The 62,000-nt window shown below is 39.9% G+C and overlaps 2 protein-coding genes and 1 long non-coding RNA gene across 3 annotated transcripts; 1 reads left to right on the plus strand and 2 right to left on the minus strand.

Moving 5' to 3' along the window:
* Window positions 1-1,003: 1,003 nt before the first annotated feature.
* LOC143123298 (4-galactosyl-N-acetylglucosaminide 3-alpha-L-fucosyltransferase 9-like) lies at window positions 1,004-23,595 on the minus strand. Its single transcript, XM_076284635.1, has 2 exons — window positions 23,559-23,595; window positions 1,004-3,021 (listed from the first exon to the last, which is right to left on the minus strand). The coding sequence occupies exon 2, from the start codon at window positions 3,003-3,005 to the stop codon at window positions 1,875-1,877; it is 1,131 nt and encodes a 376-aa protein (XP_076140750.1). The 5' UTR covers window positions 3,006-3,021; window positions 23,559-23,595; the 3' UTR covers window positions 1,004-1,874.
* Window positions 23,596-45,027: 21,432 nt separating this feature from the next.
* LOC143123369 (uncharacterized) lies at window positions 45,028-49,467 on the minus strand. Its single transcript, XR_012986825.1, has 3 exons — window positions 49,443-49,467; window positions 47,078-47,354; window positions 45,028-45,195 (listed from the first exon to the last, which is right to left on the minus strand). It is a non-coding gene; the product is annotated as an uncharacterized LOC143123369 (long non-coding RNA).
* A 1,953-nt stretch (window positions 49,468-51,420) lies between these two features.
* LOC143122242 (4-galactosyl-N-acetylglucosaminide 3-alpha-L-fucosyltransferase 9-like) lies at window positions 51,421-57,522 on the plus strand. Its single transcript, XM_076283104.1, has 2 exons — window positions 51,421-51,458; window positions 55,578-57,522. The coding sequence occupies exon 2, from the start codon at window positions 55,594-55,596 to the stop codon at window positions 56,734-56,736; it is 1,143 nt and encodes a 380-aa protein (XP_076139219.1). The 5' UTR covers window positions 51,421-51,458; window positions 55,578-55,593; the 3' UTR covers window positions 56,737-57,522.
* The last annotated feature ends 4,478 nt before the right edge of the window (window positions 57,523-62,000 follow it).

The raw sequence follows: 62,000 nt of genomic DNA on the forward strand, positions 1-62,000 counted from the left end.
TCTGTGTAGATTATTATAGGCTACATTTGCAAATGCAGCAAACTTATTTAAGTTTGCCATCAAACCATTGATCAAATCACAGCACTGGCTACCAACATAAATGTGAGAGCAGCGTTAATGTTACCGTTAATGAAGGCAATTATCATACCTCCCTCGTCCTCCTCATCCCTCCTCACTGTTCCTCTCCTTCTGCCTCTGTTCAGGAAGAATTTTCTGATGAAAAATGACTCTGAATAGTTTATCAGAAGGCTATGTTTAGTTTTACAGTAGGACAGCTTCACAAACAGTATAGGCTACTTTTACAGGACTCTCTCTACACTATACGTAAATCATTATTAATTGTCCGCATGTGTGCATGCAGCCTACGCATGGTGTGAGTGTGTGTGTCAGGGAGAGAGCACAAGCTGGTAAACTGTTGCTAAATTTAAGCTACAAATTTGACGCTAAGCATTAGAACATATGCTAATATGCTAATTATGTGGGCAACATTCTCTAACATCGATCAACTTGTCATATTTTCTGTCAAACAAGTTGTGAATTTGTTGTAACATTAAAACAGGGGACGACTTACTCTGCACTCAAAGAGATGTGATGAGCTCCAGCGGTTTCCACTGTACAACGAAACACTCGGAAGAATCATGTGAATGATTTTCATTGGTTGTTGCGTTCAATCTTACCCAGCTACAGAGGTGCTATTTCCTGATTTCCTGGCTATTATGGCCCCTTTCTTTTTTTCCTTGTTTGTTTTTTATTGGCTGGTAAGTGACAGGCTCGAGTCATGACTAAAGCAGGCACGGAGATGCGCTCATGAATGCCATTTCCAGCGAGAGCAGCGCTAGAATTTTACTGGGGCACTGGAGACTTTTACTAAGGCACGTGCCCCAGTGAATAAGGTCTAGTGACGCCCCTGGTTTGCTGTCAATGATTGACTTGCATTTTACAATGATACACCAACTTTTATTTTACTCTGACCAAAGTACAATTCTAAATGGTTAGTTGCAAATACAGTTGATTCCTTGGGAAATACATTTAAAATCTCAATGGAAATTACCTGGTTAAAGAATACATAAATAAAGTTGTGCAAATGAAACCAAATGAGGCTTGGTGCACTGGAAGAATAACAGCAACATAGTCAAACCCAGCTGAGTGTTTTTATTGGATTTAAACACTTAGGTAGCTTTAAACTCTTACACCATACAGCAACAATGCTTCACAAGAACAGTCAAATATTCCAGATGCCCATGGAGCCCTGGGTTCAATTGTAAGCCTCCTGACTCCCCATCTTTCTCTCTCTCCCATTTGTTTCCTGTTGTTCTTCACAGTCCTGTCTGAAAAATGCCCCTTAAAGATCACCACTGGTGCCCCTTGACATTTCCATTGAACCACCAGGAGAGGTCATGGACTACATTAAAGGCTTTTTCATTTATATAGATCACCACTGATGCCCCTCGACATCACCATTGAACCACCAGGAAAGGTCATGGACTACATTAAAGGTGTTGTCCCTTATATAGATCACCACTGCACTGCAACAACTGCTTATCTAACAAAATCTAACCAAGTGTTAGATTTTATATCAATCTTATATCAAGATAAAAAAACTAGTTGGTATTGTTTTCAGTATAAAGAGACTTTAGCGCTTTCTTGGGAAATCATTTGACTTAATTTAAAAAATAATTTTTTTCCTAAAAACATGCAAATTTGTCTGCTAGTGCGTTGAGCAAATTTGTCTTGATAAGACTCCTTAAAATAAGTTAAAGTCTTCTTAAATTAAGTCAAAATGATCTTTTGAGAGGCCGCTAGGTAAGTCTTTTCATACTAAAAACAATACCAAATAGATTTTTTAATCTTAATATAAGATCAATAACACTTGGTTAGAATTCATTTTTTGCAGTGTGATGCCCCTCGACATCACCATTGAACCACTCAGAGAGGTCATGGACTACATTAAAGGTGTTGTCCTTGGCGATGTGGTCACAGGCTGTGCAGATTGGCTGCATGTGGCGCTTGACCAGAAGGTGAGGCGTCGCTTTGAAGTGTCGCCTCCACGCAAAGTAACGCCTGTACTCGGCATCGTTACGGTCCAACTCCAGCAGACGCTCAGCCAGAGCCTTTGGATCCGGGAAGTCGTTGACGTGGATAAAGGAGTCTGCGGGCACATACTGCTCGTAGTTCTCTCGGGAGGTGCCCAAGACCACCGGCACAGTTCCGGCGACCATTGGTATGTTCAGCTTTTCGGTGATGTAGTCTTCGTGAATGGAGTTCTCGAAGGCCAGGTAGAACTTGCAACTGCCAATCGTCGAGTAGTAGTCTTCGTCCCTCAGAGGAATTGCCCCAGCGGCGGCTTTTCCGTAGAGGGTCACCCTGATGTGTTTCCTGAGTTCGTGGTAGTACATCAGTCGGGTGGAGGCACCAGTGCCAGTCATGCTGTTGCTCAAGATCCAGCAAACCAACTTGTCCTTCCGGGGTAGCGTGAACTGCTCCGACTGACCCCTCACGATGCTCAGCTCGTAGCGGGAGGTGATGTCCGAATCTCGCCTGTACGTCAGCGTGAGGTTGAACAGGCTGTCCAGCCCGGCCTCCTTGACCGTGTTGGCGGGGGACTCCGCGTTGTACCAGATCCACTTCTGGAACGGCGGCCGCGGAAGCGCCGTGGGCAGATTGCTGAGGTCCCGCGCGATGCTCTTGTGGAAGAACAGGATTGCGTCGGCCGCGCGGTCGTCGGTGATGACGCAGCCGTCTATGCCGAAGTGGGTCAGGCAGTCGGCGGAGTCAAAGCTAATCCCCATGGGCCACCACCAGACCAGCAGGATGGGCTTCTCCGACTGAGCCCTCCGCCCCGACACAACGTCGCCCTCCGCAGCTGCAGGCGGATCTTGGCCGTCTGCTGGACAGAACCAAGGCGACCGAGAGGCCGTGAGGTTCAGAAGCCACGTCAGAAGTCCACAAGTAAGGAAAAGCACTAACAGGAGCACTGTCATGCGTTTTGGGGTTTGAGGATCCATTGTGTCCTGAAAATAACTGCAAAGAAATGTAGAGCGATGGATTAATACAGGATTTACATGTGTTCATTAAGCTGACACCTCTATCCAACGCGAATCACATACAGAATGTCAATGATATTACAAGGGCCATTGTCCCCAGAGCAACTTGGGAGCAACAAGTGCCTTGCTCAAGGACACAACGATGGAAGCCAAAAATTGAACGCACAACTTTTCAGGCCAAGGTCTTTAATCGCTACGCTACCACCGCCCAGGATGCTGAAGTAAAGATCAATTGAAGACAAATTTTGATTTTTAATATGACTGATATTTAAAGAAACCATGAAAGTTATATGAGATATAGATACTGTACAACCCCAAATCAGAAAAAGTTGAGACGTGGTGTTATATCCAAATAAAAACAGAATGTAAAAATCTGCAAATCTCAAAATCCCATATTTAGCTGCAAAAAGGACATGGACAACATAAAAAAAGTTGAAAATTGCAAATTTGATTATTTCTAGGGCTGTCAAAATAACTGATTAATTTCGATTAATTAATTTGAGAAAAAATAACTGATTAAAAAAAATAACGCAGATTAATCGATTCTGTATGACCTTTGACCCCGAGCCGTTGTAGTCAGTAACCATTAGACTGTAAAAAGAAGGAGAGAAAAGAAAATGTCTAGATCATTGATTGGACTGCAATGTCTGCAGCAAGGAATTTGCATATCACCGGAGTTCATCAACTCTAAAGTCGCACATCAATGCAAAGAAATAGACATTGAGGGGAGTGTTCATTTATTTTCATTGTGTCCCCTAGGTTATATCTGTGGCCTGAAATACCTTGTATATGAAAAAAAAACTTCTTCCCGAAGCACTTTTGAATTTATTTCCTCAGCATATTAGGTCATATCATAGATTATTATGGCCATTATTAAAATAATAATAAAAGAGTTTTTGAACTTTAATGTCATTAATGCTGATTATTCAATGATTCATTTGAATTTAAATATTTAAAATACTTTTACAGCAAATATTATATATGCGATTAATTTAGATTAATTAATCACAGAGTATGTAATTAATTAGATTATTTTTTTTAATCGATTGACAGCCCTAATTATTTCATATTAATTTTGAATTTAATGCTAGCAACATTTTTCAAAAAAATTTGGGACAGGGGTATATTTACCACTGTGCGGTTTAACCTCTTCATTTGACAAAATTCTGTAAATGTTTAGGAACTAAGGAGACCAGTTGCTAGAGTTTTGAGAATTAAATATTGTCCCATTGCCCGATATAAGATTTCAGTTGTTCAATAGTATGGGGTATTCTTAATCATGTTTGTCATCCCGTAATGCACTAATTTGACAGGTCTGGACTACAGACAGGCCATTTTAGCACCTGGACTCTTCCTCTATTATGGAGAAATACTATTTAAATATGTGTGCAATTCATTTTGTCATTGTTTGCCTGAAATATTCAATGAGACCATGGCCATCCAATATTGTTATTGTAATATTGTCAGCTATATCCCTTGTTTGCAAATATTTCTCTGGATTCTCTGAATATCTCAATGACATTATGGACTTTAGATGATGAACTCCCCAAATACTTCATAATTTTCATTTCCCATCATTTGTCCACACAGGTACAAAAAAAAGACTCTTTTCACCCAATCATATTGCCAGTTTTCCTTATTAGTTGTGAAATATTCCTCCTTTCGTTTTCTTTATCATTACAAAACTTTTCCAGCATTTTGTTGCCCCCGTCCCAGCATTTTTGGAAACGTGTTGATAGTATCAAATTCAAAATGAACATATGTTTTCCATGAAATAGTCAAATTTGTCATTTTCAACATGATCTGTTGTCTTTTTGCAGCTAAATATGAGTTTACAAGATTTGCAGATTATTACATTTTGTTTTCATTCGCATTTTACAAGACATCCCAACTTTTTCTGATTTGGGCTTGTATATTGTGCTTCTTTCTCTCTCTCTCACTCTCTCTGTACACGTGTGCCCGTTTGTGTGGCAAACGACAAGAAAGTTAAAGCTTTACTGACAGTGGAGGACACCTTCAACAAGACATGGTAAACACAAGGGTAGTCTCGCTCACACACAAAGGACTCCATTTGACATTTTAACTTATTCCAGTGTCACAGTGTTGCTCGGAGTGTTGACGGGCTCAGAGTTCAGTGAATGGTTGTGTTGGTATAAAGCAGTGTTTCTCAAACTTTTTTTCTGGGAACCCACTTTTTAAAAATGACAGACTATCGCGACCCAACTCGTGACTTTGGTAGTTAACAAACTAGATCAGTGGTTCTCAAACTTTTTCTTTCATTTCCCACTTTGATCAAGGGGGCATTCTCGAGCCCCACCTGTCCCTCATCGCTCTAAGAATTGTCAAAAAAGTATATTATTGACCAATATAGACCAATATCACTTTTAAACGTGGATCAGAAGATTTTTACTTTTTTGTTAAGGATCGCTTACTGGGTGATAATGTCCGGCGCACTTTGGATATTATAGATTATGCATTAAGAGAGAGATATATAATACACCTTCTGTCAAAAATGATGGATGGCCCTAATTAAATAAAAAATGTGCTGATTCAGGGGGGCGGGGCTAGGGGCCAGGGGGCGTTACCTTCCAGATCATTCTTGATCACGTGAGGTAGGCGTATCTTATGACGTCATGATGGGAGGTCTTACTTTCTGCAGGCGTGTCTTATGACGTCGTGCGAAGGGGGGGGACCGGCCTTGTTTCTTGAACTTTTGGACGTCTGGAACTATTAGATTTAGAGAACATTTAGACTTTAAAATTTTACTTTTAAAATGTATAAAAGAAGTAATACTTTTTAAAATGTGTTATTGAAAAATAAAAAGAAATTAAAATAAAACTCTGTAAAGCACAACAGAGTTGAACAGAATTTGTGTGGAGCCTGTGTGGCGTGCGTGACTTGCGAGGGCTCTGAACCCAGCCTGGGCCTAGTAGTAGCAGTAGAGGCGGGCAGGCAGGCAGAGTCCTGGGGATGCCTGCGAGAGAGTCTGAGTTCAGAGTCTGGAGCTCCTATAGTCGCACGTCTTCTCCCTCGGATGGTTTGGCTGCAAATGACTGAAAAACGGGAGATGTGGAGGGGGCGTGATTAAACAAATGGGAGGAATCAAAAAATCAAAAAAACAGGCACAGCAGGGGGTAGGGGCTGAACTTGCACATGCACATGTATGTTGCAAACGCAGGGGCATTCCTTAAGCATTAAGACACGCTGGGCCATCAAGGACGAGGGTCGTAAACACAGAGAGGATAAAAGGAGCAGATGCAATCGGGCCTGGGCAACCTTTTTAAAATTCTCCTTCTCTGCAGCATCAGCGCACATAAGAGGTGAAACCTAGGCTACACATTGTGTGAAAATGGCTGAGCAGATACAATCGGGCCTGGGCAACCTTTTTAAAATTCTCTTTTAAGCCTTATGGCATGCGGTTGAAAGTTCAAGCACAATAGGGGGTAGTGTAGGATTACATACATGTAGCCTATGTTGCAAACACAGACATTCCTTAAGCATTAAGACACGCTGCGCCATCAAGGACGAGGGTCGTAAAAACAGAGAGCCGGTTACCGAGAGGATGAAAGGAGCAGATACAGTCTTCTATGTTTCAGCTAGAGAGAAAGAGCAAACACGACTGAGAGAATGAGCGGTAGTGCCAGCGGCAGTGAGGAAGAGGTGCTCATTATTGATATGGATGTTGTTGCGGGACCGTCTAGTGAAGTAGTCACTCCTCAAAACAGGATTTCTAAACCTAAGGCTTGGCGAACGCTCCAGCAAGGAAAAAACCGAGACCCATTTTTACCTCCAGATATCAAGATCCTCCTCCTCCCAACGAGTTAGGAGGAAAAGAGAGATGGTGTATTATCATTTTAGGCTACGACTTTTATTTTCAGTTGGGGCAACTGAGTCTGTAGGCCTATAGTCTACTGTGACGGAACAGATCGAGGGAGCTCCTCCAGACAACACCGTCATTTTGATATCTTACAATTGGAAAACGTGTCAAGAGATCGTCACTAACTGTTTGAAAGGTAAAACGGAGGGATCTGAGAGTATCTCTGCGATGTGGTGCTCTGTACCTACAGATGATGAGAACGTGTATATCAGGTGTTTTTGTTGCCTGAAGAATGAAACCCAGCTGTCTTTCTTTACACTCTCTCGTCAAGTGGGTGAGGATGAGGAAAACGCTGTAAATTGTGATTAGTTCACTTCACTTAAAAGCTGTGAAAACCTGTTGCCTTAGAAAAAGTAAGTAAATTAACTTGGTTTGTTGTACTGTATATTGTATATAATATTCTGAGTTGTAAGTTCATACGAAAGTTGTTGTTACTCACACACTCACAAACACACACACACACACACACACACATTCATATGTACATGTATACACACACACACACATTCAACAAAATGTAGTCATTCAAACTAACTTGAGCTTCAAACTAACTTGCTTGCTTACTTAAAGATTATTAAGTAATTATTCCAGTTGTTAATACAATGTATATAGCACATTAACTTCCACAATTTTGCATTGACATAGAATGTAATGCTAAACTGTTTTCATTCAAAACATGACAATATTTACCACAAACATTACAGAGTGTGCACCCTGCATGTATGAAACTCAGGCTTTTAATACACATTTTTAGTTTGTGCAGAAGGTGATGTTGGAGTTAGCCTTAAGGGGTTGCATGAGAAATGTATGTTAGATTGTGTAAAATACCCTATATGTATATTGGGTTTATAGGCATATTAAGGCTTGCATCTGCATAATCTATCTTTAATAATCAATTTTTCTGATTTTTCATAAAGCCAGATTGTATTTGAGTATATACTGTAGACATATCAGCCTCACTACTTTAACTAAAGCAAACATTTTATATTCAACAGTTAATATTGAGATTGGATGTCAGTTGTCAATAAAAGACTGCGTCGTTACATTCCTTGTGTCACTGATTCCTTATGTCATTGTCTTCTGCCTCACACATTCTTTATACATACATAGCACCGAACCCTCATTATAGCCCCAAAATGAACACGGAATTCTACTAAACATAGCATTCTACCTTGTTTTGAAGGGACTGGTTGTTTTTGAATGGTCTGGCACTTGCCTAAAGCTAGCCTCTAGTGTGAATTTGGTGAGGTTTCACGTGTACTCTTCAGTTTAGAGATTGAGGTGTCTGATGCTCTGTGTTTCCGTGTGATAGTGAGGCCTTGCTGTTCCGGACAGTATTATTTGGCGACCTTCAACATTTTATCCATTCCTACTTGTGATAATAAACTGTATAAAATAATAAACTCTCTCGTTCAATCCTTTAAGCAATAATAAGCCTAATAAGGCTCATTTCCATAACGTTACACTTTCTTCATGGAATGGTGGGCATTTCATTCATTCATCATTGCTCTGTAAGCATTCTTGCGTTGCGTTCATTTCTGAACAGAATTCACAATCAAATTGACAGATTCACATTGTCAGATTGAGATGGGTTTTTTTTTTTAAATGTTTATGTGCACTGAGTAATACTTACTTGACTTGACTTACTTACTTAGTATAACTTCATCTAGATAAGTTCCTTTACTTGTCTTTTCCAGGCAATCGGTTTCTAAATTGTTTAAAGTGTAGTTGTATAGTTAACACATCAGATTTTACAGTGTACATTACTGTGTGTACATGATTCAAGTGTAATCGGATCATTTGGTGTGTTTGTGATTTGACAACAAAATAGAGTTTCATTTTAAAACAAGTGTTTCATTTTGTAAAAGATCCGAGGGATTCTGTTATTTGGCTGTGGCGGCTGTGTGTTAATTGTGTTTTTCGGAAAAAAAAAATTGAATTTGAAATTTCAAAATTCTGCTTAAGCAATGGAAGGAAAAAAACTGTAACAACAGTTCTGCTCACACCGTTCTCTAACCATTTGCTCCACGATCTTACGAAGCCCCCTTTAGTCAAATAAATCTCCTCAGGTTGTAATTTTAGGCTATTCTCTTTTGACAACTCAACTGTTTTGACAACAACTTTGTTTTCTGGAGATTTTAATCATTTTACATCTCTGAATGACAATATATCTTGTTTTATACTTTGAGAATCCCCACATTTTTTTGTTTAGATCAGAAAACCGCATCGGAAATCAGTTTCCGTCCTTTAATAGAGCATTGTTCAATTTCCAATAACCTCATAGTGATGGAAAATCTGAGGGGTCTGTTTATCCGGACAAATAGCAGACTGGGGAAACGTAAGACATGATCAATCCACGATTTGAGCGTTACGTTTTTTATTTGACATAGTGATGTCCAAACCTCCTGCACATATCTGTACATACAGTACTGTGCATATCCGTCTATATGGTTTTCTTATAATCATTTCTTATAATATATTCTGTAAATAAGCTGCATACATCTATAGTATTCTTACTACTATTATAAAGTTACTGCTACTTCATTGCACATATCTGTAGCCTACATGTTGTTCATACATTGTTCATATGCTATATAGGCCTACTGCTAATACGCTGCACATATTTACCTTCTGGGTTTACCTTCTGTAAACCAGCTATTCTTTTCAATTTCTTGTCCTGTCCGTCTATAATTTATATATCACATTGCACTTTCCTGCTTTTTTTACACTTCTGGTTAGACGCAAACTGCATTTCGCTAACTTTGTACTTGTACTCTGCATAATGCCAATAAAGTTGAATCTAATCTAAGACCCAGCAATTCAAGTTGAATCTAATCTAAGACCTATACGTAAGTCAAGCACCACACTGGCAAATTTGCAGTGCATGTATTTGAGTCCTACTGCACTCTTTGTGTTGCACTCTGTGCATGTAAAATGTGCTATATACATACTTACTTACTTACTTAACAGAGCGCACAAACTTTCTTTTCAAAAAGCTGACGCAGAGCGCACAAACTTTCTTTTCAAAATAGCGGACATAGCATTTTTCTCAATTTTATAGCGACGCAAGGGGTGATTGATGACATTTTTGGGGGTGTGTCTTACATAGGCATGTTAGTTTTTCACAGTGTTTCATTGGTTGATAACAGTTCAGGGGGGAGTGTTGTAACATAAAGACATAAAAAGCATCGGGTAGGTGTGTACCGAGTAACTAACTTTCAAGACAGTCAAACCAATAACTTGTCAAGAGTTTCTGGACCTGTATTTACAAGGATGGCCGAATCGCATACACCAAGAGTATCCGTTTCCAAGTAAAGAGTTACGCTCACGTCGGTTAGCAACAGGCTAATGGATCCTGAAATAACTTTTGCCATCCTAGAGTGCCCCCCATACTCATCTCTGTGGTCCATCATGCAGAGGTCAGACTGTGAGGGTCCCTAATACAGTTCACTGATTCTTGGGAATTTGTATAAAACAGGTTTTAATTTTGAAAATAAAAAGTTTGTGAAATTATAACATCTGAAGGTACATCATTATAGACCAAGGTATTGGCTGTTCAGCAATGTACTGGTGCAACCTCCTCATTTTATATTTTCCTATAAGTAAATTTATATCATTATATGGGAGAAAAATCACTTTCAGTGACATTATACACAATACTACGCATGAATGCAGGTACAATAAATGATAACATTAAATCATCTTCATATTAAAAACACATTCATATCAAAACATGAAAGTATCTTGCATTCATATCAATATACTTATGCAAAACATGCTCTTTATGTAAGTGTAAATAATAAAACACTTTGATTTACAATATTTTGCCCGAGTAGCCACATTGTGTATATGCAGAAGAAAAAAAAATATTAACTTGCATGATAGGTGGTCAACACTAATAACACTTTTATTTTATCTATATTACAGCAATATTTGACTTAGTGACATTTCACACAAAAAACCTTGCATGCTTTCAAGTTTATGTCAAAGAGTGATGAAAATTCCCCTACTGAAAAAAACAGCCTGACCAGCTAAAGGTGGTTTGCTGGTTGACCAGCTTGTTGACCAGCTTGTTTGACCACCCTATGATGGTTGACCAGCTAGACCAGCAAATCTCTTGCGAAAACATACCTTCAGCTGGTTTACCCACCTAACAATGGTAATTCAGCTGGTTTTGCTTGTCGTACCACCTCAAGCTGGTCATTTTAGCTGGTGTTGCTGGTCTACACTGCTGGTTTAACTGGGCGTGCCAGCTTATGTTGGTCAAACCAGCATGACCATCTTACACCAACAATGTCAAGCTTGGCAGGCTGGTCACCAGCATGACCATCTTGCACCAGCTGTATCCCACACGACAGGCTGGTCAAACCAGCATGACCAGCTTCCTCAGATGGTCACGCCAGCATATCCAGCTGGTGGTCCAACCAGCTACACCAGCAAAGACCAGCAAGAGCTGGAAGAAAACCAGAAAAGACCAGCTAAAACCAGCTACCAGCATAAGCTGGTTTCTAGCTGGTTTTTTCAGCAGGGACACTCTCTGCTTACCGTCACCGTTACAAATGCATAGAGAATGTTACAAGACTCCCCAGCTCTATGTGTGCTTGTCACTTAAGGTTTTACAAAATTACTAAAGTCATTGCAGTAACCATGGACGGATTAAACAAATATGGCCCCCTGTGCACAATATCAAAAAAGGCCCCCCCTCCCCCTGACCGCGACGCGTGCGGGCGCGTTTGCGCATGCGCGTGCAAATGACGTGTGCGTGCAGCCAGCGTGTCTCTCTTTGCTGTCGCTGTGCAGGCTGGTGCACAATTTCACACAATGAAAATGTAGTACATTATGTCATATATTATAACTCAGGCCCACACAGAAATGAATTCCAGCAGCTGTTTTTATTATTAGGTGTAATCTCCCTTTGCTGGCCAAACAGTCTACAGCAACATTTTTCACTAAACGGACCGGACAACAGTTGTCATATTTCTGACGGACCGGTAGCAGGGACGTTGATAGTATTTTGTGAGAGGTGGTGCTGATCATATTACGGGGGTCTCCCCCGGGAAAATTTCGAAATTCTGGCTGTTAAATATACCCTTTTAACGCAGTTTGGAAGGGGCATACAAACTTTAACAGAGCAAGCAGGGCCCGTTTTCTGTCTGACTCAGGTGACGTGAACATTGGCTACCTGCATGATAAGGTTTTCACTTCACTGCTGCTTGACACTACCTTGGAGACATATTTCACGTTAACAGTGGAGATGTTAGCAAAACTATAGCTTTTGGTAAATGGAGATGCAGATCATCTCCCTAATTAATTTCTTTGCGCAACAGCCCACATTATGCGCTCACTCATTATCTGTCATCGGCATCGCCATAGGCTATTTGCTACGATATAAGCTACTGTTAGGCCTACAACAAGTCGCGATTTATTAGGCTATCCAATCGCTATGCTGTTTTCATGAACATTGCAGGAACTTCATTCACCTACCCACGAGTGGGTCAGTTTCACTTTCGCAAACACGCATACATTGAATGAGCACTCATAGCCTACCACTTCCACCTAATGTTATGCCTCTATATTTTATGAATTAAGAAGTATTTATTGATCAGGAAAACATTTAGTTTATTTTTCTTTCGGTCCGCTGTTCCATAACACCATTCAGTTGTGCCGCAAATTAACAGACAGAAGCATGGCAATTTTTTTTTTTAAATCCGAGGGCCTCTTTGGACACTGTAGTTAGACAGAGACACTGTAGTTTCTTTGGAAACAATCAGAATAACTGTACTGACACAGAGTTACAAAGGCTAGCATATAGATTTTTTTTCTGTCGGATTACAAGCATCTCTGAACTGACCACATTTCAACCCTCTAGGTCACTTGATACGACTTAGAAACACAACCGAGCCCTAGCACCAGGTATTGTGGAGCTGTGTGCAACAGTAGATCAATATAGAATGAAAATGTGGGTACCATTATTTGCCAAGATATGCTCATGCGTTTCGTAAAATGCCCTATGGAAACTCCCCATAGGACTATTGGTTATCCAAAATGCATACTGACAATCAAATGCTTACATGCATATGAACCCCTTTTGTGTAGAAGCATAATCTTGGTCTCAAATGAAAGATAACACTCTGAAGTTTCTTGTAGACTATTTGAATTGTATGTCAGGGTTTCTGATATAGAATGACTACACAAAATATGGAATAATTACACAAAAGTCTCATTTTTTTCCATTTTCTTTGTTGCTTCAATGGGTGTGTATAAGATGGACTATACATCTGCACATCGAATATTGGATAAAACAGCATGAAGATTCCATTTCTATGGATTCCTGTGAATATGTCAAGACCCAATATGCTGAATCTACTTATTGCTAAGGATACACACTGCAGCTAGAAGATAGGGAAGCACCAAAGGTGATGGAGGGGGAGGAGGGCATTTTTGATGAAATTTAAGTGAGACATAGTAAGATTAATCTGACAATGTAAAGCACTATACAGATTGTACATGAAAAAAGTTGTCATGTTTGGATTCCCACCAAGAGTCCAAGCTTTCAAATGGTGTATACCATTACCATGCTACATAGCAATACGGTGCATACAATTGGTTTAGAATGTTGGGGGAGGGGGGATAACCGTCTCGCCAGCGGGGCACTGAGGACGGAGTAGCATGACCTCTCTTTCTGATACCCGTTGAAAAGTTGAACTGCATGGAACTGACAGGGATTATTTTTTTGTTTTTTATAAATTCAACAACAAAATAGCATGGCATATCATACCATACTGATAGATTTTGCTCTTCTCAAACACAATGTAGTCGGGTGAGATGTTTACAACTACATGACCTTTTATCAGTCCAGTTGCAGTAGCCCTAGATCCCAACCACAATTGATGATTTTGAATTGATTTTATTCCGATGAAACAGAATGTATGGCTGGTGCTACAAAACTTTTAACCTCTGTAGCACCGGTGTTACTTGCAAAAAAGTTAACGTACAGCCCTGATCATGCTTACTGCATGCATCCACATACCAGGCTTCTTTCACCAACACTAATGTTATAACGTTACCATCCTTTTTGAATTAGCGCATATGTTTGGCTTACCATGTTAGTCTATGTTAGTCTATGCTCATATCTATAAGCTAACACTGCTAGTTAGGAAAATTATGTTTGTGAAAGCTGGCTTCCACAAAAAACTTAACATTTACATGGGAAAAGATAGATAAAACACACAAAACATCCTTTCCTTAACATCTATCACAATAGTCATTATTGAAAGCATTTGAACACCATTTAATGATAGCCTATTGCTAATTGAACCAATATGTTTCTTATTGAATGTTTGCCACAGTGCTCACAATTGTTATTTGTTATCTGTTCTTCATGTCATAAATACAGTTTACAATCCAGTTTTCAGAACAATACAATGTATTATTATGAATTAGCATAAGTAGGGGCACTAGATGACGGTTTAAGATGATGTCAGTGATGCATAATTCCTACTGGTAATGACTTTATTTTTTACTATGATGATTTAATATTTGATGATGGGTGCTTTTAATAATGATATTGCTTAATTGTACCTTATATTCCTTGAAAAATGTTTATCTCAGTGTTCAGGATTATTTAACCATTGGTCTAAAAAATAACAAAGTTGTTAAGTAAGAAGCTATTGACTTGAGTGGTATAAGTTTTGGAATTGTATGTTGTAATGAGGCCACTGTCACCGCCATCAGATTAGTGTCCACAGTCAGTTCTAAAGTCACCACCGTCAGAGGGAGTTTTTATTTGTTTTAAATGAATAAGCTTACAATATGTTTCTTCAGTGCTGTTGAGTTATTAAAGTAATAGTCTCTTTTAATACAAAAAATATGTTTGTTGAAGAATTCTGTCCCACGGTCCATTTGCATGCAATTTCTGAGGCCCTCCTCCTTTAAAATGGATTCAACTATTTATACAATTATTATTATTTTCAGAACACATACCCAGGCATATTTGCTAAAAATGTCTATGTGTGTGAACGTATATTTAAAGTTATCATTCTACTTTGAGTATATAGGCATATCAACCAAGTCTGCTTGAAACTGTTTCAAAACAATTATCTTGTAATTAACATGTATATTTTTGTAATGTGTATAAGAATCCTCGACAGATAACCAGTCGGTGACATCTTTGTCAGACAAACGTACACCTGTATCTTTAAATACAGCTTCTTTTAATCTTGTTTTATCGTCGAAAGACCCCTCACTGGATGGTGTATAGTAAACCGCATTTAGAGGGTCCGTCATGATAACCTTTTCACCAAATAATGATTTTGATAACATTTATTGTCACCCACACAAACACATTTACAATGGTAAAGTATCAAACTAGTTTAAAAGCTATCTATAAATAGAAGAAACAAATTTTCATACAAATTAATGATACAAACATCTACAGTATATGTACATACAGCTATTATATGTTGTCTATGACATGTTTTTTCAAATTTCACATACTGTTACATGAAGCGCTTTCAGATATAACCTCCGGAGTACATGCGGAGGTTTGTCAAACGGAGGTCCTACCCTTCGGATGATTCAGATATGATGCTAACCTGCGGACCTAATACTGACCTTATACGGACGTATGTGTGAACGACATACACGCACATTACAGAATCTCCGTGTGGTTGTCGAGTGAGGGGTGGGGGCTTAGAGTTCACAAGATGCGAGATATATGACGCAAAATATATGCGGCCGCTGCCTGTCACAGCTGCTTTTTACAAAGTGTAGCCTATGCATTATAGGCTAAAGAGAAATATATTGTGCGTAGGCTAATACTTGAAGTAGGATAATCACGTAAGTGCGCACATACAGTATTTGTATGTGTGCTTCGAGTAAACACATTTATCTGTTTTCAACGTTATGTGCCAGAATCTGGTTTGCGTTGGAGAGAGAGCATGCACACACTTTATGGTAGGCTACCAGCCAATTCAGTAGGCTAACTCAAGACTTCAAGGCCATCATACAACGTTTTTAAGCAACAAACAAAATACTACATAACAGTGAAGTTTTTTCATGATTTATTTTTTTCCAAAAGCATACTATCCCCATGCAGGCGCGCTGGGACATATTTTTGACCATGGGTGCTGAATAACAAAATAATGGATGTCCAACGATTTCTCCCCTAGCATGATATGATTTGAATTTAGACAGCTACGCCATTTCAACGCGATGTATGAGTAGGCCTAAGAGCGAGAAGTTTTATAATGCCCTTGCCACTCCGACTCATCAATAAAAACTGCGTGCACACACACCAGACCAGCACTTGACTTTACATCATTAAACTATTTCAGTATATTGCTTTTCTGATTGTCAAAACCACACCTAACTTATGGCGTCTCCACTCCACAGCAAAAGTGTCCTAACCACGTTACAGCTGTTTCTATCTGAGCGACTCCAATAGTGAAAGGATTTCAGTGTCATATTTCGGTGGCACTAGCTAAGCTGTCGTGGAACTCGAGATGACATGTCTACAGGTCTCACCAACACGAAATTGTAATTGCAAAAGATGCATCCTACCTCATCTGTTGTACTGTAGTTATTCGAAATTGGGCTTTTCACAATCCAACGATATATCCAAAGTGCGAACTAGTTGGTGATGGTTTATGAAAACTGCAGTATGCATGCTACACGGAGTTCTGACAGGGCTGTGCATGGCCTAATAAGCAGGCAAGATATAACCCACGATCGCCATGGTTTCGTTGTCAATTCGTGTTTGTGGTAATAATGACAGCAACAATAAAACCATCTGTATCTTACGATCTTCATCATTCTTGACAGATCACCAGCCTCCTCTGGATGGTCATATGCATAATTAGCCTATAGCCTACCTTTAGTTTTCATTTAATTTTAAACACGAATCTACTGTCTTTACTGCCGGGAGAGAAAAAAATCCTGTATTCTTTTCTGTAGCCTAATTCTGCCTAAGGTTATCAATGAACAGAAAACCGTGTTGGCTAACAATTTATTAAATACTCCTGTTATTGTCGTCCGTCAACAACGTCGCTGTAGGCTACTGCCTTTTCAGCGCCTTCTGCTTATGATGATTCAGTCTTTTGAATTCGTTTGGCCTTGCCATGCAGTTGTAGGCTACAACGTGCCATTCCCTTCATGTGTTTTATCAAAATGTTGCATGCCCTCATGGACAGTAGCTCCGTGATGTCTGCATCTTTCCATGTCGGAGATTTTCTGGACAGCACTATGCCACTCCATCATAACACTGGCATTTAAGTCAGATTTAACCACATGGACGCACAAAAGAAACGTCACCAACATGCCCTCTCACTAGGTGTGATTTTAACCGCATGTTCTACGCCTCGTTCAGACACAGCACATTTACATAATGTCCGGAGGAAATACTAGGTCGGGGGTAGTATAAACACCGGGTGAATTCGGACTTCCATATGACCGGTTATGTCGTTCAGATATACGGCCCCACCGTTTAACATCGGCAGAACCTCCGGTCTTACACGTATGTCTGAAAGCGCTTATGATATGGTTTGTTAATGGAGGCCCCTACTCTACATACAATAGGTTAGAGCAGTCTTCAGACAATGACCTAGCAAGCATCATTTGTTTTTAAGGGCATTAAGCACTGCAAATTCTATGGTATAACAGAATCTTGAAAAGTCAGAATCTTTTGATTGCCTGTTTCTAACACAATGATCTTTTGAAAAAAGTATTTTTTACACCAACAGTCCAGAGCTTTAATCCAGAGCTTCAGCAATGTTTTCCTTGATTGTAATGTTTCATACACAAGGGCCTCTACAGCACCCCAGGAATTTTGAGGGTTTGCATGAATTCCTTACGTCTGGAAAACACTCGTGATGACTTGTAACAATTCTGGCTTAAAAAGTCTCTGTTTTTTAGATCCCCTATGTGCTTCTGCTAGTAGTAGGCATCCGGACTTCACCGCCGAAACAATTCTCACATAACTTCTCAGCGATGATATGCTGTAGAATGCTGCACACACACGCCTTTAGGATGTTGTAAGGTAGTGACAACCAAATCCGGTAGCTTCAGAGGATTCACAGGTATTTGTTGACGAGACAATCATTGGTGTTTCAGCATTTTCTTCTTCTTGTATGTCTGTCATTTCGTTAAGTCAAACATACTCTTCAGCCATTTCAAGTTTCAAGTTATCGCTGAGACTGAAGTGACCCTTTGCATGCTCACCGTTTAAGCTTCGTAAACGAGGGGCGTTGATTCCAAAGCTGACGATTCACAATCGTTGGCTAGATCAAGGCAACGCATCCGGAAAAGACGCCTCTTGATCCTTTGGTATGCTATCTATCCAAGCCAACACTACATTTGAACAATCTATCAACCTTTTTGAAAACATTACTTAAAACAAGCATGTCTTTCCATAGATACCTCACTTTAGGACCTTGTACGAATTTCTCTACATCATTTTCTGCAGCAAATATTGCTTCAGCATATGTTGCTATTCTGTAGTCATCACTACACAGGTGAATGAACCCCTGTGGTTCTATTTCAAGACAATTAGCATAAATATGGTAACATTTGGTATAGACCGAACTATTCCATGATGCTGTGAAGGTGCTATCCGAAACAGGTAGTTCAAGATCACTCCAAATATCCCTAAACATTATCCAATAGGCAGCACAAAATGAGATGTGTAGCATCCCCTCTGAAAAAAACCAAATACGGTGAAGCCAAAACATATAGCTTCACACTGCATTCTTCTTTGTCAAAAACATAGCCTCCTATGCAACCATCACTCAACATCCATTGGTATTCCAGAGCATTGCTCGGTTTATAAAAAAAGTTTACGAATGTTTCCGGCTTTCCTCTTTTTGATGCAAAAGTTATTTCAGGATCCATTAGCCTGTTGCTAACCGATGTGAGCGTAACTCTTTACTTGGAAACGGATACTCTTGGTGTATGCGATTCGGCCATCCTTGTAAATACAGGTCCAGAAACTCTTGACAAGTTATTGGTTTGACTGTCTTGAAAGTTAGTTACTCGGTACACACCTACCCGATGCTTTTTATGTCTTTATGTTACAACACTCCCCCCTGAACTGTTATCAACCAATGAAACACTGTGAAAAACTAACATGCCTATGTAAGACACACCCCCAAAAATGTCATCAATCACCCCTTGCGTCGCTATAAAATTGAGAAAAATGCTATGTCCGCTATTTTGAAAAGAAAGTTTGTGCGCTCTGCGTCAGCTTTTTGAAAAGAAAGTTTGTGCGCTCTGTTAAGTAAGTATGTATATAGCACATTTTACATGCACAGAGTGCAACACAAAGAGTGCAGTAGGACTCAAATACATGCACTGCAAATTTGCCAGTGTGGTGCTTGACTTACGTATAGGTCTTAGATTAGATTCAACTTGAATTGCTGGGTCTTAGATTAGATTCAACTTTATTGGCATTATGCAGAGTACAAGTACAAAGTTAGCGAAATGCAGTTTGCGTCTAACCAGAAGTGTAAAAAAAGCAGGAAAGTGCAATGTGATATATAAATTATAGACGGACAGGACAAGAAATTGAAAAGAATAGCTGGTTTACAGAAGGTAAACCCAGAAGGTAAATATGTGCAGCGTATTAGCAGTAGGCCTATATAGCATATGAACAATGTATGAACAACATGTAGGCTACAGATATGTGCAATGAAGTAGCAGTAACTTTATAATAGTAGTAAGAATACTATAGATGTATGCAGCTTATTTACAGAATATATTATAAGAAATGATTATAAGAAAACCATATAGACGGATATGCACAGTACTGTATGTACAGATATGTGCAGGAGGTTTGGACATCACTATGTCAAATAAAAAACGTAACGCTCAAATCGTGGATTGATCATGTCTTACGTTTCCCCAGTCTGCTATTTGTCCGGATAAACAGACCCCTCAGATTTTCCATCACTATGAGGTTATTGGAAATTGAACAATGCTCTATTAAAGGACGGAAACTGATTTCCGATGCGGTTTTCTGATCTAAACAAAAAAATGTGGGGATTCTCAAAGTATAAAACAAGATATATTGTCATTCAGAGATGTAAAATGATTAAAATCTCCAGAAAACAAAGTTGTTGTCAAAACAGTTGAGTTGTCAAAAGAGAATAGCCTAAAATTACAACCTGAGGAGATTTATTTGACTAAAGGGGGCTTCGTAAGATCGTGGAGCAAATGGTTAGAGAACGGTGTGAGCAGAACTGTTGTTACAGTTTTTTTCCTTCCATTGCTTAAGCAGAATTTTGAAATTTCAAATTAAAAATTTTTTTTCCGAAAAACACAATTAACACACAGCCGCCACAGCCAAATAACAGAATCCCTCGGATCTTTTACAAAATGAAACACTTGTTTTAAAATGAAACTCTATTTTGTTGTCAAATCACAAACACACCAAATGATCCGATTACACTTGAATCATGTACACACAGTAATGTACACTGTAAAATCTGATGTGTTAACTATACAACTACACTTTAAACAATTTAGAAACCGATTGCCTGGAAAAGACAAGTAAAGGAACTTATCTAGATGAAGTTATACTAAGTAAGTAAGTCAAGTCAAGTAAGTATTACTCAGTGCACATAAACATTTAAAAAAAAAACCCCATCTGAATCTGACAATGTGAATCTGTCAATTTGATTGTGAATTCTGTTCAGAAATGAACGCAACGCAAGAATGCTTACAGAGCAATGATGAATGAATGAAATGCCCACCATTCCATGAAGAAAGTGTAACGTTATGGAAATGAGCCTTATTAGGCTTATTATTGCTTAAAGGATTGAACGAGAGAGTTTATTATTTTATACAGTTTATTATCACAAGTAGGAATGGATAAAATGTTGAAGGTCGCCAAATAATACTGTCCGGAACAGCAAGGCCTCACTATCACACGGAAACACAGAGCATCAGACACCTCAATCTCTAAACTGAAGAGTACACGTGAAACCTCACCAAATTCACACTAGAGGCTAGCTTTAGGCAAGTGCCAGACCATTCAAAAACAACCAGTCCCTTCAAAACAAGGTAGAATGCTATGTTTAGTAGAATTCCGTGTTCATTTTGGGGCTATAATGAGGGTTCGGTGCTATGTATGTATAAAGAATGTGTGAGGCAGAAGACAATGACATAAGGAATCAGTGACACAAGGAATGTAACGACGCAGTCTTTTATTGACAACTGACATCCAATCTCAATATTAACTGTTGAATATAAAATGTTTGCTTTAGTTAAAGTAGTGAGGCTGATATGTCTACAGTATATACTCAAATACAATCTGGCTTTATGAAAAATCAGAAAAATTGATTATTAAAGATAGATTATGCAGATGCAAGCCTTAATATGCCTATAAACCCAATATACATATAGGGTATTTTACACAATCTAACATACATTTCTCATGCAACCCCTTAAGGCTAACTCCAACATCACCTTCTGCACAAACTAAAAATGTGTATTAAAAGCCTGAGTTTCATACATGCAGGGTGCACACTCTGTAATGTTTGTGGTAAATATTGTCATGTTTTGAATGAAAACAGTTTAGCATTACATTCTATGTCAATGCAAAATTGTGGAAGTTAATGTGCTATATACATTGTATTAACAACTGGAATAATTACTTAATAATCTTTAAGTAAGCAAGCAAGTTAGTTTGAAGCTCAAGTTAGTTTGAATGACTACATTTTGTTGAATGTGTGTGTGTGTGTATACATGTACATATGAATGTGTGTGTGTGTGTGTGTGTGTGTTTGTGAGTGTGTGAGTAACAACAACTTTCGTATGAACTTACAACTCAGAATATTATATACAATATACAGTACAACAAACCAAGTTAATTTACTTACTTTTTCTAAGGCAACAGGTTTTCACAGCTTTTAAGTGAAGTGAACTAATCACAATTTACAGCGTTTTCCTCATCCTCACCCACTTGACGAGAGAGTGTAAAGAAAGACAGCTGGGTTTCATTCTTCAGGCAACAAAAACACCTGATATACACGTTCTCATCATCTGTAGGTACAGAGCACCACATCGCAGAGATACTCTCAGATCCCTCCGTTTTACCTTTCAAACAGTTAGTGACGATCTCTTGACACGTTTTCCAATTGTAAGATATCAAAATGACGGTGTTGTCTGGAGGAGCTCCCTCGATCTGTTCCGTCACAGTAGACTATAGGCCTACAGACTCAGTTGCCCCAACTGAAAATAAAAGTCGTAGCCTAAAATGATAATACACCATCTCTCTTTTCCTCCTAACTCGTTGGGAGGAGGAGGATCTTGATATCTGGAGGTAAAAATGGGTCTCGGTTTTTTCCTTGCTGGAGCGTTCGCCAAGCCTTCGCCAGGTTTAGAAATCCTGTTTTGAGGAGTGACTACTTCACTAGACGGTCCCGCAACAACATCCATATCAATAATGAGCACCTCTTCCTCACTGCCGCTGGCACTACCGCTCATTCTCTCAGTCGTGTTTGCTCTTTCTCTCTAGCTGAAACATTTACAGGCGATAAATGCAATGGTCAAAAGTAAACGTCATACGGTTTATTTATTTATTGTAGGCCTATTATTAAAGAGTGTTTTTCATCTAAAGGTTCAACTTCATGTTTATGCACTAGACTAGGTATACTAAGTGCTCTCCCCAATCCGAGACTTTCATATTGCATGTTTGTTTAATGGATGCAAAACAGCCTATTGCTGAATGTCTATGAGGGACGAATGAAGCTGCCTCCCGACCAGGCAACCCCATTCTAAGTAAATGCACACATATTCCCTCACGGGATCAAAAGAGTATACATATCTGTGTTTATAGCCTCCTATGCAGGTGAGACAAGGAAAAGCAGTTTTAGAAAAAATGAGCTCCATGTTAACCTATGGAGAATGACGGCCTGTGGGTCATGAAGGGCAGTTATTTGGATGTGCGGTGGCCTTACCAACGTAAAACAGAGTGAAATAACATTTTGTAGCCTACTATAGAAACATTATATAGGAAACATGTATTATTCTAGCTATATAATAGTGCATGGTATAGGCCTAACCGCGAGATACAGCGCTTCACGATGACGGCATGAGTTAACAGAAGACGCAATCTATCTGAATATCTGCAATCTATCACCTATTTGAAGTAGGCCTATTATTCATGCCACATATTGTGTGTTAGTGTAGGCTACATAGCTTAAACTGTAGGCTATGTTTAAACTGTATTCCAGGCTACAGATAAAAAAATCGCGACCCACAGTTTGAGAAACGCTGGAATAAAGGCTTATCGCCCATTGTCAAGTACTGTTGTGTTCAGACTAACAGGCGTACCATGGACTGCTTGTATGTTGAAATAACCTACCTAAAAATGTGCATGACTTAACCTAGGGTCTATTTACTAACTTCAAACTTTTGGTTGAGAGCAAACTTATGTTAATTGGTGGCATTTTGAGCAAAATTGGTGCCATTTTGATCAAATCAGCACTGCACAGATCTGGCTAAACATAAGGCATGTTTGTATTGAAGGATTCAGCCAGATCTGCGCAGCGCTGCGAGATCAAAGATTAAAATCATCTTAGATAAAATGTAATGCAATCTAAAAGAACAGTATAAGTGAATATGAGGAAAGTTGGACTCACGAGCGAGCGGGCGAGGGAGCGTGTGCGGTGCCTGTCAGCGTGTTCAACACATCGGGTGATAAGACAAAGCCACACCCAGTGTTTCTTCCGCACCGTTTGTATGTGGGCGGGACAATATAAACTTAAAGTTTAACAACATGACAGAAAAACAAACTTGATTAAAGAACACAGTGTCATCCATTATCACTTATCATGAACACATCAAAAGCGTTCATGGTACTGTTAATACTTCATGGTTGAACTGTAAAAGATCCATAAGTTGACAGTGTTATGACTATCATAGTGAATTTTACAGTAAAACCATCAAATTACCACAAATAAATTAATGAGAATAGCAGCACTCTTTTTATGGAAGCCATAGCTATGTAGCTAGGACACCATGTGTGCAGGAAGACCATCTTACTCAATTTAGCTCTAATATTCTGGGTCCTTGACTCAAAATAGTATAATAGCACCTGCCAAGGTTAGAAAGACTTCAGTAAACCTAAAACACCATGGAGGAATATCACAACAGTAGCAAATCAGAAGAGAGAATGTAGGAAAGCTGAACGTAAATGGAGAAACACTAAGCTTCAGATTAACTATATGACATCTTCAAAAAGAGACTCCACATTTATAACTCTGAGTTATATAGGGCCAGGCATTCTTCATTAATTGTAACATTATTAACACATTAATAACTCCCGTGCTCTTTTTGCCATTGTTGATAAGTTAACAAATTCCCCAACAGAGCTACCTCAAGATTTCAAGTCAACAAAAATGTTTAATGACTTTGGTACTTTTTTTAATCACAAAATTGAAAATATTAGAGTTCACCACAGGCCTAGGAAAAATGTAGCCTCCTTATCTGAATTTACTGCTATGATGGCCAAACCCTTGAAAAAACTGTGCTGCAACTTAGTTCATCTACAGTACCTGCTGACTTGACGCTCTGCCTACAAACTTCTTTAAAAGTGTTTTCAGCTGTTTGGCATTTGAGCTTATGCAAATTGTGAACCATTCTCAGCTCAGGCATTTTCCCAGCAGCACTTAAGACTGCAGTTATAAAACCTCTCCTGTTGTGTTTGCGGTCAAATGTGACTGATTGACAATTCTTTTCTCTCAAAAATATTGTTACCTTATTCTGACTAAACCATGAGGCGCCATGACTTAATACAGGGCATCTGAACACACAACATAATTTTTGATCATTTTCATGACAATTTGAGTGTTTTATTTAACATCCATGTGTATTCCCGGTCTCAAATATGACCGGCCATTAGAAATGAATGGGTGAGAAAATGGTCAGTGTATAAAATTGAACCCAGACACATACTTATTGATTAGATGGACTGTATGTGTGCTTCTGTACATTAAAACACCCTCACTCCCCCTCTTTGCTTCTATGCCAACCCCAACTGGAACCATTCCCCAATAGAATCTTCCCCTTTCTGACTTGCATGAGCTCAGGTCAATGAGGCCTACAGGCCATAAATAGCAAATGGAAGTTCAATAGCTTATATCTATAGAACACACGTTCATACAAAGGTCTATCACAACATTAGATGATAATATATGTGCTACTATGGATTTATAACAACTTTGGGTGCTGAGATATCATGCAAAACATGAGTACCTTGTCTCACAAGTCAAGTCAAGTCGGCTTTTATTGTCAATTTCTTTACATGCACTGGTCATACAACACTGTAAACCCCAACAGGTTCAATGAACTCAAAATATTTTATGAAACTGATTACCTCAAAATATTTAGCTATGTTAAAAAATATTTTAAGTAATTTCTACTTAAAATGAGACTTTTTTAAATGCTCAAAATCTTTAAGGACAAGGATAAAATTAAAAAGAATAATGTGAGAAATAGATGTTTTAAGTTATTGTTACATTAGTCAGACAAGCTCTTAAGAGTCCAAATATTTGAGAAAATGAACAACATTAAAACAAATAATTTCAACAAACATTTTAAAGGGGTCATAGAATGCAAAACCGAGTTTACTTTGTCATAGATGAATAGTGATAGTTCAGTGGGTGAAATGGACATACAGAGAACTTCAAAACCCCACCGACACCTCCTTCCTATGCAAATCTCACAATTCGAAACTCCCGCCATAAAACGGGCGAATCCAAAAGAAGCTGCGAGTTTACGCAAACTCGGGGGTGGTACCTTATTTGGCTCTGGCCTGTACATTTGTCACGCCTCAAAATTTACATACAGACCAGCCCACTGGTGCTCTGAGCCCAGGAACGTGAATGGAGAGCGAAGATGAGACAAACACTAGTTTAGCTGCCTGCTCGTTTACTTCCACAGGAATTATAAAGCAGACAGTTCTTCAAGGATATCGAAAATGAGCCACGGTCGTAAATGCAGTGTTCCAGGCTGAAACTTAGGCTACAAAGAAACCTGAGACTTTCCATAGTCTTCCCAAGGATTCAAAAGTTCGAGGGGCATGGATAATGTTTTTCTACCAGAAGATCCCTGCAAAGTTTGACACTCCGTTATTAATTTGCAAAACATTTCACCGAAGGCAGTTTTCAAAACCTTGTAGGCCTACAGTTAAGCAGGATTTCCTAAGCTGCTGTTACTGAAACGAGGGGCTGTTCCGACCGTAAGGTCATCACAACCGCATGCTGTAAGTATTATTTTGTAATACAAACTGCACAGAGCTCCTGCCCAGCTAACTGGACGTCCCGTTGTAAGATCATACATTACTACATGGAAAGAACGTAAAAATCTCGATAATCAGATGACTTAATCAGCAGGATAGTAGTTACACGAGTACATTAGACCTACTGACACAAACGTAATATTTTCATTGACGCGAGCAGTAGGCTACTCGTTTCACTTCAGCCATAACGTTATAACCTACAAACTGCACAGAGCTCCTGCCCAGCTAACTGGACGTCCTGTTGTAAGATCGCATATTACCACTACAATAATGTATGTAACTCCTAATCAGATGACCTATTCACCAGGAGAATATACTTACTGACTAAAACGAGTAGCTGCTACTTTCCTTGCAAGCAGCACTCCTTTCACTACAGCATAGCCTGAACTGCCCACGACGGGCTACACACTTTTCAGCTAGTTTCTAACTGGACATCTTGACAAAAATTGCACAAGGGTACAAGTTGTAAAACATTTGTTTGTGTGCAAATTAATAACTTCTGTTGCTTACAATGCTAAAAACGAACCTAATACAATGTTTAGCTTAGTCTACGACACTAACGTGCGAGTATTACAGCTAGCTAACTGGGCTACGTGTGGCAAACTCAAGTAAATGACAAAACTTACCACTCTGAAGTAGTCATTTCCAATCTATGGGCGACTGGTTGCTCCTCTATTTCAGATTCTTCCTCTGATTCAGGCTCAAATATGCTGTTCAACACCTATGTCTCCATAGTATTTCAACCTTGGCTGTTTCAGTGAGTGCTGTCGGCCATGTTTGCGTCTTTGCTCCGGAGCTTCGCTCGTTGTAAACCAACCAATCAGCACTCAGGTTATCTAAATATTCATGAGCATACCATAAAAGGAAGAAAACCTCTCGTTTCATTCTAGGGCTTTTAACCAGGCTTGCATTAGGGCGCATAGAACAGCACATATGCCATTTTCAGCCCAACCAATGTTACACACCCTATTCAGAGACCTTAAGGACCAGCACAAAATACCCTATATCATCATTCTATCACCCCTTTAAGTAATTACTACTCTAAACTAGAAGTTATTCACACTCATTTTTTTAGGAACTGAAACATAATAATTTGACAAACAAACATTTTAAGTAATCACTACTTAATTTGTTGATAAGTTCAATGAACCTGATCATTTTGAAACCATTGTTAAAACCAACAAAATTGACACTGGAAATGGAGTTGATGTTTTTAAGTTATCACTCCTAATAATATATTCATGTTATCACCATGACTCATTCAGTTTCTCAGACCTAAACATTGTCACTTCAGTCTCTTATATTTTTAAGTTGACTTTTAAGTTGGTTTACTATTTACCTCAAAATCAAAAATATTTTATTTGTATGATTCAAATAAAAAACTACTCAAAAGACAATTTCAATGCAGATTCCATTTATTTAAGAATTCCATTAGAATTCTAACAGAACAACATCCCCAGCAATGCGGTTAATACAGAAAATCAAAGAAATAACAACCTTTTACCACTTCAACAAAGGTAATAATACTCAAATAACAAAATAATAGGCCAACATAAATAAAAGCGAAAAGCTCCATTTCTTGCTTGAGTATTAACATGCTGGCAGTACCAACCATGAGATTTGGAGAACAGACTGCTTACTCATCCATCATCAGCAATTTATTTTTAAGGCTAAGCAGCAGTCTAGGAGGTAACCGCTTCAGGTCTTCCAAACCCATTATAATTTTTTGAATGGAATTAAATGTGTAGGACAATTGCTTTGGATAATCGAGATGAAGTGCATAAATTAAACCAAATAGCAAAATTAACGTCTCTGTCAACTCTGCTATATCACACACAACAATATCTCTGTCAAGAACTATAGAATGGATAGCAGGACCAAACTTCACAAGGGAGTCTGTATCACCCGAGACAGTGGGAATAGCTACAGCTGCATCCGAGAAGTCTGGCAGGTCAATTTCTTCTGCCTGAAGAACATGACAGTAATTAGTTAGTAAGTAGAGTAGTCAATGAAAAACACTACATGTGTATTTAATATAATATGAAATACCAGTGAATGAAAAGTTCAGGTAAAATTCCCAAATATGACTTTCTTGGTGAATTATTTAATTGCTATTCTGGTGGCTAGGAAGATGGTTGTGGTTGTTGTCTTTTGGCTGCAAGGTAGTATCAGAGAGGGCTGAATAGAAATAGAGATATATAGATAAGACAAAGTAAAAAAAAAGAAGAAAGAGTGAGGACACACAATTTAATCAAAAACTTAAATTTCAGGTCTTACAAAATCCATCTTCCCACAGGAAGATTGGGAAGGGCCTGCAGAGTAATTTTCCTTCTGCTGTTGACATTGACATCTTCCTAGAAAGACAGAGGGATTGTGGGGTAATGGGAAGACAAATCAGCAGAATATTAATCCTGCATATTAAATAAGACTATAGTACAGGTAAATACAAGACATGTAAATACAAGATTCACTCCTTCATGCTCCTGATATGCAACCTCCTGCGTCTTTTTATGAAATCGTGAGAGATGAATGTTCAGTGCATTAATAGACTGGAATGAGCAAATGCATGAGTGGTGTATGCATGGTAATGGGCTGACCCTTGAAAACTGACTGTGATTTAACTAATAATGGGAAAGTAACTGAGCCTGTGTCTTGGAAGAGGCATCACATGACCTGCATAGCCAACACATATTGAAAATGCCACATAAAATAAGCCTAAGGTGTCATCCCTTCTTTGATACAAAAGCATCACTTAACCCTAGCCTTTGTGTATCCCTGTGGAGAGATGCAAAGGGATAACATTAGGCTAGGCTATTCTCACTGGTAAATAAATGCTTACAAAATATCACTATAACTTATAATAATATAGGCTACACATTGGCTACATTGTGACACTAGTAAATGGAGGACAAGTAAGTTATCACTTACCATGGTGTGATGGTGGTTCCTTGCACAGAACTGAAAACATGTCACACAGCCATCTGGTCCTGAGGGGAAAAATATTATGAACAGTATTATTTCACTTTTTTGCACAAAAGTCAGTCAGACAGTTTCTTCTTCTCTATCTATATAGGCAGGCCTATCAGAGTCAGACGTTGCCATTGATCATGCTTAGGCTATTGTCAGTAAGTTCGGAGCTACAACTTGGCTTCCTATCCGTGTTAACAAAACTGGAATTGACGTTAATATAAGACATGCTATTGCTGCAGGGTTATTCTTAAACTATGGTACTCTTTGACCTGGTAATTTTCAGAAAATGTAACATCTTTCAGTAAAAAATTTTTTTGCATGGTTTAATTATCTACTCTTAATAGTGGCTGTAAAGATTTCACTTGAATAATATTTATTTTTGACATTTTATTCCAAAAGTCTAACTGTCATTTCCAGTATAAGTATATACGTATATACTCTTTTGATCCCGTGAGGGAAATTTTATCCCAATCCGTGAATTAGTGAAACACACTCAGTACACAGTGAACACACAGTGAGGTGAAGCACACACTAATCCCGATACAGTGAGCTGCCTGCTACAGCTGAGGGGTTAGGTGCCTTGCTCAAGGGCACATCAGCCGTTCCTTTTGGTCGGGGTTCGAACCAGCAAACTTCCGGTTACAAGTCCGAAGCCCTAACCAGTAGGCCACGACTGCCCAATGACACGTTTCCAAAACACAACAAAACACGTGTTTTCAAGCAAAAATAACATCTACTGTTCCAAATGTATTTTATTAAATATTACACATATCAGCCAAAATATTAAATTTATTAATTTTCCAGAAATGCATGTTGTATTATTTTTACATGTTTAACTTAAAATATGTGTTGTGATGGAAATGACAAAGTGTGGTGGCATAATGACATACATAGACAAATTTAAGATTTAAAAGCATTAAGATTTAAAACAAAAAAAAAATGCGTCCCTGCCATATGTTATGGAATTATGATGGGGTTTTTTTTCCTACTAGATTCTTTAGTAGGCCTACTATGAAGCAAATAAACTGTGTTTTAAGGGCAATGTCATTTCCACTACCAAAAACAAAAAAGTAGTAAATATTTTTTTGTTTTTCTTATTTCTTCCAAGGACAAGAAAAGGATCATAGTTGAAGAATTACCCTGCAGTGTTACTTTGCATTACATGCATATAGCTTAAGGCAGCTAGGTAGGCTATAAAATGTTTAAAAGTGCGCTGCCTGTTTGTGCGTGTCATGTGTTTGATTTCCAACTTATGAAACGTTGCTTTGGTATCTAACCTGCGCGGCCAAAGTAGGCCACACCAGAAACGCTTAATAAAGGATCTTTGGTAATGCTAAACTATACTGTTTGTCTGTCCAGTTTCCACTAAAGTAGTGCAATAACAGGCTGGCATGCTGGCTGGCTGGGTGACAGCTCAGACAACAAACTTTAGTTAACTCGCTAAAACATGCAGCTAGCCCGCAAAAGGTCTCTCTTACATAGCCTACACTTTACCTGAGGTCTGCCCGCCGGAAGACGGTACACAAATAAATAAACAAAGTACACCTACATTAAGGCGCGTTCTTACCTGCAGATGATGATTGATGGATCATCTCACTGATTGCTTGCAGCTTGCCTGCCTACATCCGGGTGCGCAGCAGTCTTAGGCCTACGATGTCAAAGTGTATCAATTTACAACTGCTACAATCGATCGTAGACTAGTTCATTCACCATTCATTGGGATTTCCGATTTTTTTTATTGGTTTATGTTGGTTTGTGTAGGTTATTAGGTTATTTGCCATGTTGATATGAACCTAACCAATGAAGTTGCACGTCTTTATTACGTCAGACGTAATTTCAATCCACTCTTGAAAGAAATGAGTTTGGGGGTCAGTTCTACTCATTATACTAAGAGCTAATCTTGTCAAAATAATCAATAACTGGGAAACTAGTTGGGTGAACTTAAAACTTTTGTGGTGCCTGAACAATATGGCAGCTTTGAGTACAACTCTGCAATTTTATTGAGTTTAGAACACTGTTGGGGAATACAGAGAAAGAATTGAAATTTTGTTTCTTATTTTCCCATGCAGACATAGACATACTTTAAATACAGACATAGACATACTTTAGACATAGACATAGCCATAGACAATAAACATTAAATTAAAGTGCGAGACTGAAATATAGAACATAGGGTAGACAGGATCCTAGGTTCCTGGCTGGCTGGTGGGTGGGGGGGGGCTGTCAGTGATGGGAGAGTGGGTAGAGTGTTCAGCATCCTGATTGCTTGGTGGATGAAGCTACTTGCAAGCCTGGTGGTGCGGGAGCGGAGGCTCCTGTACCTCTTTTTCAGAGGGCAGGAGGCTGAACAGTTCGTGTGCAGGGTGGGTTGTGTCCTTGACAATCATTAGTGCTTTGCGGGTGAGGCGGGTGGTGTAAATGTCCTGCAGGGAGGGGAGTGGTGCTCCAATGATCCTCTTAGCTGTGTTTACAATGCGCTGGAGGGTCTTCCTGTTCTGATCTGTGCAGCTTCCGCCCCACACTGTGATGCAGCTGGACACGATGCTCTCGATGGTCCCTCTGTAGAATGTAGTCATGACGGGAGGCGTGGCACTTGCCTTCTTCAATTTGCGCAAGAAGTAGAGGCGCTGCTGGGCTTTCTTCGCCAGTGATGCTGTGTTGGTGGTCCAGGAGAGGTCGTCGCTGATGTGCACCCCCAGAAATGTTGTGCTGCTCACTCTCTCCACAGCATCTCCGTCGATGGACAGTGGTGGCAGTTGTTTGTGGCCTCTCTGAAAGTTGACAGCAATCTCCTTGGTCTTGCTGACATTCAGCAGGAGGTTGTTGTCTTTGCACCATTTAGCCAGCAGGTCTACTTCTTCTCTGTAGTGAGCCTCATCGCCCTTAGTGATGAGGCCCACCAGTGTTGTGTCGTCCGCAAACTTCACCAGATGGTTGGAGCTGTGAGTGGTTGTACAGTCATGTGTTAGCAGTGTGAAGAGCAGGGGGCTGAGCACACACCCTTGAGGGGCCCCCGTGCTCAGGGTCAGAGTGCTTGAGGTGTTGTTCCCGACACGTACTGCTTGTGGTCTCTGCAACAGGAAGTCCAGCAGCCAGTTGCAGAGGGAGGTACTGAATCCTAGCTTGTCCAGTTTGCTGATGAGTTGTTGTGGTATTATGGTATTGAATGCTGAACTGAAGTCTATGAACAGCATTCTCACATATGAGTCTTTATTGTCCAAGTGGGTGAGGGCTGGATGGAGGGCAGAGCAGATTGCATCCTCCGTGGATCGATCGTTTGGCTCGGTATGCAAACTGGAAGGGGTCCAGGGTGGGGGGTAGGGTGGCTTTGATGTGTGACATGACTAGCCGTTCGAAGCACTTCATGATTATGGGCGTGAGTGCTACAGGACGGTAGTCATTGAAGCATGATGGTGATGATTTCTTTGGCACGGGTATGATGGTGGCAGTTTTGAAAAGTGATGGAATGACTGCTTGCTCCAGAGAGGTGTTGAAAATGTCTGTAAAAACATCCTTCAGCTCTTCTGCACAGTCCTTCAACACTCGTCCTGGTATGTTGTCTGGGCCTGCTGCTTTGCGTGGGTTAATGGTGGCTAGTGTCCTCTTCATGCTGGCAGAGGACAGGTACAGGGGTTGGTCGTGGAGGGGAGGTGGGGTTTTCTGTGGGTGAGTGTCATTTTGTGCTTCAAAACGGGCGAAAAAACTGTTCAGGTCATTTAGCAGAGAGGTGTTGTTCTCACAGCTCCGTGGCGCAGGCTTGTAGTCAGTGATGGCCTGTATGCCCTGCCACAGGCTCAGTGCGTCTCTGCTGTCTTTGAAGTGTGTTGTTATTTTGTCTGTGTAATCCTTTTTTGCCTTCCTGATGCCCTGGGACAGGTTAGCCCTCGCTGTTCTTAGGCCAGCTACATCTCCAGCTCTGAAGGCTTTGTCTCTGGCCCTCAGCAGTCTGTGGACGTCTCCTGTCAGCCATGGCTTCTGGTTGGCCCGAGTGGTGATGTGTTTTATTTCTGTAACATCATCGATGCATTTGGTGATGTAGGAGGTCACAGTGTCTGTGTATTCCTCAATGTCAATGTGGTTGTTGTGGGTGGCAGCTGTTTTGAAGATATCCCAGTCTGTTGTTTCAAAGCAGTCCTGAAGTTGTGAGACGGCCCCCTCCGGCCACACACTCACCTCCTTCAGACCTTTTGGTTTGGTCACCCCCCACAGCACAGACAATCACTAATCTTTAAAAACAGCCCCTACAAGATTCTTAGCTATTCTGACCTTTTGACGATCGAAACTATCTCAGGAACAGAGATATGCCCCAAACAGCCCCTACAAGATTCTTGGCAATTTTGACCTTTTGACGATCGAAACTGTCTCAGCAACAGAGACATGAAACTGCCCCAACTGGTCCTTGACAATTCAAAAACTTCATGCATTCCCCTCCAAGCACTTTAGGAAGCCTGGAGCCAGGGGCGTAGATTTGCGCGGGGACCGAAGGACGTGTCCACACCAATGTCAAATTACGACTGAAATGTCCCCACCAATATTCAGGTTGAAATGGGGGGAAAACCGCTCACATGCGCTACACAAAGAGTTAAATCATTTCTCACTTCAGTGCTGCGGATCATCTCGTACAGATCTTGTAATGTGCAGTAGCCTATAAGGGTAAATCGCGCTGATTTGAAGTTACCTATAATAACTACCAGTGAGCTGCAGACTCCAGCGCAGCATGCAGCGCTTCAGCTTTACTTCACTACAAGCATGAAGTGCGTCGCAGTGAGCCGCAGACTCCAGCGCAGCATGCAGCGCTTCAGCTTTACTTCACTACAAGCATGAAGTGCGTCCAAATTCACCCATTCTTCTCTGTTGAACTTCTCGAGAAGTAGGGCGTAGCAAGCGTGGGGGATGTGGGTGTTATAACGTACACACTTTTCCTGGAACACGATTCTATCTCCCACACTTTTTGTCAGATTAAAACGAAAGTAAAATATGGAAATAAACGCTCACATAAAGAGTTGGAACCGTATGTCTAATAAGGGTGGGCTCTGATAACGCACACACAGAGAGACACAAATAGGTCTGTTGATTTGATTGAACGGTCATCCAGCCAATCACATCAAGTTAGCGTCAGTGAATAACCCGAGCCGCTCTGATCAAATTCAAAGTGTGCGTCTTTCAAGGCTGCTTGAGTGTGCATTATAAAGTCTGCAGTGATCAGATTTGAGGTAGAATTGAAATGATAATTGTTACCACATTATGCTAATTTAGTAAACCAAAATTCACTGTCTGTCTGACAGTTTTTGTCACAATGTAGAAATGCACGAGTCAAAGTGAAAGCGGGGGTGCGCGCACCAAGGCCCTTGGCTACTGTTCTCAGAGCATTATTCTCTGTCTATGATCTGCAACTTTTCTCAAACTATGGGCCTCCTCAACAATTAGCTTACTGGTCCACGTAGCCGCGAAATTAAGTTATGCCTGGTGCTTCACGTCTGATAATTTGCAGCAAGATTGAATGGTATGGAACAGCGGACTGAAAGAAAGATAGGCTAAAAGTTTCCCCAATCAGAAATAGCCTTCTTATTAATTTGGTGTCATCAACTATATAGACATAGGCCTAGCCCAGCCAGGCCAGCACATATACGTCTCCAAGACGCTTGGAAAATATCTGAACAGCTTACATCTCGTTCCATTTAGAACATCTTATTGATCTTACAAACGTCGGCGGCATTTCACTGTCAATGTGTGTCGTTCTACATCCACTGGAGATCTCAATGTCTTAAATACGATCGCGTTCTATTTAGAAGATCTTATTTTGATTTTACAAACAGCGGCGTCAAGACACATTTGAGTTGTACATCTGAGAACAAGGATTTCCAGCATGTAGAACTCAAAGAACGCTTATGAGCGCTCATGCAATGTGTGCGTCCCTGCAGCAAGTGAAAGGTAACGTGGGCTACAACACTAGTTTAAACAACAACGTGGCTTCCTGTAACTATTATTGAAAACAGCATAGAAACTGCTAATCAATCTTTAAACTGATATTAATTAAGCTGGCTATATGCAACACAATTTATTCCCTTTGCATATGTTTGGGTTGACTTAAAACGTTTTTGAATTTGAGCTTACAGTTCTGTCATTATTCTGTGTTCTTTGCATTTATACGTATTATATTAATAGTCCAGTGATACCTCGAAATTAGGCTGTTGTCTAATGATGATTGTAGATTGCTAACCATATGCACAAAACATAATTTCTGAAATTATTTCTTCATTGATAACATGAGATATGTCTCCATGTAGGGTAGTGTCAAATAGTGAAGTGATAGCAGGTAGATAATGTAGGCCTACATGTCACATGAGCCACACAAATGAGGGGCGCTGCTTGTTCTGTCCCTCCCAAACTGCATTAAAATGGTGTATTTAGCAATCAGAATTTCAAAAAAGTTTCGGGGGAGAAACTCCCGGATACCTGCCAATATAGTCCGCACCCCTCTCAGAAAATACTTACAACGTCCCTGTAGGGAGTTATTTATAATTTGGCCGGATTGTTTCACTTCCCTATCCCACAACCCCCACACTTTTAAAAAGCTTGATACGCCTCTGGTGGGTCCGCAACATTTGTCAATATCCCGAAAAGTCCTAACTTGTCAGCGCAGGAGGAAGAGCAGTTGATCGAAATTGCAAATGACGGTGGTCTTAAGAGTGTGTAGGCTATGAGGAAACCTCTCTGGTGGGTTTTTGGATGAAAACCAAAGCAGAATATCCCGAGATAGCCGTAAAAGCGCTGAAAACGTTGCTACTATTTCCCACCACGTATCTATGCGAGGCCAGGTTTTCGGCAATGACTGCAACTAAGACCAAATTGCGCAATCGACTGGACATTTCAAACACACTGAGGGTGTCACTGTCTTCCATCATAACACTGTCAACTTATGGATCTTTTACAGTTCAACCATGAAGTATTAACAGTTCTACCATGACCGCTTTTGATGTGTTCATGATAAGTGATAATGGATGACACTGTGTTCTTTAATCAAAAGTTTGTTTTTCTGTCATGTTGTTAAACTTTAAGTTTATATTGTCCCGCCCACATACAAACGGTGCTGATTCGGAAGAAACACTCGGTGTGGCGTTGTTTTATCACCCGATGTGTTGAACCAACCCAGTCTCACGTCTGAACGTGTCACTGTCACGTTAATTAATCTATTGGGACGTGTTGTGTAACACGTTTCCTTGTTAAAAAACGTGTTGAGCAAAACGTAATTATCGTGTTACTATCACGTTGTATTTCGCTTTCAACGAGCCAACAGAACCACGTCATCTGTCAAAAAAGCCTGACCTCACAAAATGGGGAGAATGTTATTTGATGCTTTTGACGTGCAGTTTCACACTCTTAAGCCTGTTTTGAGTTGTGGATTAGAAGGAGCCACCTTCTGGCTAGCAGTTTGAGAAGCCTGAACCCCAGAATCCAGAAACAATAACCGAGCAGGGACGGAGAAAAAAGAAGAATCCAAATGGGAAATGAGGTGAGCCTTGCTACTGCCGCTAGCATGATTATTTTGCTAGCAATTGAGCAAAACATTTTAAAGTTGATTTAACATGAAATAGTAGCCTATGCATGGGCAATACTGTGAATTCAGAGTAGGCTTGCACAACTTATAATTTAGCTAACGTGCATGATGTAATGTTACATTAATCTGTAAAACAGCTGTTGTCTGTGTAAATTAGCGTAATATTGTTAGTGTGGGCTACAGCTAACAGCTGGGAGGTAGCCTATCAGCCAGGCATGTATAATCGATAATCATGATGAACGTGAATAGATTTCGTTGCGAAACGGGCATTGTTTTAGGCCACATATCAGGTATAAAACAATTGTATTTTGATACAGCAGTTCTCCGGATGTTAGATATTCACTTATAATATAATATTGTATTTCTTTAACCTGATTAAGAGAGGGGTTTAATTCAATATAGAATTGCAATGTGTGTGGCCCATAATATTAGAGATTAGATTAAGCTAGATTTAGATTAGATTCAACTTTATTGTAATTTAAAAGAGTAGGCTACAAGTACAGAGCCAATGAAATGCAGTTGACATCCAACCAGAAGTGCAAAGAAGCAGTTATGTAGACGATCAAGATTAATTATGTACAACAGTTAAATACATAGGCAAGTTTTCCAGATGACGTGTACAGTGACAGAAATAGCCTATACAGTGAATATGGAATGTGTGTCTAGCCTATAACAAAACAAATTGATAATAATACATAATAATGATAATAGCAGTAATTACAGTAGGCCACTCGCACTGTTGTTGGTGACGTGTCTGTTTCCTATTGTTCCATGCCACTCTCCTACTGTCTCCTTTACTGTCCTGCGCCACTCGCCTACTATATTTTGCCTCTTGCCTACTGTCCAGCACCATTCGTCTACCGTCTCCTATGCTGACCCACGCCATTCACCTACTGTTTCCTAACTGTCCCATGCCACAAACTGTAACATTAAGCTGACACAATCTTGCTGCACGGTTACTTATCTGCATGCAATCACTATTGCCAGCTGTTATGAGTAAACATTATATTGGGACACCAATATATTTCTGATTCATGGGCAGTGTATTTGCTACTGAAGAAAAGGAGAACACATAGTAATTGTTCTTGGATGGGTATTTAGAGTAAGGTTTCTATTGATCTTTTTCAGATAAGGCCTCTTCATTTTCAACTGTGAAGGATCTACATGGACTTGGTCTGGATAGCCTTTCCTGTTTTGATGAGCCAGTCGGTATGTATTAGACATTCTTTAGGATAAAAGGAGCCATATGTTATCAAAAATTCTACACCCATATGTAGAAAAGCTTTGTTGCTGTTTGTTATTGTTGTTGTTGAAAACTACGTTGAATGCAAAGAGATACATATGTCCCTTGGGAGGAGAGGGATGAGTGTGGATGGTTGAATTGTCCAACAGGCGAAAAATTTATGATTGTGTATGATTGTGTTTATGTCTGTATATGTTTTTTTGTACTTGTTCCATTTTAAGTATGCTTATATACTTTACGCCATGGTGGTCTAAATTGCTGACAGCTGATACATCTTGGGCTATACTATTAAGGGACAGCTGAATTGACCACCTAAATCATATATTTTCTGAAAGCCTATAGCCTCTAGATGTCAATTAATATACATTAAGACATGTCCCACCTTCCTACTGACTTTGACATATCATAAGGTGTACATAGGCCCATATTGTAGATCGAGAAACGCATTATACAGCGGATACATCTCGGGCTATACTATTAAGGGACAGCTGAATTGACCACCTTAATCATATATTTTCTGAAAGCCTATAGCCTCTAGATGTCAATTAATATACATTAAGACATGTCCCACCTTCCTACTGACTTTGGTGCATCATAAGGCGTTTGCAGGAAGGTGGACCATGTGCTAATGTATTATGTTAACTCACATGTATAAGTGACAAGCTTTAAGAAAATATATGGTTTGCATGGCTGAAACTGCTTTGCCTTTATGTTGGAGCTCAAAACCTATCATATGCCCCATTCATTTGCCAATATACAAAATAGTGCCATGTATTCATTTATGTCCTCCAACGTTTGCAGGAAGGTGGGCCATGTGCTAGTGTATTAAGGGACAGCTGAATTGACCACCTAAACCACATATTTTGTGAAAACCCATAGCCTCTAGATGTCAATTAATATTAATTAAGACATTTCCCACCTTCCTACTTACTCTGGCATATCATAAAGCATACATAGGCCCATATTGTAGATTGAGAAACAAATTGTTCAGTTAATACAATTTGGCGTACACTATTAAGGGACAGCTGATTCAACCACCTAAACCATACTAGGACTTGGTCCACCCTCTTTAAATACTTTTGCGCACTATATTAAAGGCATAGACCTGCATTTTATAAGTGGACTTTATAGTCATCAGTATGTTTGAACATGTCAAGAGAAACACTGAGATTGTAGTTTCTTTCTTTGTACACTTGTTTTATCTCTATTTCTAATTTCCAGGTTGTCAGCTGTTATCAGGCTCATCACCAAAGCAGAAAGACATGCCAGGAAGGAGCAAGGCACAGGCCAGGAAGGAGCAAGGCAAAGCCCGGGGATTTTTCTGCAGTTGTTGCTGCCTGTTATAGAAGGACTGCTCCTGAGAATAGATGGGTGTCTACATCGTTTTGCAAAATGGGTCTTCTACACATGATGTTTGTCAAGCACTGCTCATTGACTGGACAGGTGTCCTCTGTATTGTGACCATTGGTCATAGGCGCCACATGACTGTCTCAAAGTCCTCTACATCATTCCGGTGACGGGACTTCTGGCCTAGTCTGACAGGATGGGTCTTGTGTTACTGTAACCAGACGGCTCAACAATGCATCATTCTCGTCCATGCCCTCATCGCCTCAAGACTGGAGTACTGCAACAGCATTCTCTATGGTCTTGAAAAATATTATTGTCTTTATTATTATTATTATTATTATTATTATTTACAGGTCTCTCTGCACCCGAACCAGCAGGTTCAGAGGAAGCTTCTTTTCTGTGGCTGTCACCCGACTGGACTGTAGCTCTGTATCCCGGTGACAACCAATCAACTAAGCCCCCAAATACCCTATTCCACCCATAGTGTTATTTATTTACAAATGCACATACTGTAATTACAATTATACATAACCATATTCTACTTCTCTTCATGCTATCCATCCTGAACATACACTTCTTACTACTCTTATAATGTTACTGTTTCTGCACTACAATGGTACTGTTACCACACTGCACATATCTGTCTATATGGTTCATACTGAATATCCATATTTATTCTGTTTTTCTCATATGTTCTGTTAATACACTGCCCATATTTATATCTAATTTATATTACTCTAAACCACTTTTTGTAAACCAACTGCATATTACTGTCTACACGACACTATACAGTATTTCTTGTCCTGCCTATGCACCATCTGTCTATACTTTGTATATCACATTGCACTTTTGCTTTGTACAGGGTTCCCACGGGTCATAGAATTTCTGGAATATCATGGAATTTTAGAAAGTCTATTCCAGACATGGAAAGTCAGGGAATTTTTATCATTTTGGGGGCAAGGTCATGGAATATCAGGGAATTTTGTCGTAGTGGTTTATGATGTACTAGCCAAAATGCATATTTCCACACAGTATTGGTGTATATCTGGTTATTAGCTTTACAGCTTGCTTGAGTAGCCCAACTGCCAATGCCTATTTATTCATCTCTCGCTCTAAAAAAGTAAAAGACTCTTGATGCGGGTGCTCTGAAATCATTGGTCGGTATATTGTAAGTCATGGAAATTCAGGTGTTTTGTCAGGGAAAAGTCATAGAATTTTACATTTGACTTAGAGTGGGAACTCTGTACTTTTACTCTGCACAATGACAATAAAGGTGAATCTGATCAAATGTAAATTATTATTTAGTGCCTGTAGTGCTGCTTTGTATTAGCATACCTTTGCTGTTTGTTTTATGTGTATTGGACAACCCCCTGTTTAAAGCAATCACAAACTTACAGATTTTGATTGATCTTGATACACAGATGTGTGTTGTGCTGAAATAAACCCAATTTCACTTATCTTAGGTGCTGTGAGACTTTTGATGCACAAGAAATCTTAAGAAATGGCCGTTCAGAGAGCATTGTTTTGACAGATGTTGACCAACAAAGTTCTTAAATCATACACAAATCATTAAAACATCCATATTTTGATTGAATATGATGCACAGAAGTGTGTTGTGCTGAAATAAACCCAATTTCACTTATCTTAGGTGCGGTGGGAATTTTGATGCACAAGAAATCTTTAGAAATGGCCGTTCAGAGAGCATTTTTTGACAGATGTTGACCAACAAAAGTTATTAAATCATACACAAACCATTAAAACATCCATATTTTGATTGAATATGATGCACAGAAGTGTGTTGTGCTGAAATAAACCCAATTTCACTTATCTTAGGTGCGGTGGGAATTTTGATGCACAAGAAATCTTTAGAAATGGCCGTTCAGAGAGCATTTTTTGACAGATGTTGACCAACAAAAGTTATTAAATCATACACAAACCATTAAAACATCCATATTTTGATTGAATATGATACACAGAGGTGTGCTGTGCTGAAATAAACCCAATTTCACTTATCTTAGGTGCTGTGGGACTTTTGATGCACAAGAAATCTTAAGAAATGGCTGTTCAGAGAGCATTGTTTTGTCCAACAAAAGTTCTTAAATCATACACAAACCATTAAAACATCCATATTTTGATTGAATATGATACACAGAGGTGTGCTGTGCTGAAATAAACCCAATTTAACTTATCTTAGGTGCTGTGGGAATTTTGATGCACAAGAAATCTTCAGAAATGGCCGTTCAGAGAGCATTTTTTGACAGATGTTGACCAACAAAAGTTCTTAAATCATACACAAACCATTAAAACATCCATATTTTTATTGAATATGATACACAGAGGTGTGCTGTGCTGAAATAAACCCAATTTCACTTATCTTAGGTGTTGTGGGACTTTTGATGCACAAGAAATCTTCAGAAATAACTGTTTAGAGAGCATATTTGACAGATATTGACCAACAAAAGTTCTTAAATCATAAACAAACCATTAAAACATCCATATTTTGATTGAATATGATACACAGAGGTGTGCTGCGCTGAAATAACCCCAATTTCACTGATCTTACCTGCCATGGCAAGTTTGATGCACCGGGCATACTCAGAAACTACAATTGAGACACCCATATGGCCAGACAGGCCTAGGTAAGTGTCACACCCATTATTTCATGAAATGTCAACATGTGGCACATATTTTGATACAGGGAATGATAACAAACGTGTTTGTCAAATTTGAGACCTCTAGCTGCTTGTATGTTGTCAGGAGGCGGAGCCAAAGATTGGAAAATGTAGATTTCTAGGGGGCGCTATAGAGTCTATGAATGTGTGAGGTGTGATTTTACATATCTCGTATATTTTATGTCATAGATAGATGTCACATGCCAAATGTAGTCTGTTTATGAGGTATGCAAGTTAGAAATGCTAACCCTAGGTTTAAAAGGCCATAATTTTCATAGGTCAGACAGGCCTTGATAGGATTACACCAGTTAATTCAAGATAGTACCAACATGTGGCACATATTTTGATACAGGTAATGATAACAAACTTGTTTGTCAAATTTGAGACCTCCAGCTGCTTGTATGTTGTCAGGAGGCGGAGCCAAAGATTGGAAAATGTAGATTTCTAGGGGGCGCTATAGAGTCTATGAATGTGTGAGGTGTGATTTTACATATCTCGTATATTTTATGTCATAGATAGATGTCACATGCCAAATTTAGTCTGTTTATGAGGTATGCAAGTTAGAAATGCTAACCCTAGGTTTAGATGGCCATAATTTGCATAGGTCAGACAGGCCTAGATAGGATTACACCAGTTAATTCAAGATAGTACCAACATATGGCACATATTTTGATATACGGGATGATAACAAACTAGTTTGTCAAATTTAGTACATCTAATGACTTGTGTGTTGCCAGGAGGCGGAGCCAAATATAGGAAATATTGGATTTCTAGGGGGTGCTATAGAGTCTGTGAATATGTGAGATGCGATTTAACTACACACTCAAATATAGCTGCTTGTGTGTTGTCAGGAGGCGGAGCCAAAGATTGAAAAAAAAAGGATTTGTAGGGGGTGCTACAGAGTCTGACTAGGTGAGGGTTGAGTCCATTTCACTATATTTTGTGTCATCCAAGGATGTTACATGTCAAATTTAATCAGTCATATTCTAGTTAGAAATGCGAAACCAATGTGTACATGTCCATAAATTGCAAAGGTCAGACAGGTCAGATAAACTTACACCAGTAATTTTCAACTAATAACATGTAGCACAAATTGATATAAAGGGCATAGAAATTGGCAACTGGTTTGCCGTATTTGAGACCAGTAGCTGAGTTTGTATTGCTGTAGCTTCCTGGATGTGTGAGGTCATTTCACTTTGAGGTTTCTGAATGTGTGAGGTAATTTCACTCCGATCCCATATTTACTAACCCTAGGTTAATAGGTCATAGGTTAGACAGGCCTTTGTAGGGTCACACCAATTACTTCACAACATTAGCACATATAATGCATGGGATGAAAACAGACTTATCTGAGGTTAATTTAAGCCTTGACCTTGCTGATGAAAACCAGAGTGCAGTCAATCAGTGGTCCAAACATATAGAACCAGTACAAGTGAAAGACAATTCAAGTAATTATTTACATGGAGAGTCCTTTACTATCAAAGATGCTTTAATGTACATTGATACATGAAGGGGATATTGAAGTACTCCCAAAGTCCCAAAGAAGGATGACAATACAATAGTATTATAGTCAATTAACATTATTCAATAAAGAATATGGTTACAATTTCAATCATGATTTAAGGAAATTGACTTTCAAAAACTATTGTAATCAGTTAGCGTTTTTAAAGTGATTATGGATTTTTATAGTCTAAGAGCAAAAATAGTAGTACTGCTTAAGCCTATATGATGCACCAAAGTAAATAGGAATGTTGGACATGTCTTAATTCATATTAATTGACATCTACAGACTATAGGCTTTAAGGAAATATATGGTTTAGATGGTCAATTCAGCTGTCCCTTAATAGTGTAGGCCAAAATGTATTAGCTGAACAAAATTCTTCTAAGTTACCCTAGCAACAACCTAGCAACCAACATAAGAACCATAGCAACAACCTAGCAACCATATTAATTACCCTACCAACAACCTCACAACTACCACCACAATGTCAACCGAGCAACCACCATTGCAACCAACATGATTAACCTTGCAACCAGCATAGCAACCACTTTATTTGGAATAGCAACCACCATATCTACTCTAGCAACATCCTAGCAACCACCTGTACAATGCCAACCTAGCAACCACTTTGATAGTCAACCAACATGACTAACCTCGCAACCATCTCAATTACCCTAGCAACCAGCCTAGCAATCACTTAATTTAGTATAGGCACCACCATATCTACTCTAGCAACACCCTAGCAACCTTCTCAGTTACTCTATCACCAACCTAGCAACCAACATGATTGCCCTATAAACCTGCATAGCAACCACCATATATCCCGTAGCAACACCATAGCAACCTTCTCAGTTACCCTAGCAATAGCTTAGCAACCACTACCATAGCAACCCCTATGTTTCACAAAATACCTTTAGAAAGCATCCAGGGTTTCCCGCAGAAAATTGGTTAGTCAAAGTGGTATGGTGGGGTGGGGTGTTCTTGTTTGTGCGATACAATAAAGACTCCACCATACAAACTATACCACACTATACACATTTTTACAAATACGAACAGTGAATTAATGTGTGCAACTTTAACAAACATTATACAAACTATACAACAATGAAGTGGAAAATAATGCAAAAGAAAGAAAAACAACATTTTCAAAATGTGCAAACATAATCACAGTCACTGCTTATGGCAGAGCTGACAGCATCGCTACAGCCATACTCCTTGGTTTAAAAAAACACAATTCAAGGGCCCTTTGATAATTGCACTTTTTAACAAAAGCGGACCATTTATGCTTTCATGCAGGCTATCAGACTGTTGCCCTGCAGCCTGTTCTGCAAGTCTATCTTGATCTATACATGGAGAGTGAATGAAGTTTAGATTATTTTAGACTTTTGTGTAAGATGTGTAAGATTTACACAAACAATGATAAATAAAGCGATGACACCACCCGCTGCAGACCATAGGATGTGAGAATGCGCTCCACAACACAGCTGTAAATGGAAGCAAGGACTGAGGTGTCAAGGCCAGTATGCTTCAGCCCCTTCAGGAAGTGGACAAACAAGGCCTTGTTTACATGCTCGCTGTCTTGTTGTTTGAAGAAAGACACTGCTTTAACAGCTCCTTTGTGTAGGTGTCCTGTTGGAGTCATATAATGAAATGGAATGCATACATCAGGATATCAGGAGCGAGGATCTGTGAAAACATAAGTAGAAGAGAGAAATTTAAGATATGTTTAGAACATTTTGAGCTCCAACACAAAGGCAAAGCAGTTTCAGCCATGCAAACCATATATTTTCTTAAAGCCTGTCACTTGTACATGTGAGTTAACAGACTAGTACATGGCCCACCTTCCTGCAAACTTTGGAGGACATAAATGTATACATGACACTATTTTGTATTGTCAAAGTCAGTAGAAAGGTGGGACATGTCTTAATGTATATTAATTGACATCTAGAGGCTATAGGCTTTCAGAAAATACAGTATATGGTTTAGGTGGTCAATTCAGCTGTCCCTTAATATTATAGCCCTAGATGTTTCAACTGTAAAATGCGTTTCTCGATCTACATTATGGGCCTATGTACGCCTTATAATGCACCAAAGTCAGTAGGAAGGTGGGGCATGTCTTAATGTATATTAATTGACATCTAGAGGCTATAGGCTTTCAGAAAATATATGGTTTAGGTGGTCATTTCAGCTGTCCCTTAATAGTATAGCCCAAGATGTATCAGCTGTACAATGTGTTTCTCGATCTACAATATGGGCCTATGTACGCCTTATGATGCACCAGGTGGTCAATGCAGCTGTTCCTTAACAGTATAGCCCAAGATGTATCAGCTGTACAATGCGTTTCTCGATCTACAATATGGGCCTATGTATGCCTTATGATGCACCAAAGTCAGTAGGAAGTTGGGGCATGTCTTAATGTATATTAATTGACATCTAGAGGCTATAGGCTTTCAGAAAATATATGGTTTAGGTGGTCAATTCAGCTGTCCCTTAATAGTATAGCCCAAGATGTATCAGCTGTACAATGCGTTTCTCGATCTACAATATGGGCCTATGTACGCCTTATGATGCACCAAAGTCAGTAGGAAGGTGGGACATGTCTTAATGTATATTAATTGACATCTAGAGGCTATAGGCTTTCAGAAAATATATGATTTAGGTGGTCAATTCAGCTGTCCCTTAATAGTATAGCCCAAGATGTATCCGCTGTACAATGCGTTTCTCGATCTACAATATGGGCCTATGTACGCCTTATGATGCACCAAAGTCAGTAGGAAGGTGGGACATGTCTTAATGTATATTAATTGACATCTAGAGGCTATTTGCTTTCAGAAAATATATGGTTTAGGTGGTCAATTCAGCTGTCCCTTAATAGTATAGCCTAAGATGGATCAGCTGTACAATGCGTTTCTCGATCTACAATATGGGCCTATGTACACCTTATGATGCACCAAAGTCAGTAGGAAGGTGGGGCATGTCTTAATGTATATTAATTGACATCTAGAGGCTATAGGCTTTCAGAAAATATATGGTTTAGGTGGTCAATTCAGCTGTCCCTTAATAGTATAGCCCAAGATGTATCAGCTGTACAATGCGTTTCTCGATCTACAATATGGGCCTATGTACGCCTTATGATGCACCAAAGTCAGTAGGAAGGTGGGACATGTCTTAATGTATATTAATTGACATCTAGAGGCTATTTGCTTTCAGAAAATATATGGTTTAGGTGGTCAATTCAGCTGTCCCTTAACAGTATAGCCCAAGATGTATCAGCTGTACAATGCGTTTCTCGATCTACAATATTGGCCTATGTACGCCTTATGATGCACCAAAGTCAGTAGGAAGTTTGGGCATGTCTTAATGTATATTAATTGACATCTAGAGGCTATAGGCTTTCAGAAAATATATGATTTAGGTGGTCAATTCAGCTGTCCCTTAATAGTATAGCCCAAGATGTATCAGCTGTACAATGCGTTTCTCGATCTACAATATGGGCCTATATTTAGCACAGCGACAACCATATCTAGCAAAATCACAGTAAAAGTAATGTAAAAGTGATGTAAAATACCTGCCAATTGTCCTCTGTATCCACCGCTGCAGTAGACCATGATGTGAGGATGCACTCCATAACACAGCTGTTAATGGAAGCAAGGACTGAGGTGTCAAGGCCAGCATGCTTCAGCCTCTTCAGGAAGTAGACAAATGAGTAGCCAAACAAGGACAATCAAGGCCTTGCTTACATGCTGGCTGTCTTGTAGTTTGACACCACTCTCCTTTCTGTGAGTGTTCTGTTGGAGTCATATAATGAAGTGCAATCCATACATCAGGATATCAGGAGCAAGGATCTGTGAAAACATAAGTAGAGGGGAGAAAAAAAGACATAAAGATATGTCGAGAAAACATTGCAGGACCATCCCTAAACAACACATCAGGGCACCTTTCTTTCCTTTTTCATTTGATCACTACTGCAATTCATAGACATATGTTGTATACAGGTGAGACAAGGGTAATACCGATGTGGGTATTTATGCAATTATAGAATAGGCTACTAAAATATAACTCCACAACTTCAAGTGTCAAGACTGTAGTTTTGGAGGAGTATTTGTAGTTCTTATGCAGGAAAATCAGTATAGGCTACTTTGGACATTAAAAGCTGCATGCACTACGTAGTACACACATGCGTACAATGCATTATTTTGGAGATAGAAATGTTGTACTGCTTTGTTTTTCTGAAAAACGGTAGTAGCCTATAACAGAATTTTTTGTCACATGAATTACCCAGACCCAAAGAAACAAATAGCTTATTACGTGAAACTGACCTGCTTATAATTTAATGTCAAAGACCATCTCAACTAATTGAAAAGCAGGATTGTATCACCATCACACTCATTCTGATAATTTAACCATAACGTGTCGTGAACAATGATTTATTTGGCTAATTATCACGTATTTGTCCACGTCTTTTACCATTATAAGACATTGAATTGTACTAAGAAATTGCTCATTTCAATTACCCAGACCCAAAGAAACAAATAGCTTATTACATGAAACTGACCTCATTATAATTTAATGTCAAACACCATGTCAACTAATTGAAAAGCAGGATTGTATCACCATCGCATTCATTTCGATAAGACATTGACTAAGAAATTGCACTAATTTCGCGTGATTCTAGTTGTTTTACAGCATAAAGGAGTTTTAGTCAGGATAACTATCTCTATATTTTGTTCGAAACAACAAAAAACAACAACATTATTATTATTATTTACTAAATTTACGTAGTTTAACTTACCTTACCCCACACGGCCAGCTCTACGATGCGTTTCCACTTTCTTGTGGTGGCGTGTGTCACATGACAGCAACCAGCCTATCACACTGGGGCTCTTATACGGGGCTCTTCGGCGTTTTTCGAGCGTTTTCATACCTCATAAAATCTGCAGATGACACAGCAATAGTGGGGTTAATACAGAATAGCGAGGAGACCAACTACAGGGCCTGGGTGGATCAATTCGCGAAATGGTGTAGGTCCAGCTGTCTTCTTCTAAATATACAGAAAACAAAGCAAATAATAATAGACTACAGTACAGAACTGGGAGCCAGCCCCCCCAGTGTATGGTTAAAAATGGTGAGGATGTTGTGATTGTAGTCGAGTACAAGTACTTAGGCACAATAATAGATAATAAGTTGCAATGGGACAGTAATACCAACACCATCTATAAAAAGGGGCTGCAGAGGCTGCATTTTATGTGCAAACTAAGACAATTTAGAGTGGATAGAGATATGTTACTTTTCTATCATTCATTTGTGGAGAGCATGCTATTTTTTTGTTGTGTTACCTGGTATTTCTCTTTGTCAGTGACCAAAAAGAAAACAAACTGAGCAAGATAGTTAACATGGCCAGCAAGGTTGAGGGGCAAAAACTAGACAGTATTGCTACGACCTGTGAAAGAAGGGTGTTGATGAAAGGTCATGCAATTAATAGAGATATGTCACATCCCATACACCAGGTTCAGGCTACCTTCTTTCCAAACAAATTGAGCCAGTTGGTAATTCATTCCAACTAGCATTATTTTGATGAACAAGACGTTACCTGCAGGACCATGCACTTTCTTTCCAGCTGGACTATCACAGTATGCACAACTGCACTTTATCATTCTATACATGTGTAGTGGGGTCTGTGCCTTCTGCCCTGATGTTGAGTATGTGTGGGGGTGTGGTAGGGTGGGGGCGGTTGCGGTGAGGGAAATTCTGGTCTATATTCCGTCTTGTATTCAGTCTTGTCTAACTGTCTACTGTATGGCGCAGAACAATTTTCTGAAAGGACAAATAATAAATCTATCTATCTATTATTTTAGAAGATTTTGGTTTGATTTTGGTTTGAACACCTTTCTACGAAAATCAAGCTTGGGATAAAATAATTATACACTACTCACCCTGGGGCTCATATAGGGTTTTTCCTTTAGACCCTGCAAGTGGCAATAAAGACAATTTAGACCACCATGGCGTAAAGTATATAAGCATACTTAAAATGGAACAAGTACAAAAAAACATATACAGACATAAACACAATCATACACAATCATAAATGTTTCGCCTGTTGGACAATTCAACCATCCACACTCATCCCTCTCCTCCCAAGGGACATATGTATCTCTTTGCATTCAACGTAGTTTTCAACAACAACAATAACAAACAGCAACAAAGCTTTTCTACATATGGGTGTAGAATTTTTGATAACATATGGCTCCTTTTATCCTAAAGAATGTCTAATACATACCGACTGGCTCATCAAAACAGGAAAGGCTATCCAGACCAAGTCCATGTAGATCCTTCACAGTTGAAAATGAAGAGGCCTTATCTGAAAAAGATCGATCAATAGAAACCTTACTCTAAATACCCATCCAAGAACAATTACTATGTGTTCTCCTTTTCTTCAGTAGCAAATACACTGCCCATGAATCAGAAATATATTGGTGTCCCAATATAATGTTTACTCATAACAGCTGGCAATAGTGATTGCATGCAGATAAGTAACCGTGCAGCAAGATTGTGTCAGCTTAATGTTACAGTTTGTGGCATGGGACAGTTAGGAAACAGTAGGTGAATGGCGTGGGTCAGCATAGGAGACGGTAGACGAATGGTGCTGGACAGTAGGCAAGAGGCAAAATATAGTAGGCGAGTGGCGCAGGACAGTAAAGGAGACAGTAGGAGAGTGGCATGGAACAATAGGAAACAGACACGTCACCAACAACAGTGCGAGTGGCCTACTGTAATTACTGCTATTATCATTATTATGTATTATTATCAATTTGTTTTGTTATAGGCTAGACACACATTCCATATTCACTGTATAGGCTATTTCTGTCACTGTACACGTCATCTGGAAAACTTGCCTATGTATTTAACTGTTGTACATAATTAATCTTGATCGTCTACATAACTGCTTCTTTGCACTTCTGGTTGGATGTCAACTGCATTTCATTGGCTCTGTACTTGTAGCCTACTCTTTTAAATTACAATAAAGTTGAATCTAATCTAAATCTAGCTTAATCTAATCTCTAATATTATGGGCCACACACATTGCAATTCTATATTGAATTAAACCCCTCTCTTAATCAGGTTAAAGAAATACAGTATTATATTATAAGTGAATATCTAACATCCGGAGAACTGCTGTATCAAAATACAATTGTTTTATACCTGATATGTGGCCTAAAACAATGCCCGTTTCGCAACGAAATCTATTCACGTTCATCATGATTATCGATTATACATGCCTGGCTGATAGGCTACCTCCCAGCTGTTAGCTGTAGCCCACACTAACAATATTACGCTAATTTACACAGACAACAGCTGTTTTACAGATTAATGTAACATTACATCATGCACGTTAGCTAAATTATAAGTTGTGCAAGCCTACTCTGAATTCACAGTATTGCCCATGCATAGGCTACTATTTCATGTTAAATCAACTTTAAAATGTTTTGCTCAATTGCTAGCAAAATAATCATGCTAGCGGCAGTAGCAAGGCTCACCTCATTTCCCATTTGGATTCTTCTTTTTTCTCCGTCCCTGCTCGGTTATTGTTTCTGGATTCTGGGGTTCAGGCTTCTCAAACTGCTAGCCAGAAGGTGGCTCCTTCTAATCCACAACTCAAAACAGGCTTAAGAGTGTGAAACTGCACGTCAAAAGCATCAAATAACATTCTCCCCATTTTGTGAGGTCAGGCTTTTTTGACAGATGACGTGGTTCTGTTGGCTCGTTGAAAGCGAAATACAACGTGATAGTAACACGATAATTACGTTTTGCTCAACACGTTTTTTAACAAGGAAACGTGTTACACAACACGTCCCAATAGATTAATTAACGTGACAGTGACACGTTCAGACGTGAGACTGGGTTGGTTGAACACGCTGGGACAGGCACCGCACATGCTCCCTCGCTCGCTCGTGAGTCCAACTTTCCTCATATTCACTTAGTTCTTTTAGATTGCATCAAATTTTATCTAAGATGATTTTAATCTTTGATCTTGCAGCGCTGCGCAGATCTGGCTGAATCCTTCAATACAAACATGCCTTATGTTTAGCCAGATCTGTGCAGTGCTGATTTGATCAAAATGGCACCAATTTTGCTCAAAATGCCACCAATTAACATAAGTTTGCTCTCAACCAAAAGTTTGAAGTTAGTAAATAGACCCTGGGTTGTTTTTACTCCAAAATTACACTTTAAGTCATGCACATTTTTAGGTAGGTTATTTCAACATACAAGCAGTCCATGGTACGCCTGTTAGTCTGAACAACAGTACTTGACAATGGGCGATAAGTCTTTATTCCAGCGTTTCTCAAACTGTGGGTCGCGACCCACTACTGGGTCGCGGAGACATGCCAGGTGGGGCGCGAACTGACGTGAAAAACAGGAGTTTTTTATTTTTATTTTTTTATCTGTAGCCTGGGCCCAGGTAGCACCCGATGCCCAATGGACACACTATGTTATTCACAGGGAAGCGCTCGTGTCAAGGCAGCTTAGTTAGTCCCGACCTACATGAGATTTTGAACGTTGTTGTGAGAGTGGTGAATTTCATCAAAACCCGGCCCTTAAAAGCGCGTCTATTCTCCGCACTTTGCGAAGAGATGGTAGCTGACCAAAAGGCTGTACTGTTTTACAGTGAGGCAAGGTGGCTTTCTCGAGGTAAAGTGCTGTCGCGCGTGTTTGAGTCTTGGAGGAAGAGCAGGCACGTGCAGAGAAGGGGGGCTACAGGGGCTCTAGCACCTGCCCTTTTGCCCCTTTGATGTCCAAGTGCCCTTTTGACAAGACCCGTTTTTTACTTTTTAAAATTTGTACTTCCGCTATTCCGACGTGAATATTCGCTAAAATGCGTCATTAATAGTTTGTGAAATTAGAAATTTACAAAAATATTTTTTTTCTGTGTTAATTGAAATGCCTTGCGGCCACCAATCCGTGACGTCATACATTCAGTGAACTCTCAGAAGGTGCACGCAGGCACAGTGCTGCAGGAGACGTTTGGGAGCACGGTAAGGTCACTTGGCAGTTAGCCTATCTGAAAATGCAATAGTATTCAGCTTAGAGATAGAGAATAAAATGTTTAAAGTTGTTTCATGTTTAATGAAGTAGGTTATCAAACCCGTTTAAACTATGTCATGGTCCATCCATTTCAATAACCTGGCAGCTTCGAAAATCTAGGGCTGAACGTTCATAACAATCTGTTTAGGTTACTATGTTACTATATCTGTTTAGGTTACTATGTCTAAATCGTCATTAGCCGATGACATAGGCTACTGTAGTTGTTTTACTAATCCAGCGTTTCTCAAACTGTGGGTCGCGGAGACATGCCAGGTGGGGCGCGAACTGACGTGAAAAACAGGATTTTTTTAAAAAAAATTTTTTTATCTGTAGCCTGGGCCCAGGTAGCACCCGATGCGCAATGGACGCACTGTGTTATTCACAGGGAAGCGCTCGTGTCAAGGCACCTTAGTTAGTCCCGACCTACATGAGATTTTGAACGTTGTTGTGAGAGTGGTGAATTTCATCAAAACCCGGCCCTTAAAAGCGCGTCTATTCTCCGCACTTTGCGAAGAGATGGTAGCTGACCAAAAGGCTGTACTGTTTCACAGCGAGGCAAGGTGGCTTTCCCGAGGTAAAGTGCTGTCGCGCGTGTTTGAGCTCCGAGTCGCCTCTTCTTGGAGGAAGAGCGCATGTTTGAATCTGCAAGCACGTTCACTAATGAACATTTCTTGACGAAGCTGGCCTATCTTAGCGATATATTTGATATATCTTAGCGATACATTTGAGTTAAATGTCCAGTTACAAGGCAAAGACAAGCACCTACCTCACCTAGCAAATAAGATTACTGCATTCACCAAAAAAACTTGAGTATGGGACAAGAGCCTCGATCGCGACAGCATTAGGCTATGCCTTTGAGATTTCTGAGCGAAATCGCTGAAACGTCTGATTGGGAGGCACTCTTGTGATCCCATGTATTAAACAGTAGGCCTACATCACATCCCTGCAAAGTTTATTTCAAAAATATTTCCCAACCAGCAGTGCTCAGTATGACTGGATTATGGATCCATTTAATGCAGCATGTTGGTATTTCATTGAATATATTGTACAATGCTGTAAAATGGCCTATGCTTCCTAATATGTTGCTGGAAAACAGAAATATGTGTGTAATGTATTTATTTATTATTATATCTGCAGCACCAGCTGATTTTAACTCTGAGGATATATTTAGAACTTGTCATTATTTCAATAAATTTGACAATTTTTGACAATTCTTAGAGCGATGAGGGACAGGTGGGGCTCGAGAATGCCCCCTTGATCAAAGTGGGGAATGAAAGAAAAAGTTTGAGAACCACTGATCTAGTTTGTTAACTACCACAGTCACGAGTTGGGTCGCGATAGTCTGTCATTTTTCAAAAAGTGGGTCCCTAGAAAAAAAGTTTGAGAAACACTGCTTTATACCAACACAACCATTCACTGAACTCTGAGCCCGTCAACACTCCGAGCAACACTGTGACACTGGAATGAGTTAAAATGTCAAATGGAGTCCTTTGTGTGTGAGCGAGACTACCCTTGTGTTTACCATGTCTTGTTGAAGGTGTCCTCCACTGTCAGTAAAGCTTTAACTTTCTTGTCGTTTGCCACACAAACGGGCACACAAAGAGGGTGAGAGAGAGAGAAAGAAGCACAATATACAAGCCCAAATCAGAAAAAGTTGGGATGTCTTGTAAAATGCGAATGAAAACAAAATGTAATAATCTGCAAATCTTGTAAACTCATATTTAGCTGCAAAAAGACAACAGACAACATATCATGTTGAAAATGACAAATTTGACTATTTCATGGAAAACTTATGTTCATTTTGAATTTGATAATATCAACACGTTTCCAAAAATGCTGGGACGGGGGCAACAAAATGCTGGAAAAGTTTTGTGATGATAAAGAAAACGAAAGGAGGAATATTTCACAACTAATAAGGAAAACTGGCAATATGATTGGGTGAAAAGAGTCTTTTTTTTGTACCTGTGTGGACAAATGATGGGAAATGAAAATTATGAAGTATTTGGGGAGTTCATCATCTAAAGTCCATAATGTCATTGAGATATTCAGAGAATCCAGAGAAATATTTGCAAACAAGGGATATAGGTGACAATATTACAATAACAATATTGGATGGCCATGGTCTCATTGAATATTTCAGGCAAACAATGACAAAATGAATTGCACACATATTTAAATAGTATTTCTCCATAATAGAGGAAGAGTCCAGGTGCTAAAATGGCCTGTCTGCAGTCCAGACCTGTCAAATTAGTGCATTACGGGATGACAAACATGATTAAGAATACCCCATACTATTGAACAACTGAAATCTTATATCGGGCAATGGGACAATATTTAATTCTCAAAACTCTAGCAACTGGTCTCCTTAGTTCCTAAACATTTACAGAATTTTGTCAAATGAAGAGGTTAAACCGCACAGTGGTAAATATACCCCTGTCCCAAATTTTTTTTGAAAAATGTTGCTAGCATTAAATTCAAAATTAATATGAAATAATCAAATTTGCAATTTTCAACTTTTTATATGTTGTCCATGTCCTTTTTGCAGCTAAATATGGGATTTTGAGATTTGCAGATTTTTACATTCTGTTTTTATTTGGATATAACACCACGTCTCAACTTTTTCTGATTTGGGGTTGTACAGTATCTATATCTCATATAACTTTCATGGTTTCTTTAAATATCAGTCATATTAAAAATCTAAATTGTATTTGTCTTCAATTGATCTTTACTTCAGCATCCTGGGCGGTGGTAGCGTAGCGATTAAGGACCTTGGCGAGCATGTATTAGCCTGAAAAGTTGTGCGTTCAATTTTTGGCTTCCATCGTTGTGTCCTTGAGCAAGGCACTTGTTGCTCCCAAGTTGCTCTGGGGACAATGGCCCTTGTAATATCATTGACATACAGTATGTGATTCGCGTTGGATAGAGGTGTCACCTTAATGAACACATGTAAATCCTGTATTAATACATCGCTCTACATTTCTTTGCAGTTATTTTCAGGACACAATGGATCCTCAAACCCCAAAACGCATGACAGTGCTCCTGTTAGTGCTTTTCCTTACTTGTGGACTTCTGACGTGGCTTCTGAACCTCACGGCCTCTCGGTCGCCTTGGTTCTGTCCAGCAGACGGCCAAGATCCGCCTGCAGCTGCGGAGGGCGACGTTGTGTCGGGGCGGAGGGCTCAGTCGGAGAAGCCCATCCTGCTGGTCTGGTGGTGGCCCATGGGGATTAGCTTTGACTCCGCCGACTGCCTGACCCACTTCGGCATAGACGGCTGCGTCATCACCGACGACCGCTCCCGGTTCGGCGCGGCCAATGCAATCCTGTTCTTCCACAAGAGCATCGCGCGGGACCTCAGCAATCTGCCCACGGCGCTTCCACGGCCGCCGTTCCAGAAGTGGATCTGGTACAACGCGGAGTCCCCCACCAACACGGTCAAGGAGGCCGGGCTGGACAGCCTGTTCAACCTCACGCTGACGTACAGGCGAGATTCGGACATCACCTCCCGCTACGAGCTGAGCATCGTGAGGGGTCAGTCGGAGCAGTTCACGCTACCCCGGAAGGACAAGTTGGTTTGCTGGATCTTGAGCAACAGCATGACTGGCACTGGTGCCTCCACCCAACTGATGTACTACCACGAACTCAGGAAACACATCAGGGTGACCCTCTACGGAAAAGCCGCCGCTGGGGCAATTCCTCTGAGGGACGAAGACTACTACTCGACGATTGGCAGTTGCAAGTTCTACCTGGCCTTCGAGAACTCCATTCACGAAGACTACATCACCGAAAAGCTGAACGGACCAATGGTCGCCGGAACTGTGCCGGTGGTATTGGGCACCTCCCGAGAGAACTACGAGCAGTATGTGCCCGCAGACTCCTTTATCCACGTCAACGACTTCCCGGATCCAAAGGCTCTGGCTGAGCGTCTGCTGGAGTTGGACCGTAACGATGCCGAGTACAGGCGTTACTTTGCGTGGAGGCGACACTTCAAAGCGACGCCTCACCTTCTGGTCAAGCGCCACATGCAGCCAATCTGCACAGCCTGTGACCAAATCGCCAAGGACAACACCTTTAATGTAGTCCATGACCTCTCCTGGTGGTTCAATGGTGATGTCGAGGGGCATCACACTGCAAAAAATGAATTCTAACCAAGTGTTATTGATCTTATATTAAGATTAAAAAATCTATTTGGTATTGTTTTTAGTATGAAAAGACTTACCTAGCGGCCTCTCAAAAGATCATTTTGACTTAATTTAAGAAGACTTTAACTTATTTTAAGGAGTCTTATCAAGACAAATTTGCTCAACGCACTAGCAGACAAATTTGCATGTTTTTAGGACAAATTTGCTTAATTTGTTTTCAAGATGAGATGTCTTAAAATTTTAAATTAAGTCAAATGATTTCCCAAGAAAGCGCTAGGTAAGTCTCTTTATACTGAAAACAATACCAACTAGTACACTTGGTTAGATTTTGTTAGATAAGCAGTTTTTGCAGTGCAGTGGTGATCTATATAAATGAAAACGCCTTTAATGTAGTCCATGACCTCTCCTGGTGGTTCAATGGAAATGTCAAGGGGCACCAGTGGTGATCTTTAAGGGGCATTTTTCAGACAGGACTGTGAAGAACGACAGGAAACAAATGGGAGAGAGAGAAAGATGGGGAGTCAGGAGGCTTACAATTGAACCCAGGGCTCCATGGGCATCTGGAATATTTGACTGTTCTTGTGAAGCATTGTTGCTGTATGGTGTAAGAGTTTAAAGCTACCCAAGTGTTTAAATCCAATAAAAACACTCAGCTGGGTTTGACTATGTTGCTGTTATTCTTCCAGTGCACCAAGCCTCATTTGGTTTCATTTGCACAACTTTATTTATGTATTCTTTAACCAGGTAATTTCCATTGAGATTTTAAATGTATTTCCCAAGGAATCAACTGTATTTGCAACTAACCATTTAGAATTGTACTTTGGTCAGAGTAAAATAAAAGTTGGTGTATCATTGTAAAATGCAAGTCAATCATTGACAGCAAACCAGGGGCATCACTAGACCTTATTCACTGGGGCACGTGCCTTAGTAAAAGTCTCCAGTGCCCCAGTACAATTCTAGCGCTGCTCTCGCTGGAAATGGCATTCATGAGCGCATCTCCGTGCCTGCTTTAGTCATGACTCGAGCCTGTCACTTACCAGCCAATAAAAAACAAACAAGGAAAAAAAGAAAGGGGCCATAATAGCCAGGAAATCAGGAAATAGCACCTCTGTAGCTGGGTAAGATTGAACGCAACAACCAATGAAAATCATTCACATGATTCTTCCGAGTGTTTCGTTGTACAGTGGAAACCGCTGGAGCTCATCACATCTCTTTGAGCGCAGAGTAAGTCGTCCCCTGTTTTAATGTTACAACAAATTCACAACTTGTTTTACAGAAAATATGACAAGTTGATCGATGTTAGAGAATGTTGCCCACATAATTAGCATCCGTGTTCTAATGCTTAGCGTCAAATTTGTAGCCTAAATTTAGCAACAGTTTACCAGCTTGTGCTCTCTCCCTGACACACACACTCACACCATGCGTAGGCTGCATGCACACATGCGGACAATTAATAATGATTTACGTATAGTGTAGAGAGAGTCCTGTAAAAGTAGCCTATACTGTTTGTGAAGCTGTCCTACTGTAAAACTATAGCCTTCTGATAAACTATTCAGAGATGGACATCAGAAAATTCTTCCTGAACAGAGGCAGAAGGAGAGGAACAGTGAGGAGGGATGAGGAGGACGAGGGAGGTATGATAATTGCCTTCATTAACGGTAACATTAACATTTATGTTGGTAGCCAGTGCTGTGATTTGATCAATGGTTTAATGGCTTAAATAAGTTTGCTGCATTTGCAAATGTAGCCTATAATAATCTACACAGACTCTGTGTAGATTGTAGGCTACATTTGGAAATTATCACCAAAAGTCAATATGAAGGCTTTAGTAGGCTATTTAAGCTACAAAGAACTGCAGTATTGCCAGGATGACTATAGGACCCTTGCCTGGGAGGGAAGTATATCTCAATTTTGACTAAGCTTTCCCTTGTGTTAGTAGGAAAGCCTATTAAATTCATGCAGTGAGTATAGGCCTACTTATGCCTATGTGTTTGGATGTTGCTGGCTAGTGGTTCTTAGAACAATTGAGGGAGAGAGTGCTGGTCCTACAGTATGACAGTGACAATAATGATTTTGAAGCTTGTAGCCTACCCGTAGGCTAGCCATTTATTTCATATTGCGCGCACATTTTTTTTTTTATGTATTGGGAGTTGGGGGCCTGTGCCCCAGCAAAGCTCTAGGTCTAGAATCGCCCCTGCAGCAAACATGCACCACTTTCCACCGTTTGTTTGCATGTCAATCATTCATGTGAATGCCATGACCTCAATAACTGCCATTAGAGATAGACCTGTTTATTACACAGCTTTTCATAATACTGCAGAATGCTCCATTCACTTGGATGTGCCTTCCCAACGTCAGGACTTATTTTCAGATAATGGTGTTCTATACATTTTCCATTACGCATCGCCTGTGAATGTGTGTATGTTACAGGATACATAGTCAATCCTCCATGTGAATGTCATAACCTTCATAACTACCATTACAGTTAGGCCTGTGTATCGCCTGTGAATGTGTGTATGTTACAGGATACATAGTCAATCCTCCATGTGAATGTCATAACCTTCATAACTATTACAGTTAGGCCTGTGTATCGCCTGTGAACGTGTGTATGTCACAGGATACAGTGGGCTGAGCTCAATGGCGCCATCAAGTACACAGGCGCTGTCCGCACCGACACAACGCCGCTCTCCGCAGCTGCAGGTGAATCTTGGGTGTCTGCTGGACAAAGCCGACACAACGCGGCTCTCCGCAGCTGCAGGTGAATCTTGGGTGTCTGCTGGACAAAGCCAACACAACGCGGCTCTCCGCAGCTGCAGGTGTATCTTGGGTGTCTGCTGGACAAAGCCGACACAACGCGGCTCTCCGCAGCTGCAGGTGAATCTTGGGTGTCTGCTGGACAAAACCGAGGCGACCAAAAGGCTGTGGGGTTCAGATACTCAATGGCGCCATCAAGTATAATTTTAACAACAACAACAACAATGCATTACATTTATACACATATACATTTAGCTAAAGTTAACTAAAAAGAGGAGTAAAAAATCATCTTGATTAAAATGTATCTTTGCTGGACTACCAGATATAGCCGCAGCGCAGAGAGATCTATGTGTTTGATTGTGACACCGTGTGTACAGTATGTGTATGCAAAACCAGACTCAAACTCAAACACAAACAATGAACGCGTTCTGGTGGATACTGTATCCTGTCAAAATAACGGATGTTATGATCTCCGGGACGGGACGTTCTGTCGTTGTGACGACATCTTCATTCTCAATGCAATGTGTGGTGTGTCTCATGTGAAAAGCTGGCTCTACTCCTCTTGGTTTTGCTCAGTCGTTATTTGTACTTTTTTTTTTAAATGAAAAAAAAAAGTTGTGGCGTATCTCATATGAAAAGCTGTTGCCCTTCACCACTTTATCAACAGGGTCACTGTATTGGTGAAGGAGCACATGAAGACAGAAGGAAAGTTTATCTTTCAGGGTTTATCTTTTTCCTGACAAAAAAGTTAAGACAAAAATACTTTTATTTTAAAGGCAAGACTACTGTATTTTGTAGATAATTTTGATACTTACATTACATAATACATTGTTTGCAGGTAGGCCTACATTTCATTCCGTTTTCGATGGCAAACGCGAAACAGTGCCAAAACAACCACCAGTGGACAAAAATAGTATTTCACGTGTATTGTTTAAGACCCGCCATAGAGAATGAATGGGGGAAATTACGGAGGTTATAGTTTGACGATGTCGTACTCCCGTGCGGGCCGGATCCTATATACCATGGACATGATTTTGGGGGGCCACCCAAAATGAGTTGGCGGGCCGTATTCGGCCCGTGGGCCTTAGTTTGGGGACCACTGCCCTAAACTATACATGTTCTATATTTCTACTACGCTGCAATGTTACATCATGTTACAAAATATAATTACACTTCTGAGGTAGTGTGTTGAGGGTTTCTACAGACAAACTGAAATATTGTAAACTTTGAACGTGTACCGTAAGTGTAGAGGAGAGACGAAAATTCCATGGCTTTCTGTTCCGGAATCATCAAATCAGCAGGTGTGTTCGATCTTGCAGCGCTGCGCAGATCTGGCTGAATCCTGTTGTAATGTTTAGCCAGATCTGTGCAGTGCTGATTTGATCAAAATGGCACCAATTTTGCTCAAAATGCCACCAATTAGTGTGTGCTTCACCTCACTGTGTGTTCACTTCCTCTCTTAAAGGTGCTCTAAGTGATGTCATGTGTTTTTTTTTTGGCTAAAACATTTTTTGTCACTTACAGCAAACATCACCTCACCATCCGCTAGCTGCCTGTATCCTGAATACACTGTAAAAAAATGTGATCTCATCCCAGGCTCCAAAAACAGCAACAAAAACAACCTGGGCAAACCTAGCCCATAAAAACATAACAAACTGTTCCAGCATATCACAGATGAGATGCGGGTTTATGACAGTTTCAATTGCACGGGAGGGAGGGGGAGGGAGTAGCGAGCTAGCTCTCTGTTTTGTTTGAACGTCAACAGAAGTGATGTTACCCAGCATTGCTTAGAGCACCTTTAACAAGCAATAATAATTGTAAACATAATTGTGTTTACAGTATTATTGTCTATAATACCGTAGCAACATCCATTGTGATGTGTACATAACTGGTGCTTGATCTGTGGCCCTGGCAGTTGAGCATGGCTTAGGATTGAATGGACTGCTCTCCTGACCGTTACTCTGATTCTCCTCACAGTTACTCTGCCTGGCACAATAATAGAGACAGTCATACTCCTAGGAGTGGACCTGAGGCCGGCATTTGGCACTCACCCACCGGCACACGGTCCACATTCACTGAGTCCCTCTTTCCAGGGATTAAAGTTGGTTTCGCTTATTCAGTGTTCCTGTGCCAGATCACATGGCCACATGCTGCAGGAACACCAGTCACACACTCCTGTGTACACATACACATGTGTAATGCTGAGATGCTATTGATATACTGATGTATTCAATTTATAGACTGCTGTTTTCCTGAAACAAATGTGTGGATTATAAGAATGTTTCAGCAACAACATGATGTATTCTGTTCTGTATATTTGCTGATTCTTTTTTCAATTAGTTGTTGGTCTGAGGTGTCAGTGTTTCTATATATGTGTTTACACAGAACTATAAAAAATATGTCAGTTTTTCTGACATAAAATATGTAAATTAAATGTGTTTCTGACTTTAAAATGTCTAAATAAAAAAATCTGAAAAGACATGTGCTGAACCTGTACTTTTCTTTTCTTTCTTGGC

This window comes from Alosa pseudoharengus, unplaced genomic scaffold (assembly GCF_046254945.1).
Source record: "Alosa pseudoharengus isolate Yale_2024_CS ecotype anadromous, Long Island Sound unplaced genomic scaffold, YU_APseudo_1.1 YU_APseudo_1.1_scf_1, whole genome shotgun sequence".
Classification (NCBI taxonomy): domain Eukaryota; kingdom Metazoa; phylum Chordata; class Actinopteri; order Clupeiformes; family Clupeidae; genus Alosa; species Alosa pseudoharengus.

Bases quoted from the DNA above. Each gene is read 5' to 3' on its own strand.
- LOC143122242 (XM_076283104.1), top strand. From the start codon at position 55,594: ATGGATCCTCAAACCCCAAAACGCATGACAGTGCTCCTGTTAGTGCTT.
- LOC143123298 (XM_076284635.1), bottom strand. From the start codon at position 3,005: ATGGATCCTCAAACCCCAAAACGCATGACAGTGCTCCTGTTAGTGCTT.